The 72089-nt window shown below is 46.0% G+C and overlaps 4 protein-coding genes across 5 annotated transcripts; 3 read left to right on the forward strand and 1 right to left on the reverse strand.

The window, feature by feature from the left end:
- The first annotated feature begins 26946 nt into the window (after positions 1–26946).
- LOC133895423 (uncharacterized) lies at positions 26947–29200 on the forward strand. The gene is made up of 5 exons (XM_062335729.1): positions 26947–27448; positions 27992–28049; positions 28159–28242; positions 28337–28478; positions 28726–29200. Exons 1-5 carry the CDS (start codon positions 27031–27033, stop codon positions 29014–29016), a joined length of 993 nt encoding a protein of 330 aa, XP_062191713.1. The 5' UTR covers positions 26947–27030; the 3' UTR covers positions 29017–29200.
- Positions 29201–29908: 708 nt separating this feature from the next.
- LOC133895422 (phosphatidylinositol 4-kinase gamma 5-like) lies at positions 29909–33570 on the reverse strand. Its single transcript, XM_062335728.1, has 2 exons — positions 33230–33570; positions 29909–32401 (listed from the first exon to the last, which is right to left on the reverse strand). Exon 2 carries the CDS (start codon positions 32189–32191, stop codon positions 30227–30229), a length of 1965 nt encoding a protein of 654 aa, XP_062191712.1. The 5' UTR covers positions 32192–32401; positions 33230–33570; the 3' UTR covers positions 29909–30226.
- Positions 33571–38551: 4981 nt separating this feature from the next.
- LOC133895168 (secreted RxLR effector protein 161-like) lies at positions 38552–39286 on the forward strand. Its single transcript, XM_062335341.1, has one exon. The coding sequence runs from the start codon at positions 38552–38554 to the stop codon at positions 39284–39286; it is 735 nt and encodes a 244-aa protein (XP_062191325.1).
- Positions 39287–60274: 20988 nt separating this feature from the next.
- On the forward strand, positions 60275–65618 carry LOC133895536 (transcription factor BIM2-like). Of its 2 annotated transcripts, XM_062335936.1 has the most exons (11): positions 60275–60492; positions 60617–60718; positions 60914–61114; positions 62451–62633; positions 62763–62892; positions 63698–63767; positions 63879–64013; positions 64107–64317; positions 64434–64575; positions 64768–64900; positions 65077–65618. In XM_062335936.1, the coding sequence occupies exons 1-11, from the start codon at positions 60480–60482 to the stop codon at positions 65194–65196; spliced, it is 1440 nt and encodes a 479-aa protein (XP_062191920.1). In that variant the 5' UTR covers positions 60275–60479; the 3' UTR covers positions 65197–65618. The 2 variants fall into 2 exon arrangements, with proteins under 2 accessions (XP_062191920.1, XP_062191921.1); XM_062335937.1 differs by lacking the exon at positions 60914–61114.
- The last annotated feature ends 6471 nt before the right edge of the window (positions 65619–72089 follow it).

Consider the following 72089-nt stretch of genomic DNA (forward strand, 5'->3'; position numbering starts at 1 on the left):
GAAGTTATAAAGTAGTTTTTCTAATAATTTTAATTTTAATTTTGTATCAGCTTTTTTAATGAATCAAATTAAAATGGGTTGCACTGAATTTTGTGAAATAAGTAAAAAAATTAGGATTTTTAACAACAAACGATGACATGTGGTGTTGTCGACTTTGATGAGTACTGTGTTCGAGTACTGTTTATACGGGACGAGTCTATTCTGACCAGTCCTGTGTGGCAGATTTTATCGTCTCAGTTGTTTCAGCGTGTAGAAAGAATATGTATCAAATCTCATCCTAGATAATACCTAATTTAAACAACAAAACACTTGTACTAGACCTGTTCTGAACCGTCCCATTCAAGCTCGGCCTAATACAGAAAATCAAACAGTCTTAAATCTACACTCCGTCAAAAGGTGGTGTCTGCTCTCCAGGGCATGCCTTCATAGGACATAGCACTGGTTACAAGGCCATCCTCTGCGCGTCAGTTTGTCTGAGGTCCACAATCTATCCATGTTCACGAGCCATGTAAATAATTTGCATTTAGATGGGGCTCACGCCTTAAAAAACAACAGATGAAAGTTAGTTTCCGTCGATCTCAGAAACTGAGCTCTATAAGCAGAGCCCACCTTGCAGCCGCCATGGTCGGTGAATTTCCAGGCAATATGATCATGATCGTTGTCCTTTAGCTCAACTTGTTGGGCTGCAATCCAGAGATGCACGAATTCCACCGGGTGCGTGGTCTCGCATGCTCCCAACGACATTCCGTATCCACGAGACCACGAGCCATCTCCGATAGCGTCCTTCAGTGATTGAGCTTTCGTTGTTGATCTCTGGTATATGTTCGGGGCGAAGTCTTGCGGCCGTTGTCGCCAAGCCAAGCGCCAAAAGTATATTCGTTCACCATTGCTGATGGTGGTGATGGTAGAGGCTGCAAACAACAGTTTAGCCGAGTCCTCACAAGGCACTTTTGAGCCCATCCAAGGTTGGTGTTGTGCTTTCCACTATTACCAAAGCCAACGTAGCCGGAGGGCTATGGAGAACTTGCCAAGGTTAAGGATTCCCATGGCCCCTTTGTCAGTCGGCAGACTCGGCTCTAATTAACCTTGCACTTCCTGCCAAAAAAGCTTCCGTTCCTACCCAAAGGAACTGCCTCTATACGCTGTCCACGGCCTTTAGTACACTTTTGAGAAAATTCTTTATTTGCTATAAGAAGATAAGATAATTCTCTATTTGTCACTCTGCGAAATGAACTTTTTTTATTTGCTACTATTTCTAATTTTTATTCTTTTCTCGCCATTGTCATCTATTTGAACAATAAAAAAAAGACACATTTGTTTTTGAGGAAATATTCACTGTAGTCCAATCGCCTTGTTATTTTCATATTTATTTTTCTATAATAGTGTCACATCCTGAAAAGTTAATCATGCAATTAAGCGTTCTTATTCATCATCACGTTGGGTTTTTACGTATTTGAATATTAAGTTAAGTTAAACATATTTCAAAAGTACGTGGATATAGTTTATAGCTCGTTAGAAAAACGCTAAGTGTCTTGGAGTTGAAGAGGTATGCAAAGAGGAGGTTTAGGAAAATTCAACAAAGAATCCCTCTCGCGGTCTGACCAGGGCTCACCTGTGGTCTAACCGCCAGGTGGAAGCCACATGGGTTACCGCAGTCTGACCGGCAACACTCGCAGTCTGATTGCCAGAACTCAGCAGAGGATCAACTTAAGGCAATCATCTCTCTCACTCTCTCCCTCTCTCACATTTGCTCTCTCACTCTCTCACTCACCCCAAACCCTAGAAGAAAGAGAGCTTACCGTTCGTCACGTTTGAAGGCCGAAAATCAGAGGTGGGAACTTCCTGAAGCTTCCCGAAGGGCTTCACCAAGCCTTTCCCCCTTCCTCCTACCACCGAAGGAGTTATTCGCCATTTTTCTCCCATTGCGAGCTCATTTCCCCTCTCTGGAGTCCAATCGGCGGATCAGAGCTCCCCCCAGAGGATTTTGATCCAATAGAAAGTTCATCTACGCCGAGGTAAACGTCGTTCTACCATTTTTCCATTGTTTCCTAGCCCTAGGCGATTGCCATTTTGATTTGTACCGGAAAACCCTAGTGACACTAGATCTAGATCTCGTTGGGGGGGGGGGGGGTTACGTGTTCAGGCCATGCTTGTCTTCCGAATGACCACGTAAAATGTTCCCCTAGTCTTGTGGAGTACTTTGGTGCCCTTTGTCACCGAAGGTTTCGCCGAAGTCCTCGCCAACGACCCCGCAAAGGTGCTGCCAGCAGGGTCTAGCGGTCTGACCGCCAGTAGGACGATTCAAAAATATCAGTCAGCCCCATGGTTAAGGTTTGACCGCCACTAGGGTGGTCTGACTGTTGGTCGGCGGTCTGACCGCCATTATACCTACGGTCTGACCACTAAAGGCCAAAACCTTCTGCACGTTGGTGGTCTAACTGCCACTTCAATGCCGGTCTGACCGTCAGCCACTTAAAGCTATATGCACTTAGGTTACCTTATACATGGTTTCAAACTTCAAAACCCTAATCTTTTGGCGGTCTTTTGTAAGTGTTTTTGAAACATGGCACTCTATTATTATCCAAGCATGCATCATTTGCACATTTTCAGAGTTCATTTGTTTATGCAATGCGTTCTTGATTCGTTTAGAGAACATTACGCCGACAGTCCAAGCGAGTGAAAGCGATGCCAATCTACCGAAGTTTTGTGAGTGTTGCACCGGGAGTCTCAAGCAACCGCCAGAGCAACGAGGCAAGCATCTAAGCATATTGCACCCTTTTTGTTGAATTGAATGGAATCTAAATTGATAAGTCATTGCTTAGGTATGTTTGCATGTTTAGCGAGTCGTTGTCGGGCTTATATGGGTAGAACCTATGTTAGTTGCATTACCTCTACCTTGAGTTGTTGATTATCCATATCCTTGTAGCCTTGATAATATTGTTGATATCTAACTTAAGAGTTATTTGAAATGCTTAGCAATACATAGATCCTCGGTAGAAGTCGAGCAATGGTTCAACCATTGTTCGCGAGCTTAGGGCTTACTTATTGTCCCAATTACAATGAGAATGATGTAGAATCTATGAGATGTGAGAATCAGGCGAGATGTGGGTAGTACTAGGAGTAGGTCAAGAGTGGAACCCGGATGCCATAGACCGCTTGCATCGGTTAATCATCGTATGTCGATGCCGTTGGCTTTACCACTAATTGTACAACCACATATTCAAATAATGGATGAATGAGCTGAGTATCATACGTCATGCTGACGCTTGCCGTGCGTCCCTATGACGCATAAGAAAAATAAAGGAGAAGCAAGGTAGCGGGGAGCCGGAGGTGTCTGGGACACGCTCGCGGTAACCCCGGTGCCATAGGGGCATGTGCAAATGGGTAGTTCTAGGTATGAGAAAGGTTGTCTTGGGGGCCAAGAGGATAGACCTGGGTCATGTGAGTAAAGTTGTACTCCCTTGTAGAGTGTAAGAATAATTTGAATTGCCACGCTCTCGGTCATGAGCATGTTTCTGTACATCTGCATCGGTCGTAGAGTTTCTGAATTTAGGGATATGACATGATATGTTGAGTTTGGTTGTTGAGGATTATTGATTACATAAGATGGTTCCTTTTACATTTATGTGCAAGTTGATGTTGCAGGGTAGATATGCCTTGAGTTAAGTATAGATGCTCATACATAGAAGTCTAGGTTGCTTACGCATATGAATTTACTTAACCTTGTGTCCTACTCCTTGCTAATGACTTAAATGCATAATTTTTGGAGTCAGATTATTTATATGTACTCATTATGGATTAAGTCTTGCGAGTACCTTCATACTCACACTGCTCTTTTAGAATCCACAGGTGAGGAGGAGCTCGTGTTTGGCTACTTCATACCCGCCGGTGTAGGTGGCAGGAATGTGTAGTGCAAGCTACTTATGTGGTGTGCTTTTGGGTGGAGCCTAAGGGCATATGGCTTCACCTAACTTTTGGTGTTAGTAGAGTTTACCATTATGCTGCGTAGTTTCTCTATTCTTTTGTTGTAATTTTTTGGAAATGATTATACTCTAATGGTTGTAATATAAATTTAATTATTCGCTCTTTTTTAAGCTTTGTTGTAATGTTATATGTTGAAAATGCATGTATTCCGATCTTGGGCACAAAACATGTACCGGGGCTAACAAGTGATATTCTAATTAATCATTGTAGTCATTATTATGTAAATGATCGACTTAATGATTAATAAAAATATTATTTGGATAGTTCCTCAAAAATTGGAAACACAACAAATATGCACACTAAAATTATCTACACAATATTTTCTACAACTTTGGTATTCACTATAAAAATTAATTCTGGCTTTTGCTATGTTTAATCATAGTCACAAATGTAACCATACAGCTCCCCTAATGGTCGACAAACAACATGACTCCATAAATTCATATATCTTGATTTATTCATTCAAATTCACCGTTTAAAAACCCTATGAAAGCATAAAGAAATTTTCAACAACTCTTTAGTACATCACATTCTATCATTCGGTCTCTAAAGAGCCCCAAACTTTGATTAATTATCGGTAGTTGTGCCCGATGCTGCCGCCCTACTCCCCAAGGGCAACTGTATCTTTTTTATGGATCAAATGTAAGATAGTGGCGAGAAAGAAATGAAAATTAGAAGCGGTATCAAATAAGGAAGTTTATTTTGTGGGATAGCAAATAGGGAATTACCTTATCTTCTGATGGCAAAGAAGAAATTTTGTATACACTTTCGGTGCTTTCATTGCTTTGTGATAGTAGATGAGCTGGGAGGTAAGCACAACCATATTGACAAAATAGACAACATATGGAACCTATATTGCAAAAATAGATAGCATGTTGCCATATTTGCAAATATAGCATGTGTATGCGGCACCTCATACACCAAAAATGGGTTTCCGGTACACCGTGTACTAATAAAATGAGGTGCTGAAAACAGCCAGGCTCATGTGCTCCTTTGTGTCTTGTCACATGCAACTTTTGGCGCCATATCTCATACTGCTGCTCTGTATCAAAATGAGAGCTGGCATGTCTCTGCTGCTTTCGGTGCCATGTCTCTGCTGCTACTTGCTATGTCGTGTGTTCCTACTTTCTCACTATAAAATGAGAGCTAGCGTTGAGGAGCAACAGCGTGAGAAGAGGAGGAGGAGGAGCGTGAGGTGAGGAGCAGCAACACAAGGAGAGGAGGAGGAGCAACAACGCGAGTTGAACACTTCGAGAGCGCTCCCTTCAGTTATAATAAATACTTAAATTACGTATTTAATTAATACTTAAATTAATACCTTATGTGATATATGTTAAGAAGTTCTAACTGTTTGTGTCATGTACAGGAGGAGCGCATAGGGGTGCGGAGGTATGCAGGACTAGGCATCCATGAATGTTGAGCACATACAGAGATGGACGAAATTAGCCGCGGTGGATGTCGTCGTTCCTGTTAGACAATACGATGACACCATGTAGTCAAAGTACCTTTCGTCGTACCATCCGCACACGCATACCACCTTACTCGATGGACTTGTAGAGCCGGCCCCCAGACCCTTCCCCGAGGATTGTGTACGTCTTCTTCATGTTGTGGTAAGTGATGTGGTACTTCTAACAATTTTTATTGATTAAACCTCCATATTACTAACATGATCCTCATCTTATACAGATTGAAGATGTGTACGAGAGACATATGAAGGTGGAGTAAGCTTGTGAGGAAGTAAGCGGGTCATCAACACAGAGGGATCAGTACCCTCAACTGGACTACATGAGGACGAGAGGGTCCCACTTGCTATCCACTATAAGTGGTCTAGGAGGTTGTGCCTTGCGTTGGAGGGGGTACGACCTAACATCCATAAACCCATTTCGTGCCTCCTACAACAGACACTCGTCCAGTACCCATGAGGAACCGATTCGGGCACATTCGCGAGAGGCACCTTTGGTTGTGGAGAATCATGTGTTACATTCCCGTGCTGAGGCCGAGGAGTGCACGCATGCTCTTGATCTTGAGCAGTGTACACTGGATTCACAGCACCCCGCATTGGACACAACCTCCTTAGACTATGATGATACCTCTGCCTATAGCATTGACTCATCATGAGAACATCGTTGACTGCACGCAACAGGCGCCTGATTGGAGCAGCATGCATTTTTTTGACTGAGTTGATGCAATGTAGGCCGACAGCTTCACCGAGCTCCTCAGCGGACAATACCCCTAATATCCCGATACACCTGAGGGTTCACAGTGGTACCAGTAGGGTGAGCTCTCAACACACCGAACTCCATCGAAGCACGTACTAGATGTGTCCACACTTCCGCATGAGGATCCTTCATCATGGTACGTATAGGGCCGAGTTAGCGGCTCTATATACGAGTTCGGTAGGGGTCCCATAGGGCAGGACGATGACGATGATGATGAGAAAGGGCACATTTGGCAAGGACTAGCGCACGCTGCTGGGATAAGGGCCATACACCCGCAAGACGCTTACACTCCTAGGGATTACGTGAGGCGTTGTGGTCGTTGAGTAGCCAGTGCAGTTGTTCGGTGCACTTGTACTTGTTTATGACATATGTATTATTCACTTTATTGTCGTAGTCATCTCTATTATGTCTTATTCACTATATTGTTAATATAATTACTTTTAATTTATTTAATATTTATCAAATAATTATGACACATAACTTTATTTATTAGTTATTTATTAAGCATTGTTGCAAACTAATTATGATATTTAATACTTGTTTAATGTTTCTTAAATAATTAGGAATTCGTGCTTTGGTGCAGAGCTTGAACGTTGCAGTCAAGGATCAATAAATCTATAACGGAATCTTCTAGTATATGCTTTCCATAGATACCTACAATGATCGATATACACTTAATGCCTCCTTGCAGGCTGTTTGTGAATGATCCCTTTAAGGATAACAACCTAATCCAAGATGAGTCCAAATTGCATGTAAGACCTTATGTTCTGTGTTAACCACTCTGCTGGAACATGTAACCACCGACGACCTTCAGGCCCTCTTGTACGAGCGGCATCAAAAGTATCACACGGTGTGCAAACTAGTCGACCAACCTTCTATGCTAGGTTCGTTTAGGAGACAAAGAAAGATAGTGATGTTACCCGATCAATACGCATCCCATATTTAGGTTAGTCATTTTCTATTTGGTCATCTTATTTACATTTTTTTCGATTGATTCGAATACTCATCTTTTACGTTAGACGTTCCCGGAAGATGCAGAGTTGATCAACAAAGATATCCCAAACTTTTTGGTGATGTATATGCTATTCGAATGGGGTGTGATGTCTGGTTTGCGTAGAAAATGATGAATATCAACGAACCTAAGGGGTATAAGGGTGCCCTCTACTATTCAACCAGAAAATAACGAGAATGGTGAGGATGATGATTTCATACCACCAATGCCTCAACATTCTAACAGCAATACAGGAGAAGGTTAAAGGAACACTGCAAGAGGAAGTTCACATACCATATCAAGATGGCGTACAACCAACAAGAAAATAGGATGTGCTTCTACAGTGATAGCTGAAGACAATGACAATGATGATTTCATACCACAACGACCCATCCCTCCAATGGCTCTATCTCCGGAGGACACTAATGACCCTAAAGATGATGGTGGATTTGCTTTTACCCATCCTTATAGCTTCTCATCACCACCTCGGAGACGACAACCATCTTACCCTGATAGTATTGACTGGCACAACTCACATTCTTCTGCTAATTTACACTGTCACTTTTTACCGCCATCTTGAGATGATTTAGGTATTCAACAACTATGCACTATAATAATGATGGTATTGTTTAAGGCTTAAGCAATCTCTTGCGATCTTTTTCTCCTTTGACATCAACTTTGGGCAAAGACACGATCACAACGCAATACAATTGGATCATGAGACAGGGAGCGGACCCTGTATTCGGTATATGGTGTGCCAAATATAGCACTATTGCCTATATTTAACACGCAATTATCGAATACACTTGAGTTTCACGTATTTGGTACACCGTGTGCTGAATACTATTTGTGCTCACTACTACAGAACAGACCATAAGTAGCACCTTATTAATGCTGGTTGTGCAAAAACCGCGACTGAAGATGTATCAGTGCCGGTTGTTAAACTCTCACACGTGAACAATGGCTGAGGCGCTAAGAACCAGCACTGATAATTCATTTTTGGTGCCGGTTCGAGGCACAACTGACACTGATATGTCCAGATCCAAAATTTCAATGCAATGAAATTTTGGCTCGCTCATCACAGCTTGGCATCTGGCTCGTATCCATCTCCCTCTCTCTCACGCTCTCTCTCAGGCTCACGGCACAATCTCTCCATCTCTCTCACACACTTACCTCCCCCCCCTCTCTCTCTCATGCTCTCACACGCCTCGAGCTCGTCGATGGGTAGCCTCCCAATGATGGCCGCTAACCAGCTCTTCTCCAAGGGCCGCATCCTGCCACTGCAGCGGGAGGCGGCCGGCGGTAGCGGCCGGCCACTAGCCCTGCGCAACGAGCTGCGCGCGCATGAAGGCAACAGAGACCATGGTCGCCGCATGCCCCGGTGGAAGGAGCTGCTTGGCCTGAAGAGGGCGCAGAAGAAGAGCGCGTCTCCTCCCCTATCGGCCCCTCCTATTCTCCCCCCTCACCGCCCTCCTCACGGGGGTGGCAGGATCCAGTGCGGGGCGACAGGATCCTGCGATTTTTGTGGCGGCAGCTTTCGTGCCCCACGTATTATTTGTGCAGGACAGAGCAAGATCGGTAGCGGCGGCGTTCTCGGTGATGATGAGCTCTGTCATGTGGGGCCAGCAGTGGGCTCTACTCAATGCATCAAGCCGGTGCCTGGCTTTTTTCTTTCTTTTTTTCCGGAAAATCTCATCAGTGCCGGTTCCAAAACCGGGTGCCACTTATGGAGTGCTGGTTCCAAAACCGGCATTGATGAGGTTTTAGAACTGTCACTGATGAGATGTTTTGGTGTAGTGGCTATATGTTTTCGGCACATCGTATGTCAAAAATTTAGTTTCGACACATCACATACCAAATACTCTTGCTGTATTTATAAATATAGTATTATGTTATGTATTTTTTAAATAGAATCTGATATGTTATCTATTTTTAGAATGCCAGGTAAGCACGGACTTGACAAGGTCAGTCGTCCGCCTGTGGCGATGAGCTTTCCTTTCCACAGTGCAAGCTTTGCAGGGGCCTTTATCTATGATAGGCTGGAAATCCCTCCTTTTGAGGCGATGAGTGGCTACAGATATACAAGTTGTAGCTTAAACAGAAGCCAGCTTATGGAAGAAGATGGTTTGAGCCGGCTTGTGTTTACTTATCAGTTCAATACATGCTTCTACTTCTTCTATAAGCTGGTGGATAATCATACCGTTTGGAAGCACTTCGATTTTTTTTTTCTAAGGAGAAGCTAGTTAAAATTGTCTAAATGGATCGTACCTATTGAACCGACTTGAGATATGATACTGTAGGCACTACCCAGGTACGTCACGACCCGAGCTGAGATGGGCCAGGCCAACACGGCACGAGGCCACGGGCTAGGCCAGGCCGACACGGCATGAGGCCACAGGCCATGCCTGGGCCGAGCACGCGGCACGATGTGCCTACACGACACGGCCCGGCTGAGTCAGACCGGCACAGGCACGGCCCAGCCAAAGCCGGCACGGGAACGTCACGACTAGGCACGATCCGGCCTGACATGTATGGACCCGGTTATTTTCTATTTTCTATATATTTTTTAATTTTGTAGCTATTTTTATCTATTTTCTATATTTTTATCTCATTTTCATCTATTTTTTATATTTTTTTTAATTTTGTAGCTATTTTTTTGGACTGGCTGTGCCGATGGGTTGCCTGTGTGCCGTTGGACCGCCTGTGACGCTGTGCTCGCTGTGCCTGTCGTGCCCGCCGGGCCGGCTGTGCCGCTGGACCGCAATCGTGTCCGGACCGGCCTGGCACAACACAGTGGTCAACAGGCCATGCCGTGGACCAATGGGAGGCACGCAGACTGGCACAGCACGGCATGTTACAGTAGCCGGGCCGTTGAGGCCGTACCGAGCTAAGCCTATGCCGGACCGATCCGAGTAATTCATTTGGTCATCTCTAAAGCTAGCACATGCAGAAAACAGTGTATATAGCCATAGATACGCAGAGCAGGTTGAAATCCTTTCACATGCACTATTCTAACCACGCAAATGCTTTAAGATCCATGCTGCTTTTATTTCCTTCAAAAGGATGGAAAGGAAATCAGGAGGAGGGGAATCTTCCTCTGGTATTTGTTTCACTTGTTTGCATGCCACTCCTCTCTTCTTTTTTTCCTTTCTAAAAGGAATTATTTGCATGCAAGCTTTAACTCTGATATACATGTGTATCGTTTTCTTTTTGACCCTCCACCAGAGCACATATGCTTTAAATAATTCTCGAGCTACATGCAGTAATCTGACGACGTCCAATTGGAGCTAAAAAATTTCAACTGCAAGCCAGATTTGCCAACGAATTAACAAGAGGCAAAAGTGCAAGAAAGCCATCGGTGACAAAGAAAAGCCGGGCAAAACCAGCCATGTACATTTGCAGCACAAAGTTCAAACCACCGGTATTTCTTTCTGAAGTAAATATCAACGCTCAATGTTATTGAATTCGGTGCTTTTGAACTACCGGAAAACCGGAAAGGCTATTATGACAGAGATAAGAGAGATGAAATTAGCCATGCACATCAATGAAGAACCTAGAATCTCACTGAAATCCAAAACTGCAAATGTGCTATGGAGTCCCAAGTTTCAACTACCAATATTGTCGTGTAGCATCTAGACAGCATAAGGAATTTCACTGTTTTCAGTTTAATTCCTATAGGAAATCAGAAAAAAAAATCTAGCGTTTCAAACTAGGCCGAAAATTTTGGTCCGTGAAATGATCCTATCGCTTAGGAAGAAACTCGAGAGCTCAAGTACTGTCACTAAGATGGTAGTAAAATGGGAAAGAATTGGTCATGTACACCATTTCAGAAAAAAGGCTATAGGTGCAATGTTGAAGTCCCATGAAAAGAAATGCATGGCCTACTATGCTTAATCAGTTAAACTGACAGCATCTTATTAGCATGAAACTATCAAGAAGCGATTATCAATTGATGCATACAAACATATGGCCAAACGCTCGTTTTTCAGGTCAATGATTCGATGAAACACTTCAAGCAGGTCGATCGAGGACAGAGAAGTTCAGGACTAGCGCACAGACGAACAGGTGAAGTTGACCGTGAGAAATAGCCAATTAATTCAGGTTGGGGGACGGAGCACTTGCTCCGTTGGTATGGCGTGTTGTCAAGAACCCCCTCCGGACGCCCACCAAAGTACAAGCTAGAGTTTCGGCATAATTTCCATAGAAAAAATCAGGTTAGTTCAGTGAGCACATCAAGATACCACAGAACAGTTGTAATAATTTCATTCAAAACCACTGTACTTAATGAAGTAGATTTTCTCATATGAGCGTGTGTTCATCTACTTCTAGTCTCCTTTTGGTTCCTTGCTTTTCTTGCAAGTTTTCTTTTTTCTGTTGTGATTTTTATTTTCTTTTTTGAGCTGCAGTTTTTCCACCCTTATAAAGTTGATATCTTTGTTGTTAGGGGCATAAAATGCACGTACAATAGTATAAATTTGGGTCTCATATTCACTTGCCTCTAAGTCATCAACTTGGATAGTTTCTTTACTCGAATATCATCTTCTTGAGTTTCTTTCAAATTGTGAGATTTTTTGGACTAGGGTCATAGAATGGTCTTAAATAGAACCTTGTATGCATATCTCATCTATGGAGTCACTTGTTATCATTTCTTTTCTTTGTTTCTCTCTATTTGCTTCCACTTGAATTTTTTAGGTGCGTTAGGTGTAACAAAGAAGAAGGCCATCCAATTCGAAAGAATTTGGTGAGACGCCTATTCACCCCTCCTCTAGTCGCCAATATTAGTCCTACAACATGCTCGGTGTCGGAGGGTGAACTCCTCAAGCGGGGATCCGAAGAGACCCCCTTTGAGATTCGGCCAGGGGATGACTCTGAATCCGCTTCGCAGGTGAAATAAATGGGAGTAAATAGGATGCAGGTGGAATGGAATGATCGGATGCAAAAAGGAGTAAATGCTCAGAGAATTTTTAGACAGGTTCGGGCCGCACTGAGCGTAACACCCTACTCATGTGTGTATGCTATAAATGCTACGAGAATGTCTCTCTGAGTATCTGCTGGGTTACAAGAATATTGGTCTAGTCTAGAGCTTCGTGCTCCTTGTTCTTCGGTGCTCGTCGTCTTGATCTCAACTTGTACTGAACTGGACCCCTCTTTCTCCAGGGAGCCCGCCCAGCTTATATACCCGCCGGGGCGGTAGCGTGCACAGAAAGGATGACGCGAATTTCAAGGCGCCATAAATGGAAAGCAACCATCATGGGCTGCTGCGCGAGGTGACGGAGAGGGTTAAAAATGCGCCCCCATCCGGTCTTGTTCGTCATCATGCTGTTTTTCAACGGGCGCCGCGGGGAGGGCCCACCGGGCAGCCACCGAGCAGCCCGGCGTGCCCGCCCGGTTAGAACAAGCCTGACACAGCAGGGTGGTAGGCGGGGCACCTCGAGCTCTGCAACGTTATCCCGAGGCGCGCCGGATGACGCGCGATGGGACCCGTGCATTAAATATCCCCACGCCTCCCTACCAGGCCGTGACAGGGACTGACAGCAAGCGTGGGGGGAGCAGTTGGAAGTGACAGGCCACGCGCCCTCTTAAATGCAGCATCGGGCCTCTCACCAGTTGACACCTCACCGCTGGGCCTCTGTGGGGACCACCGGCGAAGGACTTCTCAGGCCCTCGGGGAACCGAGTGCTCGGGGGCCACTGTTTGTAGCCCTGAGCACTCTCTCCCGGATATGCCCTTTCTTGGTCCTTGAGGAACCGAGTGCTCGGGGGCCACTGTTCACGGCCCGAGCACTCTCTCCCGGAACTGACTGTTTGGGTCCTCGGGGAACCGAGTGCTCAGGGCCATGTCATGGCCCCGAGCACTCTCTCCTGGAACTTGGCTTTTCTTATCATCAGGGAACTTAGGTGCTCGGGGACCACTGTTCGCAGCCCCGAGCACCCTCTTCCCGGTACTTGGTCTTATCGGGCCATCGGGGAACTCGGGTACTCGGGGGCCACTGTTCGTGGCCCCGAGCATCCTCTCCCGAAACTTAGTCTTCTCGGGCCATCGAGGAACTCGGGTACTCGGGGGCCACTGTTCGCTGCCCGCCACCCTTAGTCCACGGTGGCAACAATAGTGGCAGGACATTTACATCATGAGGGTGAGGTGAATTGTCTACACGTAATACCTACAGAGTGCCTCCACATTCCAGGTGTGCTCGAAGGGGTCCCCCTCCATGTCTGCCAAGCAAAGGAGCCTCACCAGAGGACCAGGTTTTTGGGCTTGAAGGTCCATGGAGCGACCTTAGGATTGTACCAAGCCCTGGTTTAGGCGATGTAGCGATCGAGGTTCTGGACAGCCTAGAGCCTCGTGCCCTCTACGAGGTCGAGGAATACTTCTCTTTCTTCAGGGTCTCTGGTAGCGGTACCTAGAGTGAGCATCCCTTGACTTCTGTCAAAGTCATGGCTTCTCCACTGAACAACAGACGGAAGTGGGTAAACCCAATGGGGCGGGTGATCGTGGTGCAAAGGGACCACAACACCTTTGGGAGCTCTTTGACCCATAGGCCTTTTGTGAGGATGACAAGGTGCCGATTTAGTCCTTAGAGGATGCTGCTATTGAAGCTCTAAACTGCCCTGTTGGACTATGGGTGACGAACTGCAACGAAGCACATCTCGATGCCGAGTTCGGCGCAGAACTCCTGGAAAGGGCTAGAGTCGAACTGCGTCCTGTTGTCGATGGTGAGATGTAGTGGGACACCAAAGTTGTAGATGATATTATTCTAGAAAAATTTCTGGACATTTTTGGATGTAATCGTTGTAGGGGGCTCAGCCTCTATCCATTTGGAGTACTCCAAGGCCACGACTGCATACCGAAGATTCCCCTTGGCGCGAGGGAATGGTCTGATCAAGTCCATTTCCCAAAGTACCAGTGTCACACCCAGTTTTAACAGACAAAATCAGATACGACTTATATGTGCCCAGGATGTTCAACACACATAAGGACGTCACATGTGAAGTAACAAAAGCAATACCTTTATAGAATAAACGTTTAACTCTTACAACAGTTGAAATATATGTCTTCTATGTAGATATCTGCAGCGGAACATAAGCATTGGTGCCTAACAACACTGCAGGCGACCGACTAGGAGACACGCACCTAGAACGTCACAATCTCGACTTGAAAATCTTCAACATCTTCACTCACTGAGAAGCACCACACGTGTTGCATGGCATAGAGAAAATAGCAAGTGTAAGCACATGTGAGGATCTAAGTCTCCCATAACCACGGCCACGGCTGTTATAACGATTTTTATACTATGCAAAGGTTATCCAACTTTTGGCTATGAGTCGTGATATCCATGTTACCGTGTTTGCAAGACACTTAACACATGTCAGTGGTGTGTCGCTAGGAAATCACTACGAAGCATCGTCCATCAATTAGGTCCTGGTACTCCAACAAATGCTAGCCAGGTGTCTAACTGATATGCTAAGTCTTACCCATATTGACCTCGTGTTTGGTATGGTAATTCTTGGGTTGTTGCTCTATGAACTGATACTTATATGTGTTACTTAGGCAAAGACTATCCAACATGGAAAGTAACCAATAAAACCTAACATCTTTTCTTAGAACGTATCCATAAGCCGGCCAGGCCACATGAACCACCATTATCAAACCAACTCCTTACCCAAGACCTAGGGTTTCATGTTACTATATCATATTTACCATCAACACTGCATATGACCACTGATCCTGTAAATGACACTTCCCAACATCCTGATATCATGGCTAAGCAATTCTACCCAAAGACTCATATCAACTATCATCTAGGCTTCAAGGGATATAGAGGAAAAACTAGGGCAAACCCTAACATAGGTGAGTACCTATCAGATTAATAGACACTACATGTAATTTGTAAAACAAAACATTTAAAAACATAGGTACAAGATGATCAAAGACGCTTGCCTTTTGCCCAATGCTGCTCAGTGTTGTTGAAAACTTGGTCTTGAAGTCTCTAAAACAGATCCGAAGCGTTATCGACTAATTACAAATTCTATCGACAAACAAAAGCAACATCGAATAAATACCAAATAAACTCCAAATTGCGAAAAACAAGAGAAGTAGAATGATGGATAAGGATCTTTGATTAGGCTGGACAAGGAGAAACGAAACTGACTGAACTTCTTTAGAAGAAAGAGGTAAAGACATAAGAACTAGGGCTCACATGAAATGATAGAAAAGATTGGCTAAATAATTAACATATTTGACCTACAAATTAATATATTATTTTAATATCATAAACTTATATTTGTACTGCAATGACATGTAGATTTGATCATGACTTATATGTTATTGTGACAACCATAAATTTACTAATCAAAATAATATCTTCATGTTGTAAGGATCTAGATGTTAATCAGGGATAACTACTATAGGGATATGAGAATTAACACCTAAAACTGGCATGGTTGGATAGGTCATGATTTTAGGAAAATTTGAGTGCAAGAATCACTCAAATCGGAGCTAAAACAAAGAACTTACGCTAAAAACAAGTTTTGGATTAAATCTAAAAAAGAAAAGGACTTATTTTAAATAAATAGAAAGGTTAGGGGCTTTTTGTAAAAACAATGGGACATATTTGTAAGTATAGAAAAGTTTAGGGATCAAATTGTAAAAAGATAGGGCTTTTTGGTAAATACAGAAAAGCTTAGGGACTTAACTGCAAAAGAGCCAATTTCCTGAAATTATTTTTGTATTGGAAAAGGCCGAATTGTTGACTAGACATGATGACTAGGCATATTGGCTGATGTGGCACAGTGACAGGGATGACACATCGGTAACATTCCTGACGTGGCCGGCTGAAGTGGAACAACATGGATGATTGGATTATGTAATACACGTGGCGGAATCCTATTGGTCATTGAAGGGGTAAAACTTGGATCTAATCTGGGCCTTTGAAACTAAATCGGATGGCTAGGTGTGATGGCAAAAGGATTAAGTGACCAACGACAAGGACAGAAGCGACGGAGAGCTTGAGCACGGCGGAGGACTCGTCGAAGCTCGGCGGAAACCACGTTGCCAGCGTCGGTCCTCGACGACGAGCGGCGGATAGGTATCCAAGCCGGATGGGGATCTCACCTCAGGTTTCGATGATGTCAGAGAGGCAGCGAAGCGATCCGGTGACAAGATAAGGCGGTGGTGGCTTCGAGATCTCATTGGCGGAGGGGTTCTAGAGCTGTGAGGCGAAGGCAAGGGCACCGACACGTTCCTCGGATCTGTGCGACGCTTCTTGGGGTCTCGACGACAGCAAGCAGCACAGGAGGCGACAAATTGGCGGGCTAGAGTGGAGCTTGGCAATGGCGGCGGGTTGGCTTCAATTTTGGCTGAATTGGCATGAGGAGGCGGCGGATTAGGGCACGGGAATGATGGCTTGGTGGCGAAACAAGGCAAGGGTGTGCTCGGGACTGGGATTTATAGGGGTGGAGAACAATCGTACGGGAATTGGAGACTGAGGTAGCGGTGTTCTCGTTTCTAGCTCGGACTCGATTTCCTACGTTTAAACTCGATTGGTTGGTGATAGGACGGCAGCAGGATGCAGGGATCACGCGGACTTGATCTGGTAGGCTTCTAGATGATTTTCCCTATTCGAATTTGGTTAGTTTTGGCACAGGATTTAGCTAGCCGGTTCATTCGTGTGGGGAACGGACTTGGCCAAAGGTTGAAGAAGGTACCGATTGTTAGCGGCTAGGAGAAGTAGGGCAAGATGTTGGTGAAGGTACGGCCCTGGCGTGGCCTTTGGCCCACATGCACGCGTGGGAGTAGAGCAGAGGGAGCAGCCGAATGTGTTGGCAGGCTGGGTCAGGACACTGGCTCAACCCAGGCGGGAAGCAAGGGAGGCCAGGGAGAAGAGATGGGCCTGGCTTTGGCTGGCCCATGCGGAGAGAGAGGGAAAACGGAATAAGGGAAGTGAGCCAGATTCAGAGAGAGAGAGAGGAGAAGAGAATGGCTGGAGTAGGCTAGCATTATATTAGGATTTTTCTTATTTTGTTATGGAAATTCTACAAAAGAAGATAGCAAATGAAATCCAAATAAACTTCAAATGAAGTCTAAAAATTCTAGAAAAATCCGTCAAACTTTTGGAATCATTAAGAAGCCAATAAAAATATTTTGAACTCATAAAAATATTTTGATATTTTGTAAATTAAATATAACGCAAAAGAATTCAAGTAAATCCCAAATGAGCTCAAAAAAATCTAGGAAAAACTAGAGAAATACAACAACTCAAAACAAAATCTAAATGCCTATTTTCAGTATGAATGCATTCAAACAAATAATAATACTAATTCAAATTTGAACTTGAATTTAGAAAATAGTAATTTTCCTATTCTAATTATTCAACCAATAATCTAATCTTGGAAAATTTTAGAAATTTATGAAAAATGAAAATCAGGGTGTGACAGCAAGGGGCCCGAGGGAGCGATTGGCTGCAGCAGAGTCAACCGGTGGCTTCGGCGCCCCGTCTACTGGCATCCTTAGCAGGTTTGGATGAGTTCCTCTGTATCGATCATGATCATGGACCAGTATAGCCTCTGGTGAAGTGTCTTGCCTACCAAGGTGCGGGGTGCCCGGCATAGAGCCCCTTGTGAATCTCTCTTAGGAGATTGACCCCTATTCCTTGGTTACACAGCGAAGGAGGGGGTGCAAACTCTAGCCTTGTAAAGGGCTCCATCAATCAAGAGGTAGCCCCTAGCACGCTGTTGAATACGGTGAAGCTCGACGGGGTCGTCAGGCTCCTCTGTTCCCTTTAGGAAAGAAAGGAGGGAGGCCCTCCAGTCTGGGAGTCCAATAGGTAGGACGGTGGTGGCAACATCGTTGGAGGTACAAGCCGTTGGCTTGTGGAGGACCTCGAAGAAGGCCCCCAAGGGGAGGACTCCGCTTCCGGCAAAGGCCTTGACCAAGTCATCGGCCTTGTGGTTGTTCGTGCGTGGTATACTTCACATTGAGATGCCTTGGAAGGACCCTTTGGCTCTACGAATGGCTTCGAGGTAGTTCAGCAAGTCCGGATGCCAGGCCTGGAAGCTCTTGTCGACGTGCCTAGCAACAACCTGGGAGCCGGTTTTGACAATGAGTCTAGCGCCTCCTAAGGCCAAAGCATTGCAAAGCCCCAAGAGGACAACTTCGTACTTAGCGATGTTGTTGGTTATCTTGAACTCCAAGCAAGCAGCGAAGGCAACTTGTTGGCCAATCAGGGAGATGAGGACTGCCCCGACCCCTGTGCTATTGGACTCGTATGCTCCGTCGGTGTATATTGTCCATACATCTTAGGGCAGAGTCTCCAGGGGCCCTGCAGATGGAGGAGTCCACTCAGTGATGAAGTCCGCGAGGACCTGTGAATTGATGACTGTACGAGCCATAAACTTCACCACAAAAGGTGCTAGTTCCACAACCCTCTTACCTATGTGTCCCATCGCCTCCCGGTTATGGAACATGTCGCCCATCGGGTATGAGGTTGGTATGATGATGTCGTGGGAGAGGAAGTAGTGTCGGAGCTTGTGAGAGGCCGTCATAAGGGCACATGCCACTTTTTGAGCTGTGTGTAGCGCATCTTGGCCTCTGCTGGAGCCTCTGAAATGTGGTAAACCACCCTCTGAATAAAGCGGTCTTCCTTCTCCTCTTCCCACACGAGTACGACACTTACGTCGGAGGCGGAGGCGGAGGCAGATAAGTACAAGAGGAGCCCTTCGCTAGGAAGGGGTATTGTGAGTGTCTTGAGGTTGGAGAGGTGCGCCTTGAGGGCCTTGAAGGTGTCCTAGCACTCCATCATCCATTTGAATGGCTCAAAGCTCCTCAGCGTTTTGAAGAAAGGAAGGTTGTGCTCAACGGACTTGGTAAGAAAATAGCTGAGGGCTGCAAGGCGACCGGCCAGGCTCTGGAGACCCTTCGAGTTGATGGGGGTGTCATCTCTGTGATGGTATGGATTTTGCCAGGATTGGCCTCGATGCCTTGCTTTGAGACGAGGCACCCCAGCAACCTTTCAGCTTTGGCACCGAAGACACACTTCTCCGGGTTGAGCCGCACTCTAGTATCCCGAAGGCTATTGAAGGTCTCTTGAAGGTTAGCAACATGATTTCCTTCGAGCTTGCTTTTTACTACTATGTCATCAACATAGGCCTCCACATTGCGGCTTAGCTGGTGTTTTAGGATTTTGCGCACCAGACGGGAAAAGGTGACTCCAGCATTCTCGAGGCCAAAGGGCGTCCAAATGTAGCAGTATACCCCAAAGGGGGTAATGAAGCTGGTCTTGCCCTCGTGTTCCGCGTCCATCTACACTTTGTGGTATCCCGAGTCTAGTTTACTCAACATCTCATAGTCGGCTATAGAGTCCACCGGCTAGTCTATGCGAGGGAGCGTGTATAGGTATTGAGGGCATGCTTTGTCAAGCGCCATGAAATTGATGCACATGCGCTATTTTCCGTTAGGCTTCTTGACCAAAATGGTGTTTGACAGCCACTCTAAGTGGATGACCTCCCGGATGACGCCAGCCTCTAGCAGTTTTTGGACTTCCTCCTTCGTGACCTTTGCCCGCTCGGTGGACAGCTTACGAAGCCCATGGTGTATGGGCTAGGCCTGCGGGTTGACTCAAAGGTCGTGCTCGATGATGTGGCAGTCGACTTTGGGGAGGTCCTGTGGATACCATGCAAAGACATCGAAGTTGTCCCTCAAGGCGGCAGTGAGCTGAGCTTCCTGCTCTGGAGTGAGGTCTACCTCGATCTCAAAAGCCAGTCAGGGTTCCCTATACCTAACAGGATGTGCTTGATGTCCCCCTCTGGTTGTGGCTTCGGAGGGTCATGATTCTCGAGGCACGCCAGAGGGGGGGTCTTCAAGGGTCCTTCAGCTATGTTATGCAAGTGGCGGGTGTTGAGCAAGGCAATGTGCCCATACTCGATGAGCCTAGCCAGGTTTTGATCACCGTGGACGGAGATTAGCCCCAAGGATCCAGGCATCTTCATGCAGAGGTAATTGTGATGGAGGCCACCTGGAATTTGTTCAGGGTTCTCCAGCCTAGGATGACATTGTATACGTAGAGCACACCCACAATGTCGAAGGTGGCCATCTCGGTCCGTATGGCGGACCCTTCGTCAAAGGTGATTGGAAGCTCTATCCGACTCTGGGCATCGAGGGAGGCCCCATTGAACGCCTGAAGGGGTCTCTGAGCTGGAGAGAGCCAGCTCCACGAGATGCGGAGCTGGTCGAAGGCATGTATGAAGAGAATATCCACGAAACTTCCTCCCTTGACCAGCCCCTCCGAACTTCGACTTCGGTGATGTTGGTCATGATGACTAGAGTGTCGGTGCGGGGAAGATCACCCGCACAACATCATCGTAGGTGAAGGTCACAGGGGCTTCAGCCCATTTAGGGACTTGGTGGTGCATGCTGGTTGCGCCGACATGGTGGAACCCCCGTGTGTAGTCTCGTCACTACCTCTTTGAGGAGCTGCCGGAGGCTCCTCCTCCCGTTATGGCTAGGACCAAATGTCTAGCACGGTCCCCGTCGTTGACATGCTGCTGGCAGTGAAGGCGAAGGCGGTAGAGCTAGCTGAGGAGGGTTCTGCAGGGCAAGGTGATCCACCTGGTGGGCCATCGCTAGCCCACATCCTCTAAGTCATTTGTTACTGGTCCTATCTCCTGTTGTCCGTGCCGCCTACCTCTTGAGGTATTCCTCTTAGAAATTTATGAGGGTCCGGTAATCTTCGATATTGTGGGCATGCCCAACGTCGTGCAAAGTGCACCAATATCCTTCTTCAAGCTGCCGGCCCAGGGCGTGCTGCTGCTCAGGGAAGGACTTGGAACGTCTCGTCCATGCCCCCTAGAACGGGGTAGGTTCAGAGCCCCTCGCGTATTATCGATGTTGTGGATGTCACTCTGATGCCATTGTTGGGGCCGACACGATCCAAAGCCCTCAGCATCCTCAGGATACCTTTTTGCTGATGGAGGTGGTGGGGCATGTGAGGACCCTGCTTGCGAGGTTGGCTTCTCAGGCTCAACACAGGGGGTCGTGGTAACATACATGACCCCATGACAGAGTCACTCCTCCGCATGTGCGTACTCCTCGAACTTGCACACGAGGGCGCTCACCGAGTGTACTGGGCATCGATGCAGTCGATTGAAGAAGGGCACAGAGCCCAGACCCTGGGTAGCCGCGTCGATGACCGATGACTTCGAGATGCCTCTTATCTGGGCCTTGGTTTAGGCAAACCTCCGAAAGTACTCCGGAGGGTTTCACCTGGATGTTGCCTGACGACGAATAGACTCCCAGAGATCACCGACTCGACGAAGGTACCCTAAAAGTTGTTGCAGTAGACATCCCAGACCTGGGCCCAAGCATAAATGGTCCCGATCTCTAGTAGTCAGAACCACTGAAGCGCTACCCCCTCCAAAGAGAGAGGGAAGCACTTGGCCATGGTGGCATATCCACCTCCACTGGCCTTGATGGCGAAGGTGTATGCGCGAATGAATTCATCCAGGTCCGAATCGCCTTTAGATTTAGGCAGTTTTGGGGTCCGTAACCTGTCTGGGAAGGGCATGGCCTACAGGTCCGCCTGAAGGGGAGAGTCGAGGTCTATGAGCGAAGCATCATGCCGATGAGGCTAAGGCCCTGCTGCTTGAAGATTGACCATTGGCTGTGCTTGGGGACGATGAGCCGTGACGTCGAAGCCCTCATCGGCCCCTGAAGCCTAGGTCAACATAGTATTGGTCGTCATGGAAGCAGCAACGATCATACCTGCAGGTTGTTGTGTGGCTCGTAGGGCCGCCTGCAGTTTCTCCAGCTGAGCCTGAAGGGCCACCACGTGCGCCTATTGGCCGGCCATTGTGGCATGCATGGCAATGGTCTCGGTTGCAGCCTCTAGGGACACAGCGGGGTCCTCGTTGTGCTGCTGCTGAAGGGCCTCCGGAATGGCGGGCACCCTGGCGTCAGCCACAACCAAGGTCAGGGTCAGATTGGCAGTGGCCACGGGGTTCTCGTTACGCCCAGCTGTGGGACTGGTGTTGGCGTAGCGCATGCTTGGTCGCGGTTGCCGTGTGGATTTTTGCATAGGCGTGGCCACAGAGCCAGCCGCCTAGGCCACCGCCTTGGTGGTTTTTTTTCTTTGGTGTTATCCTACCTCTCCTAATGCTTCTACATATATTCTCTCCCCATAGACGATGCTAGCTATTGGTAAAAGAAAATATATCTTCTACGAATAAAGTATGGTGAGAGCCAACCCATAGGGATGACTCAAGTTTGGGAAAGAAGTGAAGAGGAACAGAACACCACGGATGATTTTTTGGGCCAAGGTCCTTTTTCACCATGTACCCACGGTCTATATGTATAGTGCCTTACAGATGGCAAGTGTACATACATACCCCTATAGGAGAGGCTGAGATACAAGTTATCGTTATACGACTGTGATCTAAGGCTAGCCTGGTAAAATATTACTCAGACCTAGGTAATTCTGTATTTACTCTAATGACATCATCTAATCGTGACGCTATAGTGGTGTCAAGTGGCTGCCATGGGCGGCCGATCGCCGATTGCGGCACCCACCCTACATAAGGTGTCAGACAGGCCATCGATTACACTGGTATTAAACATCGATCACTTCATGACATGCAGATGATGGCCGATGGGCCCCTTCGTGCTGATCTTCCTGGAGGGTTCAACCGTCTCACCAAAGCCTCCTTGAGTTAGTGTTCTCCAAGGGTCTCTAACCCTTCAAAGGCTTGATGCTCCAGAGAGAGTCCGCTCCAGATGGCCTCCGAGGCCAGCCGACCTTCGAACCTAGGCGGACGGATCGAGCTTAGGTGCATCAAGGGTTCCTGATGGTGACCCCAACAGTGTGTCCACGTATAATTGGGGACTTTCTCTGCCGCGCCAATGCGCCATGCAGCTGGACAGCGAGGCGTGAGCTGAAGAATTCCGTGTTGCGCGAATTCACATGCAAGCCAATGTTGATGATCATGATTCAGAGAACTGTATGGGATAAGTCCCGCAGACATGGCAATTTCATCTTCAAATGTCCAGGTCATACGAGCATACTATTTGTCTACGGTGGTTTGGTACACCTTGAACTCTCAAAGCTCTCATGAAGTAGCGTTAGGTGAGAAGGCAAGTTAAGCTCAGCTTCACTGACACTAAACAATGCACAACTTGAAATGGACTCATGAGCCTTCGCCTTATCAAAAAGGAGAGGCCGGGAATGATCGAGACCACACCACGAGCTATAGGGCATTAACACTTGCTGTTAGAGCTGTACCACAAGTTTAACAACTCGAATAGTCAAATTCTTGTCTACAAATTCAAGGAAGTGACTGCACACATGGGAGCCCTTTTTTCTTATGCCCTTCGATTGGCTGGATAAACGCATCCTACCCGTACTAACCATCTCCTATACATTATGTTCTCTGAGCTCTGAAGCCTGAAAGTTCATTGGAAACCAACACCAGTTTGGAACTCTTCAGAAGTGATGCAGGCAGCTGCTCTGTCTGCCCGTGCAACTAGGACTTCGAATGTTCGATGCCGTCTCGCAAGCTTAGCTGCCAATTTTTCAATTTGATGGAAAGGTTTGGTCCACCAGAAGCTAGGTCATATGAGAATTGTGCTCACATTGAGCATCTCCCGAACTCGGGTTTATATATGAAATATGAACAGAAAGATGGCACTTCCTTGTCCGTTTGGACAAGAGGTCACTTGGAACCCTAGCGACCTCACAACTAAAGAAAGGAAGAGCAGACCACTCCCAAAAAAGAAGAAGAAAAAGGAGAATATGAACTAAAGACAATACGGAGTTCAGAGCATTTGACCATGCGGTCGAGTGGGTGCATATCCTTTGCCCTTTTTTTAATCTTTACTGTGTTTGTTCGTTTTTTTAAAAAATATTTACTATGTTTAAGCCCTTCCCTAAAGCACATGTACAACATTTGTTCAAATTTGTTCACTTTATAGTTGTGCACATGATCAGGTGCTGAAAACACATGAAAGATGCATATGTTAGGTGCAACTCCTGTACCACCATGTCATTTTTTTTTTATGAGTAGAAAAGGTGTTCCTTCTCTAATATTTATTTTCCTCTTTTCAAAATAATGTCCGTCATTCAACTATGTATGTAGCTTTGCTTTGTTAATTCTTTATTCTCCGTCACAAATTCAGGACCACGCACTGAGTACATATCAAATGATGCACCTGTTTCAGGGGGGGAAATAATTCTTTAGGTACACATGATAATGATCTAACGAGAAAATTTTGCTAGTACTTCAACAAGAAATCAAATAAAACAAGAGATGCACAAATGGACCCCTTTTTTTAAACGCACAAATGGACCTTTAACATAAGTGCAAAGAACAACATGAATTTTCGCCCTGAAATGTAGATTTGCCAGGGAAGAAGCAGTAGCAGAGCAAACAAACAGGCTACTACCCACTAATGATAAAGAAAAACAGTAAAAAATTAGCCATGTAACCAAAGCGTCAAATATAATGTGTGCACCTATCCCAGGCTCCCAGCTCTAAAATAACAGATGGTACCTTTTTATTTTCTTTAGTGGTGCATTTTGATCAACAAAGTACCGACGCCGACGGGTTCGTTGCTCTGCTGAAACATTGAAAATCTATGGAAAGGCTAAGGTGACAGAGATTAGAGAAATGAAATTAGCCGTGTATTTCAAAAAGAGCTAAGAAACATTGCTGACATCCGAAACAAGAGAAATGTACTACTCTGAAGTCAGGTTTAAGCAATACTGTTTTTTTCCAGCCAGCCAATGGAACTCTGATCAGAAAGATGTGTTTGAAGTCAGCCAACGAAAGTTATGAAACCAAACTGAAGGGGTACTAGTGACAGAGAAATGAGGGGTGAAACTAGCCATGAGCAGTGAGGACACACTTTATTATGTTGAAATTAGACAATCTTCCAGGAAACTACCAGAAGGTAGCTAGAGTGAGCATATGATGAAGACAAGTTGGATAAAACTGACCACAAAACTGAGCAAATGCAATTTTGAAGTTCAAGGAAACAAATGTGCCCTGCAGCGATTTCTAAACTATCAGCATTTTCTAGGATTTAACTACAAATAGGTTCGTCTTTTTACATGATTCATGAAAGTAGGCAGGTTTTTGTTTGCCGGTCAATTTTTTTTTTCAAACACGCAGGAGAGTTACAGGTCATTTTATTAAAGAGAAAGATAAACAAGTAAAAACCGAGTACAAATCGATTACACTTAGAAGAACAACACGCCACACAAATGGAAGAAACGGCCTAAGTCAAAGACTAAACAAGAACACAAACTAACTATCTAATAGACCTTGGAGGCCTCTTGCTCCGGTGGCACACCAAACAACCCTTGGCTATCACTGAACTAACCAATGTATTGACACTCGGAGAAGCATTATTAAACACACCATCATTACGATGCTTCCATAGCTCCTAAGCCACAAAAATGACAAGAGAGTTAAAACCACCTAAAAGGTGATCGACGACAAAGAAATCCAGGATGAAAGTAGCCATACGATTTGGAAAGGCAAATGTACCATGTCGTCTATGCTTAAACCACCAGCAATTCTTAGTGGCTAAAATGACAAGTTACCCTCTGTTGGAAAAGGTTTGCAGTTAGCTCAGGATTTCTTAGCCAAGTCGGACTACCGGAAAGGCAATTACTGAAAAAGAAAAGCAGAAGGAAGTTGGCCACATATAATCTTTGAACCACCTAGATGAATTACCAAATCTGAGAGAACAAATGAACTCATCGATGTAGGTAGTTCGATTTCAAAGTTACCAATGTAGTAGCCTATTAAGCAGTACCGAAGTTAACATAACAGACCTGCGGGAAAAAGCAAAGTCTGTTGTGTCAGAGAGACTGACAGGTAAAAAACTTTTTTTTTTTTTGCAATAACATGTCAAATGACCATACCTTACCAGTTCTGAATCGAATCAATTTTTTTTCCAAAAAGACGGTAACAGAGTTGCCGAAATATATTCGGAGAAGAGGATAAAAATAAAAATATCAAGAATTCAACTAACCCTAAGGGCTTGACCAACATAAGACCACTAGGACTATAGAACAACTAGACATGCCCGAGCCTCAGAACAATCAAAATGAAGGTACAAACCTACTACAAAGAAAAATAGTTACCCCTCTAAACCATTTCTCACGCTCGGTTTCCATGGTTGATGTCCTCTTTTATTTTCTGCGCAACTGTGTCCGCGTAAGACTTTGGTCTTGAAAGACTCCACAGTTTCTCTCCTTCCAAATGTTATTACTCTTCCATTGAACTCCTTACGGCTCTCCTTGTTGATTTTGCGTCTTGCTCTCCACCACCGTGCTTGGATATTGGAAGACTCAATCGAATCAAAATTTCAAAGAGCAAAGTGAAAGTAGCAGCGTAAGGTGAATATTGTTGAAACCTGAGTAAGCAAATACACCATGAATCACCATGTGTGCATGTTAAATGAACCTGCATTTGAATTATAATGTTGTGAATAAACAACCAAAGATAATTGATGAAAAGGAGTAGTAGGAAGAAATCAGCCATGTAATCCTAGGATAGGAACCATGTAGCATGTGTACCCCTAAGCTGAAACCACCAACATTTTCCACTCACAAAAATACCAAAGCCATATCACATATTTTTAATAAGATCGAGTGGAAGCTTTCATACAGCTACCATGAAGCCCATATGGTACCAAACAAGCACAAGGACACAACACCTTAACCTTCAAGTCTTCAACCCTTATAATAGACCCACAACCTCACATACCAAACCTCACTCATTTCAAACCAGGGTAGGAAGGACAGATTGCCTCCAAAACACCTGCACCTTGCCTCTTGGCACAATGCTCACCACAGCACACAGTAGGCAGCACCATGCATTTGAGAAGAGCCCTGGCCACATGAAGAACATAGACCGGAAGCTGCAGCAGGCCATGAGCCATGCAGCAGGAAGCAAGTACATGCAGAGGATCTACCCTCTAGGCAGCATCCATAGGAGCAGCTCCAACCTCACATTGTCGTCCCTCTCCCTGTCACAGAACTCCAATGACTCCTCACTCAGCAGCTCGAACTCCAGCTGGGAGCCGAAGGTGCCTCTTCTCTATGGCGGCACGTTTAGCCCCTGGGGCGATGTGTTCGTGTCTCTGGAGAGGAGGAGGGAAGATGACAAGACTAGTGACCATGATGCTGAAGGGGAGGAGGAGTTTGATTGCAGTGAGCCAGGGAGCTTGCATAGGTGCAGTTGGATCACCAAGAACAGTGGTAAGAAATGCTTATTGGTTGCTAATCTTTTATGCTTATCTTCATGTATTTGTTTCACATGCATAAGCGTGATGTTTCTTCTGGTTGGACAGCTTCAAATAAGAAACTATCATCTCATCCTATTTAACAGCGGTAGGCAGTAAAAAATCAAACAGATGCCGCCTGATGAGAACATCGATTTCTTTGTACAGGACAAACATATATGGCAAAGAAAGATTAATTATTACTTTTTCACCAACTTATGACTACAAAAAGGTTGGACATAAAATTATCCATAACAAAAAAAGTGTAGATAGACAATCGGACAGCCTTGTCCTTTCAGAAGTGGCTAAGTCGGCGTCATTGACTAATGATACTCTGATTTGACTAAGTTTAATTGGTCACTTGCTGGTGACTTGGAGAATATTATTCAGTTTACAAATTCATCAGAAAGGGACTTCTCCCCAGTTCGGTGTAGTTTGTTGAGAAAAATAGATTAACCAGGGATAAAAAAGCAAGAGTAAGTAAAAAAACCTGACTGACTGAAATTAAACCATTTTGCAGATGAGGCATACGTTCAGTTCCACGACGAATGCTGGGGCGTCCCTGTGTACAACGACAAGTATTTACCGCCACATCCCTTCTTGTTTTTTACTTGTTACATTTACCATTTCTTTCTGCACTTTCAAATTTCAAAACTTCATCTTGGTTATGTCTTTGGTGATTTGCAGCCGTCTCTTCGAGCTGCTGGCGCTGTCAGGGATGCTCATAGACCACAACTGGACGGAGATACTCAAGAGGAGAGACATGTACAGGTGATTCTCTGAACATTCGTGTTCTCAGTTTGCAGTGATTTCTTCAGGCCAATTTTATCTAGATGGAATGCTATAATGGCCGTGGCCGGTTCAGGAATGTGTTCGCGGACTTCGACCCAAGCGCGGTGGCGAAGATGGATGAGAACGACATCACCGAGATAAGCGGCGACAAGGAGCTCAAGCTGGCGGAGTGCAGGGTTCGGTGCATCGTGGAGAACGCCAAGTGCATTCAGAAGGCGAGCCCATAGTCTCCATGAACTGTTCAACTTACCTCGACTCATGAAGACGAATTGCTGAAGAAAAAAAAATGGCAAATCCTTTTTCTTTCTAAAGGACCAAAAAATTGCTTCTAAAACGAAACCAAGAACGATGGGACATGATGAATCTGCAGCATAAATGAAACTAACTCGCACTGGAAAAACGCTAACTTTTATCGAGCGTTTAGGATTTTGGGTGAAGATTCTAACAAATACGTGCGTGCAGGTGGCCAAGAAGTTTGGGTCGTTCAGCGGGTACATGTGGGGGCACGTGAACCACCGGCCGGTGGTGGGCAAGTACAAGCACCACAAGTACATCCCGTTCCGGACGCCCAAGTCGGAGGCGGTGAGCAAGGACCTAGTCCGGCGAGGGTTCCGCCTCGTCGGCCCCGTCATCGTCTACTCCTTCATGCAGGCCTCCGGCATGGTCATCGACCACCTCGTCGACTGCTTCCGGTTCCCGGAGTGCGTCCGCCTCGCCGAGCGCTCCTGGGGCATCACCAACGTTGCCGCCTAGCCGGTCGCGCGCCCGATGCCGCCGGCCGGTCGATGACTTGGTTGCTCGGCGTTGCGTTGCAATTTTTCTTTTCAACACCTTTTTGGGTCACGTTTTTTCCTTCTCTGTTTGGATTTGGTCATGCTTGAAGCCTTGAATTGTGCAACGTGTGCTGTAGAGAGTAATACTACTAAGTTATGGTGCAGTGGTCTTTTTTTCTCCCCACTTGGAAGGAGGCAGTAACAGTAGTGTAACTTAAAAGATATATTGTAAGAAACTCCTTTTGTTTGGGGCCTAATGAAGGTTTTTTATGAGAACAGAACACACAATTCCTAGGCCCAGTGAATCAACAACAACGACGACGACAACAAAAGAACAGAAAGAGACATAAACGCAGAACAAAAATGGCACCTACAGAAACCTGAGGGTGTTGTGAAGGCAATGCCGTGCAAAGAAATTAGGGGTGGACGACTGAGTAATACAGCTCAGAAAATACAATAACAGTGCGGAGTGCAAATGGAAGGAAACATCATTGCTAATCAAACATAAGACGATAGATTTGTATGTCTGCTGCTTCTCAAACTGCAGAAGAACACAGCATTGTCGAAAAAGGTTACAGGTGCTGCAATTGCAGCACAGCAAAAACACAACGTAATAAATGAAATTCTTCTGAGGTCAGAAGCAGCAACAAAGCCTTTAGTCCCAAGTTGGGCTAGGCGAGATTCTTCTAAGGTCATGTAGAAAAAACAAACGCACAGAAACATACCGGTGCAATACTTCGATATTTTCAGAAGAAAGCTCGTCATTATTCTTCAGTCACTGACTCAGTGCCTGCTCAACCCACAGAAAATAAAGCAAGACAAATAGACGAGATATATGCATGTACATAGTACTATCAAAATGTTTTCTCGTGATAACTTTGTCCACAATGTTTACAATGGCAATAACCGAGCACAAGGAATTCCATCGCACTCCCTCATAAACAACCCATCTGATGCCCAATATCACCGGACATAATACAGAAATAACAACACACCACCCATGTGTTAAACCTATGCACAGACGCAACAGTATTATGCTGCAAAACACATATCTGAGACGGTCTTATTCTCATTACGCCTACCAGTAGTCCAATACGGGACGACCGCAGCTGCTACCATGGCAGAACACACCAGCTGATGTGTACCCCAGGTTTGGCCTACGTTCCCTTTGAAGCATACCCATCCTGTTCTTAAAACTGGCATGAAGTGCCCAGCCTCTGCGTGACCCATGGGCCGCGGGCTGCAGTTTGCTTCCTGTCATGGAACATGATTGGGAGCAACTCTTGGAACTTTTCAAGGAATGCACTCCATTCATTGGCACTCAAGTCTGACAGCTTCACAAAACTTGAGCTGGGAGGGAGCATCTCATTGGCGCTCCGACCTCCAGACTGATAATCACTATGATAGCCACTATAACTATAGTCAGTTTTAGTACTCACCCTGTTCATTGGAATACCACTGTGGCATTTGCTGCTTCCACTGAAGCAAAGCCCCTTAAGAGAGACTGACAATTTGGAGGCAGAAGGAGTCCATTTAGGAACTGGACTGGTGCAAGTGCTTGCATCCTCCTGGCTCACCTCATTCTTGTCTTCCTCATCTTCATCCTCGTTTTCATTGCCCTCAGCTAATTTTGACAGTGCGTTCCTGCAATTTACCACCATAGACCCAAACTTGTCGAAAAGTGATGTTTCAAATGTAGCTGAATCATCTTCAGAGTCAAGATCGAACTGGGTGAACTCTACATCATAATCTTCTTCTTCAAAGTCACATTCTGGAAGAATCAATCCTCTTTCCTCAACCCAACTCCTTGCTTCCATGCACAGAACCTCGAGTTCACTTGGCTCCTCTTCTTTCCCAGTGAACTGTCTGCTCATCATCTTCCCTATCTCGGACAAGCAGAGGCCATAAGCTGCAGCCTCCTTGAGAAATATTGTCGAGAGGACCAGCACCCTAAGACTTGCCTCATGGATCATAGGCAGCTCTATGCGAAGCATTTCAGCATCCTTTACAGGGTCCAGATTTGCAATGTACTCAAGTTCTTCCTCGGAGAAAGGAATAGATGCCTGTGGCCAGTGAATCCACTCAAAGTAAGGGTCTTCCAGACTTTCTGGAAGACAGAGGCCATGATCAATAGGAATGAGCTCTGTCTGTGCTTCAAATTTGCCAGCTCCAGTATTGAGCTTCCTGACCAGAAGATTTCCAGCATGCCTGTCCGTGTTGAAGATTCTAATATCAAGTATGCCAATCCTGTGAACGGCAGAGACAGGAAAGCAAGATGTTCCGTGATCACTAGCGTCATAGTCATGTGGGATGAACTGCTGCAATGAGGCAATCTTGTTACGCGCCTCCGATCTGTTCTTGCTGGCCTTATTTTTGCACTCAATACCATTCACATGGAACACACTGTGTATGATTTTTATCAACATAGTAGGAGGGACATTTGCAAAATTCTTGTGGTCAAGTAGGTATGCAGCGACCTCTCGGAACCCTGTCTCACCAACACGTACTGATCTTTTAAGGCCTGGCTGCCCAAGAGACTTCCCCACAAAACCTTTAGGATTATTTGGAGCAAAAGGTTCCTCATCAGTTGGCTTAACAATTGCAACGCATTGACCCCACGTGTCCATGAAGTAGTAAGCACCACCCATCCCACCACTAACAGCTATTGGGTCAACACCATTTCTAATTCCCTCAATAATATCCTTAACCAACTGCTTCATTGTAGTAGAAGGGATCGAGCACCCCAAAATTTCAATAACGTTACTCTGATCATGCTGCTCAACTTCCTTTCCTTTGGGAGAGAGGCAAGGTGTGGAGCAGCTTCTATGCATATGATTCCTGGTGAGAAGCAATGGTGAGTCATTCCGAATACAGCTGAGATCATTGTTTAAAACTTGATCACCGAATGTCAGTGAGCTCCCTTCGGTGGGTACATTAAGGGCTATCTGCAGCTTCTTTTTTATGGTGTGTGCATTTTCTCCTGGCTCTAGTTCAATGCCCAGGACAGAACCATTCTCAGTTTGGACAAACACACGTTTACAACTAAGTGATCTTCCCTCAGTTATTTTCTTCGAGGGGTAATCACTGCCCAGGCTGTGATCCAGGACTGCAACAGCCATCTGTGTCTGAACAGGATTATCAAAGTTCTGAGGCATAGATTGATATAGGAAACTGTCACTACCTCCTCTCTTGTGCCCTGGCAAGCACTACTTGAGCTGGTAACAAGAGGGAGAGTAAACCAAGTTTTCCAAGTTATAGCCGTTGTTAGCTAACTTTTCAACTGATGGCTTAGCCTGTCCAAGGGTACACATTAAGATGCTACGGCATCTGATACTGAGTTGCTAAACAATTAACTGGCATAGATCCTGTGAAGGAGAGATAAAAAAACAAAGACTTAGTATATTGCATAGTTCACAATTACTTCAGCACTTAGATGTGAATAAAAAATGAATAAGCAAAAATCACAGGATGAATCAATTTAGGGGAAAAAATAACAAGAGTGTGCTCATGTGCTGAAACAAGGTCATAACACAGTCACACGACAGTAAATCTAACCCCAGCTGAAGGAGTCAAAGATTCTTTCTTCAGACTTTAACATCCTCGTATTATTGCTAATGCTATACCAAGGTAAAAGAAAGGACAACTAAATTAGTATTTTTTTTTCATTTCATCCATATAGAAGGTTTAGGCAAAACATTCAATTGTACTCTACTTAACGAAATGCGTGCAAATCTTTTGCATGCTCTAGCAAAAAAAGACATTTAATTGTACACAATTCAAATCCAGTGCCCTCAATTTTCTTACTTTAAGCATGAGGATCTAGAATTCTAGATTGAGTATGTCTAGTCTAACCCAATGTGGAAAAACTATATGGGTGCGTGCCACCGGTGTATTTGTATCCTTAAGCAGAATCGCAACACAAGTATGTCAGTGGAGTTTTATGGTCTGAACAAAATGTGGCATTTTGCAGCTTGCATCAATTTCTTCGCACAATGCCACTGCTCAACAAATCCTGCTCGTTTATTCTGAAATGCCCCAGAAAAACTCCCAGGAAATGCTAAGATTCCCCCTATCCATCCCGCAATCCACCCATCCACACGGATCGGAGGCTCGGAGCAGCAGCACACGAGGGGGGGATCGAAACTCACCGGCAACTCCGCCAAAAAAAGAAAACAAAACAAAAAGAAACTCACCGGCAGGCCGGGCCACGCGGCCGTGCGGGGGGTGGCAGCGAAGGAGGATCAGCTTCTTCCGGCGGACCGGGGGAGGAGATCCAACTGCCGAGGCGTCGCCGCCGTCCGCCGACCCGACGGTCGCGATTGGCCGCGACGCGGCGCGGCGCTGTCCCCAGCTATAGGCTTAACTCGCCCTCGACCCAAGGGACGGGTTAAACTAATAACCGTGGTTAAGGCGAGGTCACCACGGCCGCCCTCCTCTTATGGAACTGGCCGTCTTCTGATATAGCCGTCGCTGATCTGGGGCGCAGCCGGCGACGGGATCCTTTTAGCCATGGCTGAGAATAGGTCAGGTTCCAATGCATTTTTGGAGCTGTCTAGCTGGAAGATTTTTCTTTAGTAAAAGCTCGTCTGGAAGATCATCCTGCCGGTGCCTTGATCAAACTGTTTTTGGAGCATGCATGTTTGCGATCAGTGAATCTTGTGACCTAATCTTGAAGGAAATTTGAGCCTATAACTGCAACAAAATAACAGATTTTTCTGGCATTTTACGCCGAAAGGCACACGAACACGACGAGCCGGCCGGCCGCGCGAGCCTGTGCCACCAGATTTACAACTACGCCGCCCGCGACCACCGAGATTCACCATCCGCGCGGGAAACAGGAAAGCGCTGTTCGAGCAGAACAAAATAGCAAGCGAAAGCACTGACGAGTAACGCGCGGGCCGTCAACAAAATAATTTCGGTCGAAAAGCCTCTGGGACCAAGCCGTTTTTGAACTAGCTAGTTCGTCGCTGCGCTAAGCTAGCAAGAACCGGTCCTTCTGCAGTCATGCACAGAAGATATGCGTGGCAAATCCTGAAAGATGAGCAAATTTAGTGTTACATACTGAAATCTCCCTAAACTGCACAGGCTTAATTGGCCGGTTTAGGATTAGGATAAAATAAGTCTGACAAATACAGCTGAAAAACTTGGAACAACTGATCGAGCAGAGATGCTAAAGTTGTTGGGATAAGCCAAGTTTTTGGGATACAGCCAGTGGCAGAGCCAGGACTGGCTGGAAGGGGGGCTGATCTCCTTCTTCCTCCTCCAGCACCCCCTCCCTTCTTCCTCTCCCTCATTTTCTCTCATTTTTTGCTACTGTTTCTTATGGTGCAGCAGCGTGTAGGGGCTTGAGCTCCGTCAGCCCCCGGTGGATCGGCCACTGGATACAGCTGAAAAACTTGAACAACTGAAAAACGGCAAGACAGGCGATCGATGCCGGAGCCGTCCCATCCGGCTGTTTGAATAATTCCTGAGCGCATTGTCTATTTTTAGTTAGCATGTTGATTAAGTTAGTGGGGCACTGGCCAGCGCATGTCCGTGGCTGGCGCGCACGGGGCGCGCAGCCTCTGCGGCACGTCCCAGGGCGCTGGGATGGCAGTGTTCGAGCACGAACGTGCCGTGAATCTCTCGGCCAACAATGGGCCATGTAATCTCGCATGTAATTCTCTTTATATTTGAGTTCAATCAAACGAAAAACGCTGCCGCTTTGCAGCACCAAAACACCAGAATCCACTTTGTGTTCGCGTGAGTTTTTTTGTCTCCGGCTCGCCGCCGTTTGCCAGTGATCGACTCCGGCTCACCGGCGCTTTCTCGCCGGCGGTCCTCTGTCAATTGGTATCAGAGCCGAGGTACGCCGTCGCCATGTCCGAGTCTCCCAGGCGATCCCCCAGGAGAACGCTCCAAGGTGATGGCTCCGGCGAGAAAAAGACCCCTCCCACATCGCGCACTCCCTCGCCACGCCGTCGCCGCCGCTCTCACTCCCGACGATCGCGCACCCGGGACGCCAGGCCGCGCATCATCAAGCGAGTCATCGAGAAGGCATCCGCGAACGTCGCGTGGCCGATGCTCACCCGAACCAACTACCCTGAGTGGGCGTTGGTGATGAAGGTGAACTTCCAGACGCTCGGGGTCTGGGACGTCGTCCGCCACGGCGTCGGGGAGGATCGCGGCGACGGAGAGGATCACGACGACAGGCAGGCGTTGGCCGGTCTCCTGCGCTCGGTGCCCTCTGAGCTCTGGAGCACACTCGCCAGCAAAGACACGGTGAAGGAGGCGTGGGACGCGGTCAAGAACATGCGGATCGGCGATGAGCGCGCGCGTGACGCCAGCGCGCAGCAGCTTCGCCGGGACTTCAACAACATCTTCTTCAAGGAAGGGGAGTTCGTCGGCGAGTTCGGCGTCCGCATCACCACGCTCGCCAACAATCTTCGCTCCCTCGGCGACCACATCACCGACGCTGAGGTAGTGAAGAAGCTGCTGCAGGTGGTCCCTGAGAAGCTCAACCAGGCCGTCGTCTCCATCGAGATGTTCCTTGACCTGAACACCGTCGCGGTCGAGGAGGTGATCGGGCGGCTGCGCGTCTTCGAGCAGCGCACCAAGCTGAAGCAGATCACAGACGCTATGGGGCGCCTGATGCTCTGCGAGGAGGACTGGGAGGCTCGCCGCAAAGCTCGCCGTGAGCAGGAGAACTACGGCGACAACGCGGGCTCCAGCAACCGCGGGAAGCGCCGAGGGCGCGGACGCGGGCACGGTGGCGCGAACTCCTCCTCGCGCGACAACCGTGAAGGCCAGAACGCCGGGGTGGGGAAGCCGCCCCCCAGCGATCGCTGCAAAAACTGCGGCAAGGTTGGCCACTGGGCCAAGGACTGCCGCGGGAAGAAGAAGGACGCGACCCACGTTGCTCAGGCCGAAGAAGAGGAGGGTGCACTGATGTTCGTCGCGGCGGAATCTGAGGTAATCGCGCCGCCCAAGTATCCCTCACTTCCACAATCAGCGCCGCTCGCCACCGATCTGCAGTCCCGGGTTCACCTCGACGAGCGCAAGGTTCTCCTCCACCTCAATGATGAGGAGGAGAGGGAAGCAGCGGGGCCACAACACTGGGTGCTCGACACCGGCGCGACGAATCACATGACGGGGTCGCGCGAAGTCCTCGCCGAGCTAAACACCGGCGTCTCTGGAACTGTCAAGTTCGGAGATGGATCGGTGGTCGCCATCGAAGGGAAGGGGATCGTCCTCTTCGCCTGCAAGTCCAATGAACATCGTCGCCTTGATGGGGTCTACTACATTCCGCGCCTCACCACGAACATCGTCAGCGTCGACCAGATGGACGAGAGTGGGTTCAAGGTCGACATCGAGTCCGGCATCCTGCGCCTCTACGACCAGCGTCGACAGCTCCTCGCCAAGGTCCGGCGCTCACCGAGCCGGCTCTACTACCTCGACATGAACATCACCGCCCCGGTGTGCCTGACCGCGCGCGTCGGCGACGTCGCCTGGCGATGGCACGAGCGGTTCGGGCACCTCAACTTCCAGTCGCTGCGCAAGCTGGAACGCGAGGGCCTTGTGAAGGGGCTGCCCATGATCGACCACGTCGAGCAAGTGTGCGAGGACTGCGTCTTGGCCAAACAGAAACGCACGGTGTTTCCCCAGGCGGCCAAGTACAGAGCTCAGGAGGAGCTCGAGCTGGTCCACGGAGACCTCTGCGGCCCCATCTCGCCATCGACCCCGGCTGGGAACAGCTACTTCCTGCTCCTGGTCGACGACATGAGCCGCTTCATGTGGCTCACTCTTCTGCGCACGAAGGCAGACGCACCGGCGGCGATCATCGCGTTCCAGGCCCGCGTCGAGCGTGAATCCGGCAAGAAGCTGAAGGTGCTCCGCACTGATCATGGCGGTGAGTTCACTTCAGTGCAATTTGAAGAGTACTGTGCAGGAGAGGGGATCGAGAGACACTTCTCGGCGCCATACTCGCCACAACAAAACGGCGTTGTGGAGCGCCGGAACCAGATGATCGTGGGGACGGCGAGAAGCATCCTGCACGCACGGGGCATGCCCGGACGCTTCTGGGGTGAGGCGGTGAACACAGCCGTGTTTCTCCTCAACTGGGCGCCGACAAGCGCGCTCGATGGCATGACACCGTACCAGGCGTGGTACGGGAAGAAGCCGCCCGTGCACTTCTTCAAGGTGTTCGGGTGCGTCGCCTACATCAAGCGCCTCCGTCCGCACCTCACCAAGCTCGACGATCGCGGGCAGAAGACGGTCTTCATCGGCTATGAAGCGGGGTCGAAGGCGTATCGCTTCCACGATCCCATCGCGGATCGCGTCTACATCTCTCGCGACGCCGTGTTCGACGAGGACGCGCGCTGGGACTGGGGAAGGTCCCCAGTTGACGCCAACCAGGAGCCGTTCACCGTCGAGTACGAGATCTGGCGCCGACCTGCTACAACTTCGTCCCCGAGCACGACGTCGCCATGCATGCGTCGCCACCGCTGCAGCCTGCGTCTCCACCATCTCCAACCACTCCGATCGCCTCCGAGGGGATTCCGATCGAGTTCGCGACGCCGCCCAGCGTCGATGATGCCCTCGACGCTGATGATGATGAAGAGGAGGAGCACCGGTACCGGACGCTGGACAACATCCTCGGCTCGGATGCAGTGCTCGGGCTGGCGCACCGCGACGTCGTCCAGGCTGAGCTGCACGCCGTCAGCGCGGAGGAGCCCAAATCGTTGAAGGAGGCTCGTGACGATCCTCACTGGACGAAAGGGATGGAGGAGGAGATGCAATCAATCCGCGACAATGACACCTGGACGCTGGAGGAGCTCCCTCGCGGACATCGTGCCATCGGCCTAAAGTGGGTGTATAAGGTCAAGCGCGACGAGAACGGGGCCATCGTCAAACACAAAGCCCGTCTCATCGCCAAGGGCTACGTTCAACGTCCCGGCATCGACTTTGAGGAGGTGTTCGCTCCCGTCGCGCGCCTAGAGTCGGTGCGGCTGCCCCTCGCCGTTGCAGCGCACTTCGACTGGTCCGTCCACCACATGGATGTCAAATCGGCGTTCCTCAACGGAGATCTCCAGGAGGAGGTCTATGTTCAGCAGCCGCCCGGGTTCATCGACGACAAGAACAAGCACAAGGTGCTTCGACTCCACAAGGCGATGTACGGTCTTCGTCAAGCTCCGCGAGCGTGGAACCACAAGCTCGATGCGTCCCTAATGGCGCTCGGGTTTTGTCGCTGCCTCACCGAGCACGGGATGTACACCCGGGGAGAAGGAGAAGGACGCCTGATCGTGGGAGTGTATGTCGACGACCTAATCATAACTGGTGGTGATGCAGGTGTCGTGACCAAATTCAAGGCACAGATGAGGAGCACGTTCCGCATGAGCGATCTCGGGGCGCTTTCCTACTACCTCGGGCTAGAGGTCACGTAGGGGGCTAAGGGGATCACGCTAAAGCAGGGCGCCTACACCGCCAAGATACTGGAGAAGGCGGGGATGCTCGGCTGCAATCCCTGTGCCACTCCCATGGAGATAAAGCTGAAGCTGCTCAAGGAGGGCACAACGCCGAGCGTGGACGCCACTGAGTATCGCAGCATCGTCGGCAGCCTCAGGTATCTTTGCAACTCACGGCCTGATCTGGCGTTCGCCGTCGGGTACCTGAGTCGCTTCATGGAGGTGCCGCGTCAAGAGCACATGGCGGCGGTCAAGCGGGTCCTCCGCTATGTGGCTGGCACGATGCATATGGGAGTGCACTACTACTATGGAGGGAAGAAGGAGATCGCACCTCGGCTGTTGGGCTACTCCGACAGCGACCTCGCTGGAGATGTCAACGATCGGAAGAGCACCAGCGGCCTCGTCTTCTTCCTCGCCAACGGTCCGATTGCCTGGCAATCGGCCAAACAGAAGGTGGTCGCGTTGTCCTCCTGCGAGGCGGAGTACATCGCGGCCGCGGGAGCTGCGTGTCAGGGCATCTGGCTAGCTCGCCTGCTAGCGGAACTGATCGGAGGAGAAGCCCTGGCGCCCAAGCTCATGGTGGATAACAAATCCGCCCTCGCGCTGATGAAGAATCATGTGCATCACGACCGGAGCAAGCACATTGATGTAAAGTTTCATTTCATCCGGGAGTGCTGTGACAGGAAGCTGATCGACGTCGAGTTCGTTGGCACAGAGTTGCAGCTGGGCGACGTCCTCACCAAGGCGCTCGGCCGCGTCCGCTTCCAGGAGCTCCGTCACAAGATCGGCATGAAGAATCTAGTGTGAGTGCTCTAGGACTTAGGAGGAGATTGTTTGAATAATTCCTGAGCGCATTGTCTATTTTTAGTTAGCATGTTGATTAAGTGAGTGGGGCACTGGCCAGCGCATGTCCGCGGCTGGCGCGCAGCCTCTGCGGCACGTCCCAGGGCGCTGGGATGGCAGTGTTCGAGCACGAACGTGCCGTGAATCTCTCGGCCAACAATGGCCATGTAATCTCGCATGTAATTCTCTTTATATTTGAGTTCAATCAAACGAAAAACGCTGCCGCTTTGCAGCACCAAAACACCAGAATCCACTTTGTGTTGGCGTGAGTTTTTTTGTCTCCGGCTCGCCGCCGTTTGCCAGCGATCGACTCCGGCTCACCGGCGCTTTCTCGCCGGCGGTCCTCTGTCACCGGCCACCTACCCGGAAGAGGTGAAAGAGGCTCCTCTCAGCTCATGTCAAGTTTGGCAGGAGCAGTTAGCTAGCCAACACTGGAGAAGGCATCGGTCATTTCGACACCAAAGGGACCGACCGCGTCTTGATGCCACGAGCTTGGAAGAAACTACGGTACACACGGCAAGATGAACAGCACAAATAAGAATGGATGTAAGCATCAGGGGATTCCTTGAATCTTATCTCAAATGCACTACGCCGATTTGCATTGCATGCATGGTGCGGTGCTAGGATGAGTGGTAAGTCTGCTGGTGCAAAATTGGCAAAAAGGTGAGAGTGGTTTGATCCTTCTCGAGTTGCATGCGTTCCTTTCTGTTCTGCATCTTCAATTGCCTCTCCTGCCGCACTGGGCGCGTACTATCATTGTGTGCCTGCGTCATGAGAATATAAGATGAGGAACGGATAACAGAGCAAGAGAGACGAGAAGATCAACTTGGGACGACGATGGCGTATTTGCAGCCCCTTACAAAATTGCACAGCGTAATCTTTGGTTTCCTGAAGTTTGTTTGGGCATTTTCATTTAGCCCAAGTCCAGAGTCGTATCCTAGTTGGGCTCGGATGGGCCATCGTATGTAGTATGTACACCTTCAACCCCTATTCCCTTCAAATCAACAGCTCCATTTCATTGGCCCATCACATCAGAAAATCCAGAGATAAACACTGGAGAAGCACATCGACGATCCAATTTCCTCCAAGTTTACAAGAGACCATTTTCACATTTCTGTGCACTCTTCCTTTGATCTTTGAAACCCCAATCATGTGCTCGCGTATGTCACGGTGTGCGAGTGTTTTGTGGGCCTGGAGAAGAGGAACCATGGCTGGCAGCCTCGCCTTGCATCGGGATAAGGTGAAGCAATTTATAGATTTATTTTAGTTTAATTTAATCAACTAACTAATTATTTAATTAGATTAAAATAATTAATTAGTTAGTTAAGTTATACTGTATGGATCTACGCCCATCCTTAGCATTGGCAGGCCCGGCCCGGGGGTCGAGCGGGGCGGTCACCCCGAGCCCCCAAAATTCAGAGGCTCTCTCTATATATATATATACTGTGTATATCCGGGCTTCTTTGTCATGGCAAATCAGGTCCAATCACTCTCCGTCAGTCCGTCGTCTGGGCCAACCGGCCAACCCAGCATGCCGACCATTGCCCGGTGTCTCATGAGTCATGATGACTCAAGCCTGCAAAACGGCAGGTCCAAACCAAACCACAATGCAAAGGAAACAAACACGAGCGAAACAACCCCATCGAATCCAACCGAAAACTGAGTTTTTTAATTAAAAATAATACTATTTTATTGAAAAATTAAAAAAATAATAGTTAAATTAAAAAAAATACAAGAATAGGTATCTATCGAATACCGACAGCTTACGTGGCACGGATCTGAGGATCTACCGGTATACGAAATACTGACAGGTCATAGATCTAGCTAAACAGGGTATACATAGTTTTTACGTGGAAAGTAGTTGTCTGTCAGCATTCTGAATGCCGACAGGTGACGTATTATAGCCTATCGGCATTCGAAATGTCGACAGGTGATGTATTATAGCCTATTGACATGCGAAATACCGACATGTGTCACATTAGGCCTGTCAGTATTTCGCGTGCCGACAGACTTTTATATATGCCACAGCTGACGATTTCTCTCTCATGCGTGATCGTATACAGTGGGCGGCGACGAGCGGCAGCGCGACTGGCCGGTGGGCGGCTTCGGACGGCAAGCAAAGGGGCGCCAGTTTTTTTTAAAATAGTTAGAATTAGATAGAAATTTAGAGTAGTTAGGAAGTAGATGTAGTTAGAAAAATATAAAAAAATTAGGAGTAGGTGGAAAAACCATAGGTGATTTAGGAAAAATAGTAGAAAATAGTTAGAAATTAGGAATAGCTAGAAAATTTAGAAAATTAGTTAGAAAAATTAGGAGTACTTACGAAAACCGTAGAAAAATAGTTAGAGAATATTAGAGAAATGTCGAGTAGAGTAGATAATTTAGAAAAATAAGGATATGAAATATATAATAGAGTAGGTATGGTTAAAAATTAGTTAAATGTAGAAAATATAGTATAGTTAGTTAAGAAATGTAGAATAGTTGGAGAACTTCAAATATTTTGGTAATATAGAGTTAAAATAGGTTATTTAACATGATTTAAAAATTGGATATTATTAGAAGTACATATTTTTCATCGATGTAGGAATTTTATATTGAATTGTTGTGGATTTTCACATAATTGTATTTAGAATAATAAGGGAAAATGTGATTCATTTAAAATTTAGAGCAGAAAATTTTAGATACATGTAGAATAGATAATGTAGCATAGAGCATACATAGTTAGGAATTTTGCAACAGTTAGACAATCTAGACAAGTTTGAAGTCGAATTGTTATGAATATGTAGTACAAATATTTCATAACTGTAGGATATTTAGAATAGAAATTGAGTAATTTTTTTGATAGCAATACATTTAGAATGGTATAGTGTGAATTGAAAGAGTATGTTAGCGGTGATATTTGATAGTTATGTAGAATACAAGTGATGAGGTTGAATATATTTTGTGGGCGTAGCTGTTGTATGTTGATTATAATTATTTAATCTGACGGAGTATAGTATGTTTGTTAAATCAGATATGTTGACTATAGTGGGGTTCATGGTTTTTTACGACCCTAGATATGTCATGATTATGACAGTGAGGTGGATCTCAGTAGCTTCCAGTATGTTGACATATAATTACATAGTCCGGGAGAGATCAACAGTCTCATGTATTATGTTGGTTGTATAATTTGCTACAACTTAGTCCGGCACATCAGCGATTGACGATGAAGGTTTTGATTCTAGACGTCGAGAAACCGGCTGGTAGTGGGAGCTCTTGGAGGTTACATGTTCTAAGCAATGGTAGCAATTTGTGTCACTGAGGTTGAGACGGGGTTTTTCTCACTATATCCTTGTAGAAGCGAGCGATATTGGGTCTACAGAAGTCGGACCTAGCATCGTAATAGTTGTTAGCGAAAATGTTGTCCGTGAGGAGGTGCAGGAGAGTGTGGTTCAAGAGGTACCCTGCAAATTAGTATACTGGTTGAGATAAAGACTGTAAGAGAAGAACGTAACGATGGGGAAGAAAATTAGGTTGCGATGTGTGCTGATTAGGGAGAGCGGGACGAGGCACTAGTGGATAAGATGGAGGCATATAACAATGAGTTCTGCACATTTTTGGACTTAGGTGCAGGTGTCTCGGAAGAATAGATGAATTTTGCTTTAAAGAAGTTGACGGTGAACAATGAACATAAGTCGGCATGAGAGTATGATTCCATCGTGGTGACCAAAGGCTAGATGTTTAATGACAAGGTCTATCTGTAGTATGCAATGAAGAGATGGTATTTCTTGGAGGCGAGGGAGTTCAAGGTGGTAATATCTAATCGTCAAACATACGACATAAAATGTTTAGCTGAAGATTGCACTTGGCGAGTTCATGGATTGTTGCCAATGTGTGATATAGTATGGTTAGCGTCTATTATCGAGCCACATACTTGCAACTTAAGCCGACCTTTGTGCGTGCATAGGAACATGAGCACTGATTATGTTGCAAATGTGATGTACTCAGAGATTATGAAGAAGACTAGTATATCTCCGTTTGGAGTTATGCATGCTATCAACACCAGAACTTACCTTCACTGCATATAAGGACTCATACCACAACTTACCTTCACTGCTAGAGGTTATTCAGGGCAGGAACTCGAGCACCTGTATTGCTACTCATGATTTTGTCAATCAGGATGGAGATCGATTCCTTCAACGGGCGTTCTGGTCGTTCGTCTGCATGATCGCGCATTCCGACATTGCCATCCGATGATGTGCGTGGACAGGACATTCCTAACAGGTAAATACAGAGGGCAAATACTCACAACTATCGGGGTTGATGGTGAGAACTAGGTTGTGCCTTTGGTTTTTGCATTCGTCAAACATGAGTCTACGGATAGTTAGTTGTGGTTCTTGCAGTGAGTTAAGAGAGGTGTTGTTGGTAACAAGTCTAACATTATGTACTCCATGATTGTTATGCAGACTTGTTGAACACTATCAACACATTGCAGAGTGGTGCTGGCGGGGTATTGTCGTGGCCAGATTTGTATAGTCGTTGGTGCATACAACATCTTAGAGCAAACTTCTACAAACAATTCAGGAGCAAGAGATTGATGGATCTATTTAAGAAGTTATGCAAACAGAATCAAAGGAGGAAGTTTGATGCACTGTGGAAATGGATAAACTAAGTGGTAAGCACATGGGCGAAGTTTTGAAGAAGCCAATTATACCGAGGAAGGAGTAGCCCGAGGGCCTTGAGCCACAGAGTGTGACCAGGAGAATGAATGGTGAAAGGAGGGTTAAGTGTTTCTCCGACTGGATTAGACACGACCGCTAGAGAAATAGGTAGTCATTGTGGATACTAATGGTTCACGTTATAGAATTATGGCAACAAACCTCACCGAGGCTTACATTTGGGTAATGAAGAGGGAATAGATCACTGTCATTAGTAGCAATTGTTGAGGGAATCACTCGTGGTACGCAGCGGTATCTTCGAGAGCATTATAGTAAGTTCGCGCCACATATGGGCAACCCGCAAAGGGTGTATATGGAGAAGATAATGTCTTACATGGAAGAGAAGAGCGGAAAGTGTAAAGAATCTGACGTCGTCTAGAGGGGGTGAATAGGCGGAACCTGAAAATTTTACAAACCACGTAGATTTTTCTGAAACCTCTGCAAATATACAGAGGTTTTGCAAAAATCTGTAGATACTCCGAATATTTCTGGGAGAACTTGAATTGATGCCTATGCAACAACAATGTGGATCAAATCCACGAATTACCAAGCAACAAAGGATATGTTCCAACCTATTTCTTCAAGTACATACAACTCAAACCTCACAAAGAGATAGATCAGGTCGAAACCCTAAAAATCAACAGTAACAAGAATATGCAACAAATCATTAGAGATTGACAAAGAGACACAATGATTTGTTCACCAAAGTTCAGCCACTCCACAAAGAACTACATACATCTCCGTTGAGGTGCTCACAAAGAGTTGGATTTCTTTCAACCCTTTTCTCACCCAAGCGACCAAAAGATCGAACTAGGTGGACAGATCACCAAGACTAACAAACGCGAAATCACCAGCTTGACAAAGAAAACGAGTGCTCAAAGGATGGATTTGAATCTTACTAGCACTATTTCTTGCTCTCACTCAATCCTACACAAGATTTCACCTAGAATCACAAGGGGAAGTGGAGAGGGGAGCTTTGAATGCTCTTGAGTTGCTTATCTCAACTTAGGTCGAAATGAATGAGCTGGGATTTATTGGAGAGAGAGTGTGTGTGGGGTGTATAAATACTCCACACTCAAAACTAGTCGTTACACCTGTGAAAATGCAAACTCTCTGCAAAAATATGAACACTCCGCAAAAGTGCAGATCTTTCGCACACTCTTAGTTAACCCAAACTCCGCTGAAGTGTGGACTATCCACATAAATGCGGACACTCTAGATTTGCATATTTTTAAAAGATTACGGCCAACCTAGGTGCAAGTGTTATGTTCAATGTATCTCTCATAGGTTTGTTAGATTTTTTTAGCATTGTTTCTACGCAAACAAGTAAATTTCATACCCCCCCCCCCTTAATAGTATGACATCCTAAACTCAATTTCAAAAGATAAATGAATTTAAAATTATAAGATCCATGTGTCGCTTTCCTTTTTCCTTTTTGGGGATCACCATACGTCAAATTCTCACTTGATCGAATTACACATATCCATACTTCATAAAACTCATTAGTTCTTTAATTATTTTGTCATTATCACCAAAACCCACTTGGGGGTCTAGATGCACTTTCAGGAAGGGCTAGTCACACAGAGTTCATATTATTGGTAATTGTCAACACGTCCTCAAGGTGATATTGCGTGACAAGGGCGGACTGGGTATCAGAAGCTAGGAAATTACTGGGTATCAAAAGCTAGGAAATTACAATAGAATGCAAATTGTGGCTAGCGGACAACAAGTGCGAGTGCACTTGCAACAAGCCATTACTAACGCATTTGCTTTGCTCTCATGTGCTAGCTTGTTGAGCAAAGGGCAGCATTTAGTCGGAGTATTTTGTTGTGCAAAGGGCAGCTTTCGACTTCCCCAACAAGTTTGGCCGGCACGACGCAGTGGATGGCCCTATGATGGGTTCGCTTTGGTGCAAACGCGACGTAAGGAATACAAGTTAACACATTTCTTTTAGTACCTTTCATTCATGACGCTTATATGTCTTACCCTTTTCTTTTTCATGCAGCCGAGGTGGGTGACAGTGATGACACGCTCTTCGTACCCTCATTTTGTTGCCACATTCGATTAGCTATAGACGGATAGGGTGCACTGGTCGTACGGCCACGAGACGGTCACGATGTGGGCGCCTCTTGGCCTCTCCAACTTGTGCCACAGGGACCAGGCTCTCTAGCTTACGCGGCGATAGCTAGTGTTCGATGTCACGGTCGAGCCCTACTACCCGGACAGAGTGCTCAGGCAGTTCGGGTATCACCAGCACTTCCCCCCTGCCACGACGATCGATGGACAACACTCACTTGTAAGTATTTATTGCTATAGGTTCTTTCCTAATTATGTTTTCAGTTCTGTAATCGTATCTTCGTCTTGCAGGATGATGAGGAAGGGTCAGGGCATCGCGTACAATGCAACTTAGAGGGGTAAGTTGCAGGCGTTGGTGGACGAGTGGGCGGACACAGCTGCACAGGTCCACGTCCCCAATAGACCTTATGACCATAGGACGTAGGACACGTACTTGTGCTGGTTCCACAAGGTGACGCGGGTTAGATTCATCCTAGTGCCTTTGGAGCCACTACAGCATGAGCTGGAGGTCACCGACACGTTTGCTACAGAGGCAACGGCAGCATACCATGCAATGGTACATGAGGATGTTTCATTGTACTGACTTTCATTCTTATTATTCAATGTGTTCTCTCGAGCATTACAGGCGGACACCTGCAGGGACATCAGCATAGAGCTACTAGACTTCATGGACTGCTGGGGGTTGGTCCCACAGCGGGTTGACCTAGGCGAGCTGATGGTCAGTCTATGTCGGTTGGCACTAGGGATGGCAATCGGGTACAGGTAGTGCTAACCCATACCCGTACCCGCTAAATTTTACCCATCCGTGGGTATACCTGTGAAAGCTCACGGGTGAGGAATGGGCACCAAACCCGTTGCTCATGGGTACTCGTCACCCGCGGATATACTCATTTACCCGCGAGCCCTGAAATCAATACTCACTGTCGCACGGTAGCACAGGACACATAGTGGTGGCTCAGCGGGCTGTTGGATCAAGAACTTAGGGTCTAGGCCTTGGCTGGTAGACAAACAAAGGGAGGCGGCAGTGGGCAGATGTGTAGAGGGAGGCAGCGGCGCAGGGTGGCTAGGGAGAGGGAGGCAGTGGTGGGCTGGTTGAGTGGGGCGGTGGCATGGATCTCGGCTGCGCCTATGTGGATCTGTGGGTGTCCAGGCAGAGGGAGGCGATGGCAAGCTGGCTGGGTGGAGCGATAGCGCGGGGTGGCTAGGGAAAGGGAGGTAGCAGCGCGGATCTGTAGGTGGCTAGGCAGAGGGAGGCGGTGAAAGGCTGTCTGAGTAGAGCGGCAGCACGGGGTGGCAAGGGAGAGGGAGGCGATGGTGGGATGGTTGGGTGGGGAGGTGGCATGAATCTATGAGTGATCGGGGAGAGGGAGGTGGCAGTGAGCTAGCCGAGTGGAGCAGCGTCGCGGGGTGCTGGGGAGAGAGAGGTGGCGGTGGGCACATAGTCACGTGATGGGGAGACAGGCTCTCAGGGTCTCAGGGAGAGACAAGAGAGTGACTGAGTGAGGCGGCGGCAGGCACACAGTCACAGAGTCACGGAGATGAAGGGATTAGGATTTGGAGATACTCAGGCCCACGTGTCAGAGAGGTATACGGGTAAATAGGTTTCACAAGTACAGGTATAACTTACTATGCTTGTACCCGTCTACCTATCGGGTAGTACTTTTAACCGACGAACGTACCTGCAGGTACCAACCCATACCTAACCCTATTAGGGTATTTACCAATAGGTAAAAGGGTATTTGGGTTTAATTTCCATCCTTAGCTGGCACGGTGTTGCCTCGACAGGTTTTAACATGCTTCGTGCCAGCGGGTACCAGATGTCGTCGAGCCTACCACATAGACGAGGTCGTTGTCGCGCGCTTGGGCTATGTCGTCATGCTTCCACACGGAACCAACCTCATCTTCTCGGCCACCATCGGTGTGATACATGCCGACTCTAGGTTTCCGCTTGGGTGCTTCAGTTCCAGGTTGGTCACTATCGATGGTATCACTCGGGATTGTATCTTCCAATTCAACTACAATGTGATACACGGCATTTGACATAGTTGTACCATGCAACATTTCCAACCTCCTTTGATGCAGCATCCAGCTCATCGCACTCCGTGACGGATGACTAGTTGTCGTTGTTGGCCGACGAGGAGGGCCCGTCGCAGACAGCGCAGGCACCTCTACCGATGCAGATGATGCACGCCATCGACACCCTCCGCGTGACCCCTTGACGTACTCTATCGACTACGTACGCCACAGAGCAGCAGGCTGGTGGAGGACGACGGGCATGCCCAGCAAGCGTACCCATGGCCATTGCGACACCCCTTGACTGCGTCATTATACAATACTTGTACATGTTTATGTTATTTTTATTATATGATTGTTATGTCATGTAGGATGTTTATATCAGTACTATGTTATCATATATGGTTTTATTACCCGCGTTCTCCTTCCATCCTAAAATATAGCATCATACAATCTTATCCACTCTCAAACGTATCTATGTGTCGTCCTGTCATGCAATACATCGTTGACTTGCAACTTTCAAAATCAAAAGCATGCGCATTATGAACCCTACTACAATTATGTGTGCAAACAAAATCCAACGTTACATGACACGGTAAAAAAATCCAACGTTACAAACAACACGGTACATTGAAACAGTACATAAGGCTAAGACAACACATCGGGATACATTGCTTCTAGTCATACTGACTAAGAAAATGAACACATCCATATTACTCACAGCCGTTGCTCCGGCCTGCAATGCGAGGTAGGATATAGCGTCTTCTGACCTTGCTGGATCTCTCTTGGCGCAATTGTTCCTGTAGATACTCGATAATGACATAGAGGTGACGTATGTATTCTTGAATGTGTGGTTCTATCTGTGGGTCAATCCAATACTGGAACCCAAATCATCCGTATGAAAAAAAGTGATACATGAGGTGACTATATGGTGTTGACAAATTATGAATCAAAGTGAGTATTATTTGTTTGTACCCTGAAATCTGGACAACGGAAGAGTTTCAATCAAAAATTAAATGTTCTGTAGACATGAAGTGGCCAAATGACTCAACTTTAAGTATGAAATGACTTAGCTTTAAGTATGAAATTAAATGTTCCTGACCACACAAAAGAGTTTCAATCAAAAATTAAATGATAGCACCTCTATCCTGACTCAAGCTTTAGACATGAAGTGAACACATGACTCAGCTTTAAGTATGAAATGACAACTTAGGGGTCCATTTGTTGGAAAGCGGTAGTAATAACTACATGTCATTGTAACTTATTGTAGATTGTGTATGAGTAGTGTTTGAGTCAGTGCATATTGTATTTTGTTCTGTAGCCATCGACATACAATGAATGCTTACGATGACCCTTATATGTGATGTAATTTACTTTCATTGACATGCCTCAGCTTTTAGCATGAAATAACAACATCTTGCTGCAGCACAACATCTCTGTTGTGCCTCACACTTTTGACACGGAGTGACCACACGAGTCATCTTTAACCATGAAATGACAACATCTCTATCATGACTCATGCTTTACACATGAAGTGACCACACATAGAGCTTTAAGCATTTCTTATCCTATAGTTTGGACACATCAAGACTACAAGCAATAAATGATGAGAAAACACTCGCTCGTGACCATATCCCTTCTTCTATAGTACCATGCATCTTTCTCTCTTTGTCGGCGGACGCTTTCGACATCCACGTGAAAGAAATCCCTGAGAACCACCCTAGTATCGCAATAACTCTTCCTCCAACACACTCAACAGTTCCTGGAAGTATACCCCTTTGTGTATATAAGGGTAACTCATCCACGGCTACTTCTTCTCCAACATACAACACAATCCCTTCTATGGTTTCTGGGTCTGGCTCCGGGTCCAACAAGGGTAAAAGAAAGATGGGCCCTTACGAGCTATGGCGCGATATCCTTGACAGATGCAAGCGTGAGGACGAAGAGTGAAGGAGAAATGAAGACCAAGAGTAGAAGAAGAGAGACCTGCAATTGGAGATAGAAGACCACGAGGCACACATGCTATGGTATGATTGCAGTATAATAGAAAGCATGAAACCATTCCCGCTTACCACGGTGCTTGGTTCTGTTGTGGGGTAAGTGTGCTTGATATCCTATTGTGCTACGAATTTCATCTAATTCACCTGCTTTCCTCCAATAGTATGACAATGTCAGGTGCAAGTATGAGTTGTACGCAAATGAAGAAGAGTATGCGAACATCAACTATGGCTACGGTAAGGTTGAGGTAGTGAGGCGCGCAGATGTTGAACGACCGAAGCTGAGGCTACATAAACTCAATGAAGAGTGGTGGGATAAGTACCTCACTACATACGGTAACATGCAGGTTCTTCCACAATGCGTGTGCGGCGCACCGGCTATGCCGGGGCCTGTGGCACATGGAATAACACAAGGATACGTGTGCAACAAGCCCTACCCTCATGGATACAACTTCGAAGAGATCCACTGGGAATATCTGGATGAGAAGCCTCCATCTTTTCCACCTACCCAGTAGATATTTTTTTGCACCTAACAATCTGTCTTTCTATAAGACATGCTTCATTTAGCGATATAGTACTACATACCATTGTAACTTACCGTAGAATGTGTACGAGTTGGTGTATATTGTCTTATGTATTATACCCACAGATAGACAATGAATGCTTACCATGACCCTTATTTGTCATGCACTTTACTTTCTTCAATGAAATGACCAGATTTCTAAGCCTAATGATTTCATAGGATTTCCTGCCTTCACAGCTTGTTGAACTTTTGTAGAATAAAATGACCACACCAAGCAACCACTTTCACAGATAATCTCTATCAATTATCAATTCATAACTTTTTCAGCTTTCACAGCGAATCCTATACTCCAGCACCCATACAAGCACATGCACTCAGTTCATGCCCCAGCCAGCCACTATAAAATACCCCACCCTTATCCATTGATACAGCACTCCTTCCTCAGCTCTCTCAACTGCAATATCTTCCTTGGCTCCACCAAATCCACTCAAGAAATATTGAGAGATTTTCATCCTCCAGGGGGTCGAATCGTCGATGTACTTCTATGACGATCCTTGTAGGCTTCACGAGCCCTAGGACATATCCTACACATATGACATATGCTTCTTCATATGTGCCAACTACCAATACGACCCGTCTCGATATAGACCGTACGAGTACCCACTGGTATAGCGACATAGATCACTCATATGATATTTTTTCATACTATTTCATGCACTGTCTTACTATTCTCCCATTTTGTTTCATTTGTCCAGTCACCTTCATCTATCTGTGACTTCATAGAATGGTTGGATATGAAGCAAAATGAGCATTAGAAGTAGTGAATTGACCTGGAGATATGGTGGAGGAGGAAAGTTTACGAGCGTTGTGAGTACGAGCAACATCAGGAGGAACGATGGATGAAATGGCAAGAGGAGGAGCTCATCAGGACGGTCACAAAGGAGCGCGTCGTGGCTCAAACACGCGAAGCAGAGAGGAAAAGGAAATTGGAGAGGACCCATCACGCTAAGGCGCAGTGCCCCGATGCCCTGGGAATGAGTAAATATCTTAGGTGCACTTAGTAGAGAGCATCTATTGTAACCCGACATATTTTCATTCTCTAAGGCATGTTAGAATTAGCAGCGGCACACTATCAGGTTAGTCTTTAGATGTACCATAAATGCCAACGTTTGTTATCGTCATCTCTTTATGGTTATCAGCTCATGTAACCTCCATACCGGGTTCTATGATAATTGTGATTCACAACTACTATTATTTGTAAAATTAGCTTTTGTATCATCCCAACATTACTTCACTAAAAAATTACTAGCACAAATTTAAATCAACTAAATAAATAAATATCGATAAAATCACATTAAACCAAAATTAGGGGAAAATGACCCACCCTGAGATGCTGTTAGCTCAGCCTCATTACAAAACATCCACGCGCCTCTTCGCCTCAGCCTCTATGTAGGCGTAGTTGCTATTTTTGAACAAGTGTCACTTCTTCTGTAAGATGTACACTGAGTTCTAGTTGTGCCTCATTAATATTTTCAAAATTTTATTAAAAACCAAAAAAATAGACTTAACCTGTCACCTTTCAATTGACTTACACCTACATAGGTGTCTGTCGGGGGCCTATTGACACGCGAAATACTGGCATGCCTTTTTTATGCATTTCGTATACCGACAAGCTCTCAAACTTAGGGGTCATTTGGTAGAGTTCTCCAACCTCCTAATTCTGTGGTGGAAGTGATTCTGGGGTATAAATAGATTATGTGGTGAAAGTGATTTTATTTGTGAAATCGTTTGGTATGCTAGCGGTAGAAGTGATTCCTGAAAGAAGATTGTGTTGAAATTAAGGAGAATCAGCCGGGAATCAATGGAAGTTAGATTTTTCGGCTCCTACCTCGCAGTACAAAAACATGGGAGTAATTCTCTCTAATTCTGACACGGAATCAATTCACCGGCAGGGTAGCGCTCCTGCCAATTTTGAGACAGAATCAGCTCCAAGAGCGTTACCAAACGACCTCTTAGTGACACGTAGCCTGTCGGTACGCGAAGTACCAATAAATCCATTATCGGTATTCTGCATACCGACGTATAGTTATTCTTATAATTTTGTTTTCTGACTATTATTTATGTAATTTTTTAATAAAATAATATTATAAAAAAATCGCGAAAACCCAACCACCAAGTCGTCATCGCAGGCCAGGAACACTAGCTCGCCAGCGCCGCCGTGTCCCGGCTTGCCCAGTCGGCAGCGCGCAGCAGCAGCAACCCCGGCTCTCTCACGGAATCTCACGTGAGGAGCTGGGCCCCCCGGGGTCCGGCCCGAGGGGACAGGTCGCCGTCGTCGGGCTCGGCCACCACATGCCACGCCGCGTTGGAGAAAGGCCCTTGGGCCCCGGCCAGGCGGAAGGAGAGGGAAGCACCGCGCCCCCGGGGGAAAAGCAGAGCGCTTTTGGCGGGCTGTACGGGGGGTGCCTGCCCTGCCCTGCCCTGCCCCGCTACTCCCACTTTGACACGTCCCCTGCGCGTGGGCCCGTCCTTGCGTCCTTTGGTTCCGAGCGCGCACGTGCCTTTGTTGCTCCAGCTCGGGCCCGGACTAACCACCAACTCCCTTTTCCTGGTCTCACGAGGGTGTGGCTCGGATGGTGTGGACTGCAGAGAGAAGAAAACGAGAGAAGTGGAAGCCAGGGTCGTGCTGCCCGCACGTGGCCGGAGCTGCTCCTATGCTGCCTTCTTCGCGTGGCCTTTGACAGCGACGGCACGGGCCACGACGGCGTGCCGGCCACACTTGATTTTGAGCGTCCTGAGCATTTTTCCGACCTTTTCATTTTCGGACTGTTCTTCGTCTATCTTCATAGTTTAAATTGTCGAAAAAGATTCATACATACACGTCGATTGAGCGCGCGCAAATATAAGTACGCATCTTTTCACGTTTTCTTGATCACTGAACTATCACTCTATCTCGACTTTGTCAATTACTTTTTATAGCAATTTTGATCGTATATTTTTTACAAAAAATTTATAGATATTTAAAATATATATATTATTTAATTCATCATAAAATATACTTATGATATATTTTTAATATTTCTAATTTTTTTCATAAAAAATGCAGAGTTAAATTTATTATAATAAAAAATTAATGACAAGTAAAAGAAAGAGGTAGTAGCACCGAACGCATCTTTTCTCACTTTTTTCTTTTGTCCCCGCGCACGGGGCCCACTGGGACCACCAAGTGTGAGTTGGCCACGTGAAGCGGTGAAGCGCGGTCGGCTTGCTCGGCTTCGACGACGTGCTCCCCTCCCCCAACCTCCCCCGGCCTCACCCTCACGTGATCCGGCCGCGCGGCGCCAACCCCACCCACCCACCGCTCGCGCGGCGCGCCCACAATCCGGCCACGCGTCCATCACGGAGCTAATCCGTCCCTGCTTAATGAAGCAGTCACATGCAAGTAGGGATTAGTGAAGCATCATGGTTAATTAATCCAATCCTGGAGCCCCGGCAAGCGACGGTAGGCTGGGGTTATTTTTTTTAAACACCAGTATTACTCATTGGTGTATATACATAATTACATTACCACACATACATACTCACATATTATTTATTAAAGATCAAATATATAGAGCTTGGAGATTATCAAATCATCACAAACACCTCGTTATCAATAAAAATGTCACTTATTATTAAAAGAAAATTCTACTTAGTTAAATATATAAGTAGCAAATCTAGGATTTGATTCACGGTGCAGAGAGAGTAAACGACCTTGGTTAGCCAAATAGCCCTAGTCTTGTTCTTTGTAGGCTGGGTTTATGACTTTGCAGCTGCCGATTTATTTACAGGTCCTTAAGCCTTTAAATTAAAGAAGAGTAAATTTCACAAATTTACATATATTCGTATCTTTATAATGCAAAAATATATTTTTTAAGATCTATTTTAAAAAATACAACTACTTGCCTTCAGTAATACAAAACTTTAATTTTTTGTCTGATCTAACTCGCCAGACACACATTACTTACTTTTCATATTATGCTAAAACTGTGTGGCTGGCGGACGTGACCAGACCAAAAATTGTGGTTTTACATTATTAAGGATATGAGTAGTTATAGTTTTGTAAAATAAGTCTTAAAAGTTATAGTTTTATATTAAAAAATACAAATAGTTATATGTTTTGTGAAATTTACTTATTAAAGAAAGAAAAAGAGAGGGAAGGGCAGTGCTCTTTTGCAGGGGAATGTCTATGAAGTGGTAACCCATTTCTTAATCCGCGAAATTATTTTGATCCGTCATCGGAATCTTCCTCTCTGTCAGACTGTCGTTGTGTCGTCTCGGTCACTTCTATTAATTAAATCCGCCTTTAATGATTGATTTGATAAAAAATGGAGAGACAGCGGCTGGCACATGGAGCAAGGGGTGCTGCAAGCATGATGGGGAGATGGATCCAATCCAAAGTGGGGGAACATGCATGCACGAGAATATACAAGTAGAAAAGGGTTAGCACAACATGGCAATGCAAACAAAGCTACAGGCTGTTTTGCTTTGAGACACGCCGTGCATCTGGATGTAGATTACTTGTAAAGCTGTTAAACATGCTTGCATGCAGCTGCTAGATCTTTGCAGAAATGATAAGCTCCAGGCACTTTCTCTGACCTGGGGATACTGCTGTCAGAAGTGTTATTAAGTCTTAAGTAAAAGCCAAGTGACAGTTTATTTATGGTTATTTTGTTAACCTGGAGCTCTGTTGACAAGGTGCAACGAACGCATCATTGGTCCTTGATTTATCCGGATGACAAGTCTACTATTCTAAATTCATGCATATCACTGAAAAAAAATACTAGTAGTTGTTACTTGTTACGGTTACTTACTCCCTCTGATCAAAAATATTTTACGTTTTCGGTATGATACTCTCTTTGATATATATATTTGATCACTATTTTTAACTAGAATGTATTTATAAAGTCCAATAAATTTATGAGATTATAAAAGTATTTTTTAAGCTAAATTCATGATTATAATTATGATGTTTTAAAACTAGATATTTTAAAAATTATTAAATAAAATTTTAAAAATTTAATCAGATCTTAAACAAAACATTATGCATTTATCATCGAAGGAAGTACTTGTCTTGCGACACATTCCCAAATCATGAACGTTTACTTGGTTGATTTTTATGCTAGTAGGATACAGTTAACACAGTCGCCTGTGACGAGAACATGGGCCGCCACTAGTTTACGTCTAGCTTGCATGCATAGCTAGCTTGCGTTAAACAAAGCACAGCCATCCCCATTAATCTGTTAAGTTCGGCTACCTATTTGTTGTTGGTATGTCACGAGGCTGTGTTTTCTTGGTACGCCGGAACGAACAATGCTTATCCACGACTTTCATCTCCAACCACTCAGGCACGCATGGTTGTCGCTTGTCAGCCACAGATGACAAGTAAAGAAACCTCTCGCCGTGCATGCATCGCTCGGTCCATCCGGCCAAAAAATATACTTCATTGGTTAAATAAAACTTAACCAAAATACCCCTCAATAATACTTAATGCACACGTAACGAGATAATGATGTGGACAACATGATAGAGGTATTTTGGAAAAGTATAAGAAAATATACATTGGAAAGCATGAATTGTCAAGTATTTGCAAATAAAATTTTAGTCAAAAGTGTCAATTATTTCATAATAAGGTGGACAACATGATAAGGGTATTTTGAAAAAGTATAAGAAAATATACATTGAAAAGTATGAATTGTCAAGTATTATAAACAAAATTCTAATTGAAAGTGTCAATTATTCGAAAACTGAGGGAGACGATGAGTTGGTGCGGCGCATGCAAGCGGATCGACACTTGTTCGTACACCGGGAGCTGGAGCATCGGTCACCATCCTTGCGCTGCGAGCGGTATGGCTCCGTCAAGGTCTCGTTTCACGGCGCGCGCACGGCAAGCATGGCCCGGCGCGGCCTTGTCCGTCCGTGCGGGGGGTCCCGGCTCGAGGCTCGATGCAAGAACGCCGCGCGCCCCTCTGGTCTGACGGCCGGGCCGGTACACTGTTGGCACGTGCGCGGGTGTCAGTGCCACACGTGGGTCGGCGACGACCCCCTGCAAAGCATGCGGCGGCCTCAGGAACGGGCCCGGCGCGCACACGCGCGGCCTTACGCGGCCTGTCGCGTCGCGCTTGGAGTGGTGGGGGCGCGGGGGGCATCTCTGCGCACCCGCACGGGGGCTTTGTCCCCACCCCCCTCTCCCTCCCTCGGCGCGGATTTGTTGTGGTTTACGGTCCAGATAGTCAGCTGTGTAACGTGGTCTCGCTGACGAATCTTATATTTACTAATTGAAGGTTCTTTTGGTGTCTCCATATTAATTCTAGAAAAATCTAGAAATTCTCATAAAAAAACAAAACATCCGACCGTCGAATTGATTGATTAACTAACTGTAACCATAGATCAACAATAGAAACAAAAGATTAAAAAATAAATCAGAGTCCAACTCTAACTACTACTTCCTTCCTGATCTTTCCTTCTTTTTTTTTTATAGATATCCTTTGTCCAACAAGGTTACGTTAGCAAACTACAACTTAGTTACGTTAGCAATAAACACACTTTTCCAAATCAATTAAAATATACCAATTAAATATACGTGTAATCAGATATTACAAAATTAAAACAACAGAACGCAAACATATTACGGATTATCACATAAAAGTAATATCAAAGAATTTATAATGTATCTCAAAAAAATAATATGAGATACGGTGACAATATTAAAAATAATAATAATTTCAAAAAATCAAGAAACAAATAAAAATCAATTTGCATAACACATAAAATGAAAATTATAAATTAGATCTATTCACAAATAATAAATATGATTTCAATATTATGAATAAAAATTACATTTATATTTTATATTCTAATATTTAAATATAAATAGCTGATGTATCTTAGCATACAATTATTATTAACACAAATATCTAAAATTCAGTTGTATGCTAAATTTTTAGCCTGTGCAATCACACATATTGATGCGCTAGTGGAGCAAATCTACAGAGGATGAGAGAACATTTCCATGCCGAGAGAGGTGATGAAATGCAGGTGCCACGCCGCTCGTGCCATCCAACGTTTTCTGGTTCCTGTGGCGAAAGGCACGCACATGACAACATGACACAGGACGCTATCGGGTCACCACCATCTTTAACTATATTCTTTTTATTTTATTTCTTTTTTAATTTTCTTCTTATTTTTATTCCTTTTATTTTCTCTTATCTTTCACAGCTTTCGTTCGAAAGGATTCGTAAAGAGAAATGAGAAAGAATCTTATTTTAAAGGAAATGACATTAAAAATTCTTTCGTGACGAAAACCATAAGAGAAAACCATTGTAGTGTTAACGGAAACAAAAATCCCTTTGTGAAGGAATTTTGGTCCCTGACGAAAATTCTTTAGAGATGGTCTTAGGAAAAAGGCGAAAAAGAGGGAACGGGGAAAGAGGGGCCCGGTGGAATCTGACGAGGGTTGGCACATGAGCAACCCGGTCCGACCCACCTTCCTCTGATCATTGGGACTGTTTGGTTTTTAGTCTTGCAGGTCAAATTAAAATTTAGTTAGAGGTTAAATCAGTGTAGTTTCAAATTTTAGTCGTTAAAATGGTGTTTCGTTGGCTGTCCAAGCTAATTTTTTGCTAGCCAAAATTTTTGACGAATGATTAGCTGTCCAAGATTTACTCAGAAACGCTATAAAATAATTTTGATCGGCTAAATTTTTTCAGGTCCAGACATGACCAAATTTTGGTCTCAAAATAAATAGAGACTAAATTTTCAAGAGAAAACCAAAATTTTCAAGAGAAGACCAAAATTTGACTTGACTCCCTTTGACCCTAAGTAAATAGCCTCTATATCCACGGACGCAATACCCTCCGTTTTGGCAGGGATGGGTATGAAGTACTAACGAAAATCTGTGAATCCACGCTAGTATAATTTAATTAACTAATTGATTTTTTATTTAGTCAAAATAATTAATTAATTGATTGAGTTAAACTAAAATAGATTCACATATCGCTTCACGTGCATCATAAGACTTCAGGTTCATGTGCCATCACAGGCCCGCTCCTCCTCCAAACGTCACGTGCCCCCTCCCTCCCTCACATCTCCTCGTATCATCCACCGACCGCTGTGTTGGCCTAAACCATCTAATATCATGATTGATAGCCTTTAGAATTGAACACATACTTATTGAGGAAGCTTGAAGGTTAACTAGATGAACTCATTGTTATTTGTTGAACGTTATGGGTAGAATTGAAAGTAGACGTGTGTTGATGAACAACAGGTACTATGCTCTCCCTTGGAGTATATTGCGTGTAGTCGATGGACTAGGTCACCGAGATCGGTAAAGTGCGTTGATGTAGGTGGGGATGTTGTCGCGGTTGCCGACGCAATGGTGAAGATGATGACGATAGGCTTTGCCTGTTGCTGCGCACTTATAATCGTGTTAAAGTTTAGGGTTGTGTGGGTATGGTTAACCTTACCGAAACTTTACCTTGTAAAATATCGGCTCCCATTTTTTATTATATTAGGTGAAACGGAACCATGACTAATAGTTAGTTGCGTTTTTTATCAAAGCACGTGATGTAGGCGTCGTAGCCTCTTTAAACAAACCTGTCAGTTAGTTAGGATGCGTGACCTTGGACCCAGATCAATCCAACACGCTGCTCCTCTGGCACGTCCAGCGGATCGGTGGGCTGCACAGCCAGCGATCAGAGCTGTTTGTTAAGCCGATCACATCACGCAATCAATGGTGACTCGAGATAAAGCATCGATCAAATTGTTAACCATGAAATTGTATCGGAAGTTGCTCGATTACCGTGTCCTTGTAGGCTTGTACGGCATCACATGCTTTGCCGCTTCCAGTAAAAAAAAATCTCATCACATGCTTTCCTTTTCCATCGCTGCGTTAACGACGACAGGCGGATGACAAATACCGCATATGGACAAAGTTTGAGTGTCTAATCCCAGCTATTACTGGAGTACCATTCTAATCATACCTCACTAATTTCAGCCTGGGGATTAACACTCACTCTCAGGTAGGTCCATCTTATATCCACAGGATACACATAACATTGATTAAAATTTTATTTTCAAGTAATCCATCATATATATATATATATATATATATATATATATATATATATATATGGTTATCTACCCTAACAAGGTAGACGTCAGACATTTAGCAAGGCACTCCAACACACTTAATCATAGTTTTTTCTAAACCACCACTAACTATCCCTCGCTTCTAACACTGGCGGCAACCACGATCAACTCACACCCGGCACGTGTTGGTTCCTCAACCCCGATCCGGATCAGAATAAACAGTGACACATGAGAGACGCTATAGTAATCTACAGTTGAATATTACAGTAAACTACTGTATATAACAACTATGACGATTTTACTATTTACGAAATAGTATAACATCAAATTTATTCGTCTATATGCAATCAAACGGCTCACGGCGGCGTGACCGTGATTTCTCTCCCGAAGCCAGTGATCCAATTCGACACCCACAGGACACAATCCCGCCGCTAACGGCCGTCGCGCTAACGCCGTCACGGAGACGAGAGAGAGAAGAGAGAGAGAGGGAGAGAGCCGTATAAAGCATCCCGCTACAGAAGGAAAGAGGCCAGAGAGGAGAGAGGCCGGGGCCTTCTTGGTATAGAGCTGCGGAGATCTCTTTCTCTCCTTTCCCACATCTCGCACCTCAGTTCTCCAGCCTCAAGCTAGGAGAGAAGGGAAGAAGAGGTCTCGCGGCTCGCAAGCTGCGCTTCTCCCTCTCTCTCTCTCACTCACTCGATCGCGCGGTGTGATGCGCGGTCATGGGGCTGCAAGGTAACCATCACGCCATTGCGTGAATTTCTTTCTTGGTCTCGGGCTTTCCATTCTCGCTCCATGGATGTATCAGTGATCCTTCTCCAGCTTCCTGATTGCGAAAGGGCTAATGCGTTGGATGCAGGAGATAAGGCGACGCATGACTTCCTCTCGCTGTGCAACGCCGCCAAGGACTCGACCCTGCCGCTTCTCCAGGAATCCAAGAAGCCCCCTCCTCCCTCTCAAGGTTCGTGTGATTCAGCATCTCTCTCTCTCTCTCTCTCTCTCTCTCTCTCTCTCTCTGGGTGGATCAGAATTCAGACGTTGTAGTGACGGTGGATCTTACAAGAATTTGCCAAATTCGGTAATTCTCGGTACTTCGGTAGTCACCGCGACACCGCACCTTTGCTGTCCAGCGAACTGAAACCGCCGGTACGTGCAGGTTTCTTCCTCAAGACGCACGACTTCCTGCAGCCGCTGGAAAGGTCATCCCTGTCGCCGCCGTCGCCCGCCGCTGGCAACAAGCAGCGACTCCATCGGCACCCGCTGCCCGGCGGCGTCGGCGCCTTCAGCATCACGGACGCGGCTGCCGCCGTCAAGCAGGAGTTGCCCTTCGCGCTTTGGACCCAGCCAGATCCACGGGGTACGCACACTCGCTCAGCTCGGTCCTCTCCGTTCCTCTTGCCGGCCAGGCCAGGCCACCACCCCCGACTCTCCCGTGGCGCACCGACGGTCGAACGATCGATGCATCGGACGGGCAGGATAGCTGGCTGCACCTCCATTTCCTCTCGTTTCTTCTGCTTTGGTTGTTGACGCCGCCGACGCGTAGGTAGCCGCAGGCGTGAGTCGCGTGGCGCGCCGCGCACGTCGCCGCGCACGGACGCGAAGATGCGTGCCTATCTGCTCAGTGGGGCGTGGGGGCAGCTTTTCTGGTAGCGACTGCTGCTAGTGCTAGCTCCGTATGGTAGGGTGGGCGACGCTAGCAGATACTAGGTGCAATTTTTAGTTTTTGGCTTTTTTTCAAAAACTTTTTTTTATGTATGGACCAATAGTGAAAACAATGTCTAAAATTTGACTATTTTTACATGTCATAACTATTGACATCATTGAATAGTATGATGGTGTTATTGTTAATTAGTATGACGTCATGGTAATTAGTATTATGGTAGCTATTATGTATTATCTTGTACATCTAATATAAAAGATTATATGTGATAATTATCACAACATCATGCTATTCAATTATAGCATCAAATGTCATATCGTGGTGAAAAAGATTCTATTTTTAGAAATTATTTTAGTAAAGACCTATTGACTATGTTTTTTGAAATTAGTCAAAATGTAAAAAAAAAAATCACCAGCACGGCATGTCTAAGAGTCTAGGATTATGGGCCGGACGGTCTGTGGACCACATGCGAGGTCCTGAGTCCACGTGGGTTGGAAATGTGAACAGTGCTGCATGGATATACTCTAGCTTCACTTCGTCATTCTGGCCTACCACTCTCAATCGCTCCTGTGAAATTAGTCATGATCCAAATGGGCTCTGTGAATTTTTATCATGCTTGGTGCAAATTTCAGTATAGTACTATTTGGAACCATGGCCCTTTTGTCATTGTACGGGCTTTCAATATCCTCACGTGTTTGCTATTTTTTCCCCTTGTGTAACTTCCAATGTTTTCAACTCCAAACACCAAACATTTTGTTTTAGAAAGTTACGAGGTGAGATGATATAATAATGTATAATGACTGTATGTATCATATAATGCAAAAGGCTGGAATATTTTTATTATCTAAAACAAAATATGTTTCTTCTAATGTTCTTTTAAATCAAACACCGTCATGATTTAGACCTTTTCTTTGAACGAAGCATTTGTTAGAATTTGGAAACCTCCAATCATTCGTGCTCAAACAAAAGCCGGAGAAAAAAGAAGAGCTAAAGCCATGTGCTTTTTGCCCTGTCTGTTTGTCGGACTTGGCAGGTCACCCGTGGTCGCTCCCCTTCGCCGCGCGCTGCGTCGCCGTCTCCTCCGCCAGGCCGCAACCGCAGCAGCAGAGGCCGCCGGAGCGGAAGGCGGGCGGTGGCTTCATGGACGCCGGCTCCAGAGCCAGCGGCGGCGCGGGCTTCGACGACGACCGCCGCGAGGTCTCCTCCTCGATGAAAGGTAGTACCTCAATTATGCTAAATCCTTCTCTTATTCGTGTTGTTGGATCCGTCTTGGGGGCGGATGGTGAAACGAGGCGACTTTGACGGGGCTTTGGTGTTTCTTTGGTTTTTTTTTTCTGGGTTGCAGAGCTCTCGGTCATGGTGGAGGCGAAGGGTGGGAGCTGCAGCGGCAGCGCCGGGACGGACCAGCTGCCCAACTCGCCGCGTTCGAAGCACTCCGCCACCGAGCAGCGCAGGCGCAGCAAGATCAATGACAGGTGGGTTGCTCTAGGTCCCGCAGTTCATTCAGAAATGATTGGCAGTGCTGTTTCTTTGATTTAATTGATCGCGTGCCCTTGATATCTAAGCGCACATATGTCACTAAGCACACTTTTGTAGTTTAACATTATAGTGTCAAGCTTTTCTTGAGAATAACTCTGATTAAAAAAACTTGAGTTCAACTCGATTTACACGCGTAATCTCTAACCTGACATGTGGATGGATGTATGCTGCAGCGATGCAGAAGGCTATTTGGTTTGGTTGGGAAATAGGTTACATTTGGGACGTAGTTGTGGCTCTGCTGTATCTGTAGAACAGGGAGTTGGGTAGTGCAGTAGGTCGTCTGACTTCACCCGGTGAAGGCAGAGGCGAACAGTAATTCGTGTGACGATGAACAGTAGCCTGATGCCGAATACGGTATCAAATGACCTGTGTGTACCAATTACTATAGCAATATTATTGTTTACAGAACACTGTAGTACCGAATCCTGTGCCCCACGGTGGAGTGAAATCACTCTACCGTGAAGTCAGGTGATCCCCGCTTCCGTGCAGTAGATGTGCTTGGGGGTCACTTACTCAGTTGAGATGTGAATATTTTATGGGTGTCCTGGTATGAGTTCGGAAATCACGCGCTAACCCTGAGAATGCTAGGACATGTGAATCCTTATTTCCATATGTAATGTGCTGTTAATTAATTTGTGCTTTCTGATTACCTGCCAAAGTTTTGTTGATATGCCAATAAGCACTATTCAAAGTACTAAACAACAAATTGACCTAATGTTTCTACTCCTAATCGTTTTACAGATTTCAGATACTTAGAGAGGTTTTGCCGCAAAATGATCAAAAGAGAGACAAAGCATCATTTCTCTTAGAGGTAAGAAATTACCGCAAGTCTTCTTTTAGACGAAGACATTACAGCAATTGCTTGGGCATACTACGTTCATCTTATATTTTTGCTAACCCATCGACAAGTCTTTCAATGCAGGTTATTGAATACATACGGTTTTTACAAGAGAAAGTACAAAAGTATGAGGTTTCACACCAAGAATGGAACCAAGAAAATGCAAAGATCGTGCCATGGTCTAACATCTACTTTCGATCTTTCTGGAAAAATGCACAGGTAAATTAGTAACACAACTGTCTTTTACACAGTGAGGCTTCTGAGGTTGAGGTTCTAACTAGCTCTTTGCTGCATCTTGTCCTTATGCTGCAGAACAAGGACGAAGTAAATGAAGATATGAATTCCGATCCATCGCAAGTTACCAAAAATGGCTCCTCCCCTGGACTTCCTTTTGCTGCAAAACCTGAGGATTATAATAATGCAGCTGCATTTGAAACTGCCTCAGGTGCACAGGAACTGGCACAAACCAATCCAAAGGGTTGTGTGTCCTACAAAGAGGCTGAAACTCCCAGTAACGTTGCAAGTATGATTTTCTTTGTCCAATTTAGGTTCTTCAATCTGCAATAATTTATATGTACTCCTTCATTGGAACTGGTAATTATTTTTGTTATTCATGAAATATGTTTCATGTATGTGCAGACAATGTTGTGTCCCAGCAACCAGCGCAACTGATAAAATCATCGCCCACAGAGGACTGTGCAGTAAACAGTGAAATGTTAAATAACCCAGAATTAGCAATTGATGAGGGAACAATCAGCTTGTCAAGTCAATATTCCCAAGGGTATGTGCTAGCAATATATATCTAACAGAACAATTTTCAAACTTTTATCAAGTTTGTATTTCAGTCTCTACTTATCATGGCCCTATTTCTCATGTTTCGGTTCTTGCAATGCTACTTCAGTTGCATTTGCAACTCTTGAATGCGTATAATTTATCACTGAAGCATTTTGATTTCATTTTTGCTTCATAACAGGTTGCTTAGTACATTGAATCATGCCCTGCAAAACTCGGGTATAGATTTGTCACAAGCTAGCATCTCGGTGCAGGTCAATCTTGGGAAGCGGGCTATCAAGAGACCCGCTCCTGGTGCAAACTCCACTTCCAAGGTACGATTTCTAGTAAAATCTGCTGAACGCATGCTCCAATAATATTATCTATCCACAATTTCCTGTAGATATAGTCTTATAGACATGTTTAGTTTCAAACTTTCAATGTCAGAACATTATCACTATCTTTGCCCCTTCTCCTTGTGAAATTCTTATGAAATCCCTTTGCATCACAGGAGCTCACCAGTCAAGCATCTCATGATCAAGTGATCGGGCACCAGCTAACCAGCGATCGGTCAGGGAATGGCGTTCGAGAACATCCGCAGGCAACGAAGCGCCACAAATTGGACAGGTAACAGCTATTCAGTGCTCTCCTCTGAAGACCGGAGCCCGGGATAATCCATCAATTTTTTGTGCTCCCTCCGACTACAGGGGGCCTTGATGCTGTGTGTATATTATGCTTCACGTGACAGCTAGGCCAACAACTCTACGCCGCATTCTTTCATTTCATCGCTTGCCGTTCTAGTCATAGGCTGCTTCCCAAAGCTTCCATCGCAGATTGTGAAGCTGCTTTTGTTCATATGCTTCCATTCATATGAGAAGTTACTTCCCTCTCTGACAGGCCTCTCTTATAACATATTTTGATGCACCATTCCTGTCATCGTTGTGCAGCTACTTCGAAGTAAACATCAATGTGTTGTAACCTTCTCTGTACTGTCCACTGTGCCCTTGCAAGGATGCTTTCAATTAGGCATCTTCAATGGTTATCTTTAACTGATATCTCTTATTTCTCTCGGCACACCTTTAAAAAGATTTAGTTCCTAATTTTTTATACATCACAACATTTAAAATTATCTTTTATTTTCCCTCCTTTAAGTATCTCTCCCTATAATTTCTCTTCATTTTCTTCACATCAGTTACCTTCATTCTATTCACTTCTTTTGTTTCTATATGCAATAATAATAAGTCCTAGCTGTTATCTAGGATACTAGAGGTTTTTTTTTTTTTTTTTTGAAAGGATAGGATCGCTAGAGTTGCCTTCAGTTTGTCTCAAGAGTCAATGTCCTCACTTTCACAAAAAAAAAAGAGAGTCAATGTCCTCCTTGCACTGCAGTATTACATGCTTTCCACTTCTCCATTGATGCATAAATTGCCCGGCACTTCCGCGAATTCTGTGCAGCCAATTATATCGGTGCCGTCTGCCGTGTGCAGCACTAACGTGAAATCAGTAATTTGGCCAGCGTGGTTGCAGGCCTGTAGCTGACCTTTTCCTGATGGCATAGATGCCTGCCAGGAAAATGGATTCCACGAATTTGACATCTCGCAGCCGCAAAATTTAGCATCATTAGTAAAGGGACCCGCAAAAGTTAGATCTTACGGTTTGTGTTCGGATTAGAAATCCCGTCCAACGGGTTGGGTACCTGATCTGTAACCGGTGCGGAGGATTTGAACTTTCATCCGTGCGTGACGAACAGTCCACAAAAGCAGCGGCTGATTCTTTTGTGGACTTCAAGTTATTTAAAGTCCACAAAAGCATGTGATTTCGATGCCCTGGTCACACTTGGCATCGTGATCACGAGGATCTTCAGAATCCAAGTACAGCAAGAAGAAGAAAAGCAGGGACGGAGTACGTGCAAGAAAAGCTTGCGCGGCGCCTGTCCCAGAGGCCGATTCTCCCGTGATCTCCACGTCCGCGCGCCATCGAGTGCGCGCCCACTCTACCCGGCGTTGCGTCTTGTGACAAATACCACTCCCCCGTGCTCCGATCGCGACGGGAGTGGCCGTGGAGTTTGACGAGGCACCCTCCTGACGTGATCTGATCCGTGACAGGACGAGTTCGCTGGCGACGAGACGGCCTGATGGACCGAGCAAGGCCCCATCCGTCCTCGTGGCCGTTTCGTACGCCAATGGAAACAGTTCAGGGTGTGGCGCTCGTGTGCGTGCATCATCGGCAGATTCAGAACCCGCTCAACTGAGCTGCGCCCGTGTCCTGTGTCTCTTGGAGAACGTCGCCCCGTCCCCAGGGCCTGCGAGAAAGCAATGGCGAAGCACGGCACGATCGAATAATGAAGGCGATCGTGCGCCTCTAGTGATAAGTGATGGCGCGTCACGTTGTCGCGCCATGTAAGAGCAAGACAAACCTGCCTATCTAGCATTGCGCGAACCAGCCGAGAGTTTTGCTTTTCAATCTATCGGGCCTCGTGATGATAACGAGTTTGGAACATTAGAAACCATAAAATCCATTGCACAGTGTCGCACGGGGTATATCCTCAGCAGCACCCGGATTAGTTTACGTACACACATGTGCACATTCAGTAGTGTTTGCGCGTTCTCACGCACTAGAGATCTCGTATCTCTTAATTTTTTATATAGAGTGTGTATAGATATGTATATATGTGTATAGTGTAAATGTGAAGTGCATATATAGTGTGTACACTTGTACTCTTAAAAAAGATTAGTTTAGATAAAAAAAGTTAGAACAAGCATTTTCAGAACTGCGATAGGAATTGCTCGGACTCGTGAAAGATCGGTGAGAACACGTTCAGCACCGAGCACAAAGACAGCGCGGCAGATGAGCGAGACCGGTGCCGATCGATGGAGCAGTCGACACGACCACACAGGGCGGAATCCAGTGCGATCCAATCAACTGGACCGTCGTTTTCGCGAGATCCCTCGTGCTCTCGTCCATATATTGTGCTGTTGTGCATCGGCGCGCACAAGCGGCCATCGATCCGTGGCCAACGTGCCATCCGCGTGGCGCCATGGACGCGACCCGACGCGACGCCGATCGAATTCTTCCTGGACGCGACGCGGCACGACGGCTCGGGCCGATCGCGCGCTGCCGCCGCGGCAAAGGTCCGCGCGCGTCGGCGGTGCGATTCTACGATTCGTTGCGTGATACGCCGGCTCGCGACGAGGGGTCCATGTCCGTCCCACTCGGGTCGGGTGGCGGTGGGGAGGAGCGCCCGGCCCCACCCACGCGGCGACGGAGACCACCGTCCATGCCACGCCATGTGCGCGCGCCCCTGGGACTCGCCAGGCGCGGCGCGGGCGCTGTTCGGCTGGGAACTTGGTCGGGGTTCGTCGCATGTTTCGAGTGGGGTTACTTGCGGTCAGTTAGAGTGTCATGGGTTACCAGCACTAGTCTTACATGCAGATTAAGTATAATCATATTTATTAAAAAAGATATTTTTTATTATATATATATTGAACTGAGTTTCTGTTTATTTGATCAAATCTAAAACCGTACAACAAATACAACGGTTAAGACTATAATTTATTGCTAATATAAATATAGTTTTATAATATTAATAAATAAATCCATATCTATGAGTAGAAATGTATCTATAGTCTCCAATCATACCATTATTCATGCTATGCACGAGTCTACTATGCAAGCCGTAACGTACGAACAATCGATAGAAAAGTTGCCAGCTACCGACGAGGCCTTTGCCCTGACCAGCCAGGTCATATCAGCACCCAACGAACGACGTGACCAGTCCGGCGGGCGGCTGTGCTGGGACTGCTAGACTAGACCGCTAGAGACTTCCAGGAGCAGGTTCACGGGCCCCATGGGGCAGGAGACAGGCAGGCGTAGGCGTCATCTCTCGTGGGACCCGCCGGAGTACTACTCTGTACTGGCTCCACCTATAGCCTAGCGCCTCGCGTAGCTTCGCTGCCCGGCCCATGCGCTGCGCCCTCGTGGCCCGCTCCCGACCTCTCGAAGCTAGCCGGTGGCCGACACGGCGCATAGTTCCGTGCCCGAGACGACACGCCCCGGTACGGTACCCGCCCCACGACCCCTTTACAGCTCGCTCACGGTAACTCTCGCCACGGACATGCGGGCCCCAAAGGGTGGTGCGGTGGTGGTGGCTGCGGCAGATACCACACCGATACGCGGCAAAGCAGCGCCAGGCCCACGAGGCAGCCGGGCGGCCGCTGTCGTGCGGTCGCCGCGACCGCGCTACAGTCCACGCGCGCGTACGGCACCGCTGGCCGCGACAAGCGCCCCTCGCGGTACAGAAATCTCGACCCCGGTCACACGCATGTACGCGTCACTAGTCCGGTCGCATCTCCCTGACACGTCGGCCCCACGGACGCAGGTGACGCCACGACCGAACGATGCAAGCAGAACCGCCGAGCTCGCATCTGTTAAATCAACTAGGGAGATTGGCGTGCTAATCTTCACCCGTTTATACTACAGTGTAAATAGAGATATAGGAAAAAATATATACAAAAGAAATTAATAGCAGCATAGCATACATATTTTTTATATAAAATTATTATTTTGTAGAAAATATGTAGCATGATAAAGATTAATAGAAGTACTAATTTGAAAAATAAGATCGTAAGGATTTTCTAGATCGACAACTAAATTATATAAAGGGAGACATTAAATTTCTCTAGTCCCACATATATAAGTGAATAAATGAGTGAAATATTTTATTATTATTTTAAAATGGAATATATATATATATATATATATATATTATTTCTGGTTAAATATATGTGAACCATAGTATTGTGTTGTAGTGGCGAATGGGGGAGGGGCGGCAATTCCTGCATTGACGATGGAGACAGTGAGGAATATGAGGGGGCAATGGTGAGCAAACTCTGAAGAACACTGAAGAACACTCTGGGTAGAGTTTGTGGGAAGTCAAGAGTTGAAAGGTCTCAACGTTTCAACAGTAACTGATTTTACCGGTTCCTAGGAAAAGGTGAGCACAAAGATGACAGCAAGGCAGAGACCGGTTACATAAGGAAGTCGAACCTAGCTGCCATTCTTAGCATCAACATGCTAGTTACAGGAGCCAACCAATGATTTACTGAAATGATACAACACATCTGAGCTCGCACAGATGTCTCAGCCAATGCTATTGGCAGATAATTCAAGTAGAGCAATCATGGTCACATATCGGTGACTGTGGACAAACTAAACAATAGTTGTTGCTAAACTGATGATGACCCGTTTGTCATATTAAAATGAACAGGACCCATAGTACCCAAGCCTCCTCTTGCATGTTTAGGATATAAGATACAAGATACATTTGTGATGAAAGTCGTAACCGGCCCTAGCAGCTATTCATGTCCATGGGACTATGGGAGAGGATTGTCTTCTCAACGGTATATTTTTTTTCTTATATAAATCTAACATCAATCAATCCAATAAAATACTCTCTTGGTTTAAAAATAATATGATTATTTTTTCAGTCTTTAAAGTTGGATTTTAATTAAGATTTTCTCATAAAATATATTTTTTATAGCTACAAAACCTATATAACGTGAAATCATTTTAAATTATGAATCTAGTTGTATAATTTTTATACACTAGATATTTTTATAATTTAATTAAATGTTAGTTAAAGTACACAAAATTTAATTTTTCAAAAAATGAATACAACTACTATTTCTAAACGTAAAGAGTAATTGATCTATTCATTATGCCCAATTTCTATATTGCCCACACTTTCTATTATAGCACATTATCAACCACTTTAGTTCTACACTGCGCTAATCGGCTAATTGTCAGGGGTGATCCTTGACAACGAATCCAGAGTATACCAAGCAACAAACACATTGGTCTATGTTTCTTGCGAATTGGATGTATATCGAACAAATTTAAAAATACAAGGACTTATCTAGGTTCAAACCTCCCGTGGGATAATAAACCTACGTTCTGTGTAATTTCTTATAGATTAGATGAACTTATTACATGGTGTACTCTATCTCTCTTCTCGAACTCCCCTCCTCCCTTTATATAGCAGGGGAAAAAGGAATATATACAAATGAACCATGCAAAACCTCACGGTAGACCTACCCCTAACGAAGCAAACAACCTCTAACCCATCATGACTTCAGACAGGCATGCCCGCTCTGCTCTGGTCGTCCTGCACATCATGTCCCATCACCGAAGGCCGTCACGCTCACCGGCCAAGCCGAAAGGGATGGGTCACTACTCCACCACACCTACCCACGTCCTCGCTCGCCGAAAGGGAGTGTCTAAGGAAAGAAAACACTTGAGTGAATGTGTCACATCCCAAAATGCTAATCACATGATTAAGCATTGATAATCATCATGGCATTATGTGTATACATATTCGTTTGATAATTCAAGTTTAAACATGTTTTAAAAGTACTTGAAGATAGTTGAGCCCTTTTAGAAAACCTAAATACCTTGGGGACAAGAAAAGAAAGAAAATGCAAGGAAATTACTTCCCGCGGTTTGACTGTGATAACCCGCGATCTGACCATTGGGGCAACTATATAGGCTTGCCACGTGGATTTCTCACGATCTGACTGGGACTTCCCATGGTTTGACAGTCAGAGCACAGATGCTCGACTTAAGTGAATCGATCACTCTCTCTCATACTCACTACCTCACTCTCTTCCACACTCCACATTAGAGAGAGAAGGAGAGCTCCACCGCGACATCCACAATGATCGATGGTGGGAACCTCCCCAAGCTTCCAGAGGACTTCCTCAAGCTCCTCCCCTCTTCTCTCTCGCTAGAGGCACGCTCATCCGACCTTAAGCCCACACGTCACCCCGAAGTTCGATCTCCAAATCGGAGCTTCTCTAGAGTGGATTGATCCGCTAGGAAGCTGTCATACACTAAGGTGAGATATCTCCTACCATTTTCCCATTGTTTCTGAGCTTGATTTGACCTCGTGTTGTTTAGACCTAAGTTCAACCTAGCCTAGTTCCAATCCATAGGGTATTTTGAATTTAGCTTGGTGAAATCACTTTAGAAGCACTCCACTAGTCCCAGAGAGCATTTTGGTACACTTCGTAGTTGAAGGTTTCACCGGAGTCCTCGCCAACGACCCCGCAATGGTGTTGCCAATAAGGTCTGGCGGTCTGACCGTCGATAGGGCCAGTCTGACCGCCAATTAGGAACAAAAGGTCTGAAGTGAACTCCATACAGGAGTCAGACCGCCAGATAGGGTCGGTCTGACCATTGGTTGGAGGTCTGACCGTCGCCATGCCTTCGGTCTAACCACTAGAGGTCAAAACCTTCTACTTGCTGGTGGTCTGACCACCACTTTAACACCGGTTTGACCAGCAGACACTTAAAGCTATATGCACTTAGGTTGCCTTATCCGGGGTTTCAAACTTTGGAACCCTAATCATTTGATGATCTTTTGCAAATATTTTCGAATGGCGGAACTCTATTGTTATCCAAGCATGCATCATTTGTACATTTTTTTCATCGTTCATCTGTTTACACAATGCATTCTTGATTCGTTTA

This window comes from Phragmites australis, chromosome 16 (genome assembly GCF_958298935.1).
Source record: "Phragmites australis chromosome 16, lpPhrAust1.1, whole genome shotgun sequence".
Classification (NCBI taxonomy): Eukaryota; Viridiplantae; Streptophyta; class Magnoliopsida; order Poales; family Poaceae; genus Phragmites; species Phragmites australis.

Excerpts from the sequence above, each read along its gene's own strand:
- LOC133895423 (XM_062335729.1), top strand. The coding sequence starts at position 27,031 with ATGCTCACCACAGCACACAGTAGGCAGCACCATGCATTTGAGAAGAGC. Across the intron at positions 27,449-27,991 it reads TTGGATCACCAAGAACAGTG|ATGAGGCATACGTTCAGTTC; the intron begins GTAAGAAATGCT and ends ACCATTTTGCAG. Across the intron at positions 28,050-28,158 it reads GTCCCTGTGTACAACGACAA|CCGTCTCTTCGAGCTGCTGG; the intron begins GTATTTACCGCC and ends GGTGATTTGCAG.
- LOC133895422 (XM_062335728.1), bottom strand. The coding sequence starts at position 32,191 with ATGCCTCAGAACTTTGATAATCCTGTTCAGACACAGATGGCTGTTGCA.
- LOC133895168 (XM_062335341.1), top strand. The coding sequence starts at position 38,552 with ATGGAGATAAAGCTGAAGCTGCTCAAGGAGGGCACAACGCCGAGCGTG.
- LOC133895536 (XM_062335936.1), top strand. Across the intron at positions 60,719-60,913 it reads GCCCCCTCCTCCCTCTCAAG|GTTTCTTCCTCAAGACGCAC; the intron begins GTTCGTGTGATT and ends CGGTACGTGCAG. Across the intron at positions 62,634-62,762 it reads GGTCTCCTCCTCGATGAAAG|AGCTCTCGGTCATGGTGGAG; the intron begins GTAGTACCTCAA and ends TCTGGGTTGCAG.